This window comes from Puma concolor, chromosome C1 (genome assembly GCF_028749965.1).
Source record: "Puma concolor isolate L17-30 chromosome C1, mPumCon1.1.hap2, whole genome shotgun sequence".
Classification (NCBI taxonomy): Eukaryota; Metazoa; Chordata; class Mammalia; order Carnivora; family Felidae; genus Puma; species Puma concolor.
The window spans coordinates 17,309,970-17,382,058 of NC_141674.1; the positions used below are offsets into that span (position 1 = coordinate 17,309,970).

The 72,089-nt window shown below is 38.4% G+C and overlaps 1 protein-coding gene across 3 annotated transcripts; it reads right to left on the bottom strand.

The window, feature by feature from the left end:
- Positions 1-26,638: 26,638 nt before the first annotated feature.
- On the bottom strand, positions 26,639-59,786 carry HNRNPR (heterogeneous nuclear ribonucleoprotein R). Of its 3 annotated transcripts, none has more exons than XM_025931603.2 (11): positions 59,632-59,785; positions 56,234-56,399; positions 53,836-53,954; positions 53,108-53,215; positions 49,575-49,688; positions 39,660-39,836; positions 37,860-37,995; positions 35,230-35,435; positions 30,792-30,941; positions 28,063-28,184; positions 26,639-27,926 (listed from the first exon to the last, which is right to left on the bottom strand). In XM_025931603.2, exons 2-11 carry the CDS (start codon positions 56,388-56,390, stop codon positions 27,314-27,316), a joined length of 1,902 nt encoding a protein of 633 aa, XP_025787388.1. In that variant the 5' UTR covers positions 56,391-56,399; positions 59,632-59,785; the 3' UTR covers positions 26,639-27,313. The 3 variants fall into 3 exon arrangements, with proteins under 3 accessions (XP_025787388.1, XP_086572136.1, XP_086572137.1); XM_086716010.1 differs by having other exon boundaries at positions 56,234-56,402; XM_086716011.1 differs by lacking the exon at positions 56,234-56,399 and having other exon boundaries at positions 59,632-59,786.
- Between the last annotated feature and the right edge of the window lie 12,303 nt (positions 59,787-72,089).

Genomic DNA, 72,089 nt, shown 5'->3' on the forward strand with positions numbered 1-72,089 from the left:
ATCCCCACTAAAGCCATCAATTTACAATTACAGGCGTGAGCCACACAGGCACCAAAGAACCCCAAACCCAGACTCCTGCTGTCTCCCCTTACTCCTAGTCACATGCTCAGACTCTTAGACCACTTCTTCAAAGCAGAAGGCAATAAATGACATCCCAATTTATTTTTACACCCATATTTCCTACTCCTTTCACTTCAGGCACCATTGAGTCAGCTAAACAGAATGGCTAGTCCCCAGAATTATGCCTTTCTAAAACTACTTCTGCACATCTTAACACTATTTTTATACAGATCACATTGTATTACACTTGAAATCTACGTGATCACTTAGTATGAGCAGAGGTCTTGTTTTGTTCCTTTCTGGCATACCCAAGGCTTAGCACAGCACCTGGTTGGGCACACGGTAGCTGTTCAGTAAAGGGTAGCTGGTAAATATGCTACCGTTTAAGACCTCAATATTTTAGTTCCTTTTGCTGCATCATCTTAGAATACACCTTTCTCATACACCTCTATTTCTAAAATCCTGGCTTCGAGCGTCACCTCCAAGAAATCTAATTTCTACCACCTCCTATCCCCAGCGGCCCCCCACCTCACACAAAAGGGAGGTAATCTCTACCTCATCTGAATCCCCACAGATCTTTAAACTATACTTCACTCTCTTTCTGGCATTGTTACTTGCTTTACGCCCACCTAGCAAACTGTGAGCCACAGCCCAGAATCCAAATCTTTAACAAGTCAAATCTTAGTTGAGTGAATAAAGGAATCGAGGAGTCCCCAGTCTCCTAAGTCTTGAGTCTGCCCTCCTTTGATCTATCCTAATGTTCACTAGAATGTATAAAATTATTTATGTGTATTTTTCCATCACGATACCCTTCTTTCCCTAAAGGTATCTAGACAAGATCAAAACATCTCGTGGAACTCAATGGAATGTACACACCCTTCTTGCTCTTTTCATTCATCTATTTCCCCCAGATGTTGTCATCAACATATTGAAAAGCCACCCAGAAATTCTGTAGAACTCTATCAAAGATCTTAAAAATATTTTGCCAATTATATGGTCATTCTCAACTTAGAGCTGCCTTTACAAAGGAATATTCTCTTCCCTCTTAGAGATTATATATACCCATCCACATGAAGAGTTCAAAGGCTAGATGAGTAAGCCCAGGTGCAGTGAGACTGACGTGAGAAGCAATGAGGAGATGAGGCACAGAGCCCCGTGGAAGCCAACACACCATCTTTGCTGCTGGCCAGTCATTGCCAGTTGAACGAAGTTCATGTTCCTAATTGTTTACTTGATAGGTGCCCACATGTAATCTACAGCCTGTAATTCAGCACCACCAGGAAGCTTACCAGAAATGCACTCTCCAATGGTACAGAGAACAGTTCAGCAGCTCTTCGAGATTTTAAAGTGACTATATGGCTGAGATGCGCTGAAGTTTACAATACCGCAGCGTGCACTGAAAAATTTAAGAGGGTTGGAGCACCTGGTTGACTCGACTGGTAAAGCAGGGGACTTGATCTCGGGGTTGTGAGTTTGAGCCCCATGCTGGGTGCAGAGATTACTTAAAAAAAAAAAATCTTAAAAAAATTTAAGGGGTACATCTCATGTTGTGTCCTCACCATATATTTTTTTAAGTTACCACATGACCAACAATTCTACTCCTATAGGTCTAGTTCTTACAGAAACAAAAACACACGTCCACACAAAATCTTGTACACCTATGTTCACAGCAGCAGGATCCATGAGAGCCAGAAGGTAGGCACAACCCAAATGTCCATCAACTGATGAATAAGCAAAATGTGGTACGTCCGTGCACTGCAGTATTATTCAGCCATAAAAGGCATGACGTACTTGATACATCTTACCTGGACGAACCCTGAACACACACTATATGAAAGAAGCCAGTTACAGAAATCCACGTAACGTATGGTTCCATTTATACGAAATGTAAATAGAGACAGAAAGCATATCAGTGGTTGCCAGAGACTTGGCGGCAGATGTGGCGATGAAGAGGGGTGGCTGCTAATGGGTACGGGGTTTGTATTTTATGATGGAAATGTCCCAGCATTAAGACAGTGGTGACAGTTGCATAACTCTGCATGCTTTAAAAACAACCAAATTGTACATTTTTGAAGAGTGGATTTTATATGGATTTTATTTCAACAAAACTTTTTTGAGAGAAAAGAAATGCAGATTCTCAGACTGACCCCAGACCTACTGAATCAAAATCTGCATTTTAACAATATCCACAGGTGATTCACATACACGTTAGTGTGAGAAGCACTGATTTAGGAGAAATAGGATCAAACTTGTTTCTCCGGTTAATTTCATTAATCATGGAATAATTAATGTGATTTCACCAGGGTAGGTGTTTCTTGTCAACACTGCTTCATTTATTCAACCACTGTTCACATTCATTTTATAACATCTGGTTTCCCCTCCAAAAATCTGCCAAGTTTTAGTACTGGGTGGCATGTGCATTGAGCTAAGAGCAAAACCTTGGCACATAGGTTTTTAAACTCTCAGGAGGACTAGGTAAATAGTAGCTCTCACTTTATTAGCCACCGATTATGAAAAGGGGTGGCTCTAACATACAGTGGGTGACAAAAGGAGATACACAGCCAAATGGGAAATGAGACCAAAAAACCACTCACTTCAGAAAACAGTTTATTAATGGTCAAATGAGATTTACAGGAGTGTAAAACAGCAGGGGGCAGAGGCGCAGAAGCTCCAAATAAACCAGCACACAACAGGAAGTAAAGTACCTACCTGGGGTTCTCAGAGTGGTTTTTTACTTCTGTACTGGAGCCTAATCTATTTGCCTAAGAATCCCAGGCAAAGTCTCAGCAGTCATATTTTCTCATGATTTAGCAGCTAAAGAAAATGTCCACATTCCAGAAAGAAAGGGGTAAAACCTAGGGACAACAGGTACTGAGTATAACTGATAAGCTCCGCTTCTCTGGTCCAGTTCTTTCGATTTTGTCTGCACACACTCTTCTGGGGAAGAGGGAAATGCTATTAGAACTTTCCTTTTTAAAAATTTCATTAAGAGGGGTGCCTGGGTGGCGCAGTCGGTTAAGCGTCCGACTTCAGCCAGGTCACGATCTCGCGGTCCGTGAGTTCGAGCCCCGCGTCGGGCTCTGGGCTGATGGCTCAGAGCCTGGAGCCTGTTTCCGATTCTGTGTCTCCCTCTCTCTCTCTGCCCCTCCCCCGTTCATGCTCTGTCTCTCTCTGTCCCAAAAATAAATAAACGTTGAAAAAAAAATTAAAAAAAAAAAAATTTTTTTTTTCATTAAGAATTTGGGATACTTTGGGGCACCTGGCTGGCTCAGTTGGTAGAGCATGCGACTCTTGTTTGAGCCCCATGTTGGACACAGAAATTACTTAAAAAAAAAAAAAAAAAAGAATCTGGAATGTTCTATGGGTACTCACAGCCAGGTACTGCATACACTCCATTTAAGAGTGCAAGCTCTGTAATCTGCCTGTCTGGGTTCAAATACTGGTCCTAGATCGTAGCTGTGTAAACTCAGACAAGTTAATTCACTCCTCTGCCTTAATGACTTAGTAAATAGGCTTTAACAGTAGCACTCATCTCGTAGGATAGTTGTGAGGATTTAAAAAAAAAAAAATCTATGTAAAGAACTTAGAACAATACCTAACACATAGGAAGTGTTTTGCAAATGTCTCTCTCTCTCTCACACACACCCACACACGTGCACAGGATCTTTCAAGTACAATCTGTCATATTCAGATTCACAAGCTAGTTAGAATGGATTGTTGGTGGGGAAACGAAATTAACCTCATTTTCTTAGATTTTGATTTCCTAAACTAGAATTCCATCTGTATCACAGCAATAAAAACGAGCTTCTAAAGACATGAACTGTGTGGTAGTCCATCTTGTGTTCCAGGGTCTGGCACGGTGCCTAGTATACAGATGTGTAATGAATGTGGAACAATTTAATCCTAGTAATTTAAAAATTATCTGTAAGACCCATATAGGTGGATTAGCTAATAGAGACCTATAAAAACCCATAATTTTACTCTTAATTCTACTGCACACAATGCAAATGTAGTTCTGGTAGGAACTCTGAAGCACTTAAAAAGTTTTTCTATAGAGAGGGAGGACATTCCAAGTACAATAAAACAATTTGAGAAAGAATTTGAGCACAAAACAACAAAAGTCAGCACTCTGTACATTTCAATGCAAGTTCCAGCTTCACTGCTGAGAAGTAGAGGAAAAGCTCCATGTTGGCCAGAAAACCCGCCTTCCCCACAATATGGAGAACCAAACCAAATGGGAGCAAGACTTTTTGAAGCTCAGAATAAAGAAGTTGTCTATCTTTACTAACATGGAATGATTAGCTTAAAAATACCTAATAGAGTCTTTCTTCAAAAATGACATCTCACTTACCTTTTCAGAATATTTCCTAAAAACATTAAAGAAGATGTAAGGCTTAGCTGGTAATTTCCATGAACTCAGTTCTTTTCCTCTGACTGTAGTGGAGTTGACACGACAAAGCAGGTTTGGGAATGCTAGAAATGAATTCCTACTTCCCTTTGCATTCTTCAGGTTCATTTTCCCCCAAATTTCTGCATTGGCTGGCTTCCATTTCAGCATCAGTCACGAAATCTTGAAGGTCAGACACAGTAAACAGGGAAGGACATAAAATTAAGTGATTCGGGCGTAGTTTTGAGTCTCACAACTTCAAAAGGGATGAGTCATACCTTAAAGTATGTGGAAATGAATTACATGTTCTAGTCTTTAATGAAATTCAGCTTAGGCTAAAAGGGATTAGCTTGCTACAGCCTAAAATTATGTTTGCTCCTTTAATAAATGTTGAGTGAAAAAAGAATTATCCTATGAAGGGACGCCTGGCTGGCTCAGTTGGTGGAGCATGCGACTCTTGATCTTGGGGTTATGGGTGCAAGCCCCATGTTGGGGATAGAGCTTACTTAAAAAATAAATTTAAAAAAGACGTAATTCTCATTAAGACCAAATATAAGTTGATCAATTTAGTATGAGTCTGCATCCTTGATTTATTCTGCAGTGTAAATGCAAAGGAAAAACAATTCTAACAAAGGGAGTAAAAAATAATGCCAAATTGTTCTAAGTGATTTTCTAATTTGCCAATCAAATTTGAAATTGGTATTTACGTACCACTTAAGTCAGAAAAAAGGTGAACTTTCTCTGATTATCATTAGTACAAACTTTAAATGAAAGGCTTATTCCATTCAATTGCTTTGTTATAGGAAATTAGCATTAGAATTAACTAGGTAAGAGGAGAAAAGTATTGAATAATTCATGTGGCATTAACAAGCAGGAAAGCTCTTTATGCTATGCAAAACCATAAACTGAAAATCAAAACTTTCTACACTTCAAGTAGTTAGCAAACAAAAATTTTTTTATTTGCTTCCTATAAATCATTAAATACATTTGCTATACTCACACACTGAAACTTCAACCCCAAAATGACAGAACTAGGTCACTACTTTGGGAATGGAAATGAGAAGAGCTAGATTAGGGGAACTCAGGCCAACAAAACTTGCTTTTTAGGGGAATGGAAGAGAAAGCCATCGGTATGCCATAAGAGTTTGAACATTCTGACCATATATCAGGCAGTTATTCTTGCTGAATGGTCCTGGATTCCAAATGACACATTCTTCCTCAATGTACTCATTCCATCATTGGCTCAGTAGTCGGCACTGGAGACCATTTAAAAAGGTGCACTTTGCAATAATCATTATCTATCTTAGCAGCTAGAAAGGCAAAACAAAAGTTAGCGTATAAAACTACCTTTAGGGACTAGGGCAGAATACTTATTCACAAATGATAAGCATAATAAGCAATTAAAAAGAAAAGTTTACTGAACACATCTGGTCCTCTAGAATTACGTTTGTTTTTAAGGAAAACAAACCTCCAAATGTGTTTATCAAATAATGATCAAAGTACCCTCTTTCCTCTCCACTTCTATTTTTGCATTAGCATTCCAGAAGTGTATTATTCCAGAACTGTATATTCCTTAGAGTATCAAATGGTTTAGTGTTCACTAGACAGGAAGAGCCATTGGGCTTGCTTATGGTGCCTTGTTAGGTAATAAACACTGGACCTGATAAGCTTTCCATCCCAGAAAAATCAATGGATAAGAATCAAACATGGCAACAACTGCTCCTGATGTTGAATTCCAGTAGCAAAGCAGAAGAGGTACTCATGTTTTCACTTTATAAAGAAAAACAAAAGGCAAAATTCAGTTTAAGGAAAAAAAAAAAAAAGGGTATCACCATTTTGAATAACCAGAGAAATTAAGTAGAACAGTTTGAGAGCAAGCAGGGAATGCTGGTTTGCAGTTAATAAACATTCAAAGGGAAGACAAAATGTACATGTAAGTTTCTGAAGCAAGATACTGTTCAAAGCTACTCAACAGTGGCAAAGCACCAGTGTTGAATTCCTATCTGGAAATAAGGCAAAAATAAAATTGTTTGCTGTAGGGCTAAGATGCACCCTAGAACAGATCTGCTAAAAGAGGTGGGAGTTAGCAATAACAGACCTCTGCTCTTAGATATCCTGGTTTGTGCTATTTTGTTATTAATAGCCAACAATTCTTAAGTTTCAAGGTTTGTATTTTGAAACTGATCACTCTTCAGTCTTTTATTAATTTTTATGGTAAATCTTACCTTCAAGGTCAGTGATAACCCCAATCCTAAAAAACACATCCATATTTGAAATCCTCTAACCTAATCTACTTAATCACAGCCTGACTGACATCTCGACTGTCCCTATAGACTCAAAAGGTGGTTGGAGTCTGGGGAGAGAAGATATTGAGAAATAGAATTACTATACCTATTCCGTTAAACCTCCCAAACCTCTGCAGATTTTAGTTTTTGTGTCTCTTCGTGCCTGGTTTACAGGAAGTTGACCATTGGACAGGAGAAAAAGTCAAGGTCCTCGTGCCAAGTTTTCACAGGTATTTTCCTCATTTATTTGAAGTAAATTCCACCATCAGCTAACCCACACACAAAGGTGCACATAATCTCTCACTTCAAAGTCAGATTACCTTGTGCTATTCATATTTGTGTTGTCCTGTATGGTGTAAATAATTGAGACCACATGATAATGGCCTTATTTCTCTGGCCTACAACAAATCTAGCTACATTTTTAAGTGTTTGCATAGTTCTTTGAAATTAATTTCAACATGCAAAAATGAGTAACATTACTTATTTAAACCCAATATTCAGCATCCCTGAGGTGGGCTCAATAACCTTTCAAAAAATCACAACTTGCACAGATTTTGAGTACAGCTGCTGGCTTTGTCCTAAAACTTCCACCCAATTCTCTCGACTCGGTTCTCAATCAGGTGTAGGGCTACAGAGAAAAACCGAACATGTAGGCTAGGCTTTGTTAACAATGAAGGAAAACAGCCACCAAGACTCAGCCTCTCCCAATTTGGGGGATGCTCTGGACATAACATCTAAAAACCATCAGAATACCCTTCATGAGGTGTTACCCTATCTGTTAGGGGAAGGTGGTGAAGGTGATCAGTCTCCTGATTATCTAAGAGATTTTTCCTTTGGAGAGGATGATGCTTCTTGGACTGAGTGCCATTACAAGCATCTCTGCTACCTGGATACAGATTATCTGTGGCAAATGTGTGTCTCCAGGCTGCTCTCTATTCTCCCCTAACTGAATGCTTACAGAATGAAACACTCATTTTGTTGGTTGCAAGTACACTACAGAGAAAGCAAAATCAGACTACAAATTACTATTTGTATCGTCTCTTACCTCCCTAATGCTGACCTCACTCCATTCCCTGCAACCTCTTTATTATTTCATTTGAGAAAAGTTATTTTCCTTTCATAATTCTCTTCTTCTAACATTTGTGAGCTTTTCCTTGCCATTTTCCTTGAAAGACATTCAACTAAACTCCTGGAAATTTTAGGAAAAACTCAGTGTTGAAACTAGAGGCAAATCTGTAGTAAAAACAAACATTACTTTTCATGTACATCACCCAAAGGGTTAAATCAGAGGCTGCAAAGAATTTATGGAATTAGCAATTTCCCCTTTCTTCCTGCCTTTGGTTCCAAGAGCAAACCTTAGAAATCATGGTCACTGGCAGATTGTAAGGGAGAAGGTGAATTGCTTCTCAGTCTTTTTGGCTAAATCCAGGGAAAGGGACAAGGTGAATGGAGGCTACTCTCAAGAACGGTGACCCTCCCCCTTAGGCAGAGATGTGGAAGCAGGGACAGAAGCTGGTGCTGTTTCATGAGCTAAAGGCTACAAACATCTGACCTAAACTTCAAAGAAAAAGAAATCCTAAATGTCTTAATCACTGGCAAGTCCGTTATTGCACTCCCTTTTTCATGAAAACATTCACACACAGCTCCATTTTTCAAGCCCTCATTTTCCAATCTAAATCAAATCTTCAGGTAACTTTAAAAAACAATGCCAAAGCAAAGAAGTTAGAATATATGAATTTGTGGGGTGCCTGGGTGGCTCAGTGAGTTAAGCGTCCAACTTCAGCTCAGGTCATGATCTCGCAGTTGGGGAGTTCAAGGCCCGTATCAGGCTCTGTACTGACAGCTCAGAGCCTGGAGCCTGCTTCGGATTCTGTCTCCCTTGCTCTCTGCCCCTCCCCCCCACTCACACTCCAAAAAATATATGTATATGTATCTGGATTTGATTGTATTTTAGCAGCAACTGTTCTGTAACCTGGAATGTCACTTTTAGAAATAAATGGACACAGTATTTCCAAATCTCCCTGCTTTATGAAATAGGTAAATTCCTAAAAATCCACTGAATAAACATAAACTTTTTATATACCAGATGGATTTCTTACTGATGACCAACTAATTTCAAAGATGCCTTAGTATTTGATTGTTCTCCACTAGTTTTTGTTTTGTTTTTAAGTAAGTTCTTCAATGGACTACTGAAATGGTTCTATCAAATACTTCAGGTGAATTTCCCAATTTGATCTTGTTAAATTAGGTTACCATGAGACGTAGAATGTGGAGTATTTGTATACAATCCTATTCTAAATTTTTTCTAGATCACCATCAGCCTTGTTTCTAAAAGATTTGATTATCAAGACAAAATAGGAAACGGGAGAATATATATTATGCATGTGCAGACACTCATGTTCTGACTTTGCTGAAGACCCCAGTCCTTGTCAGTCATTCACTACAAAGTTCTACAGTAAATAAATGGAGTTTAAGCAAACTTCAGGTAACCAAGTAAAAAACACTACAGATGTGTAGTTTTCGAAGAACAAGTTTGACAGAAAAATAAATGTTAAAATTTTTGGTGTTACTAAATTAACTTAAAAAATTTTTAAATATTGACACAGATATCAATATATTGATATTAAAATAAAGGATGTTTTAAAACAACTTTATGAAGCAGATAAACGAATATGCCACTTTCAAGATTTTTTGGTCTTCTACATCTTCTAGTTCTAGAGGAGAATTTATAAGGCCATGCAGGAAGGATTACCTAGGTATAGCTGGCTCAGAAACGTGAGAGACACGATGTGGGGTTTAGAACCCAATGAGGGTTCTGGGTACATAAGAAAGCATTTGGGACAAAGCAGCAGTAACACCTGATTCTGTCTGATGAATCTAAAATGTGTTTTAGATTAATCTTTGCTTTTCACTTTACAACTAAATAATTTAAGTCCTGCATAAAACTTCACACAAAGGGAAAACACTTCAAAGTCGTAACTATTTCCTGATGTAATATAAGAATACCTTTTTTGACCTTAAGGATTAAGAGAACTGATGCTATGTTTATAAAATAAAAAAGTAATCAAAATATCCATAATCATTTTGACAAAATCTATACCACTTAAGTTGTTGTGTAATTTTTAGATTGATTACAGCAAGTATGCAACTAGAGGAAAGAGATTTCATAAGCCTGATTTTTAGAAAATGTCCCATGTTGTATTTTTTACCTATGTCCTTCTTCAAGTCTGAGTGCTCCAATACATGCTAGTGGGGAAAAAAAATCAAAATTAGCATTAGCACATGGATTTTCAGTTAATACTGCAAACAGAATCACCAGGAGAAAAAAGGCCAGAGTAAAGAAAACTCAAATGTGTGACTAAATGAGAAACCCTTGAAACATGAAATCAAACTATTACTTACCAAACCTCTATACCATCTCCTGACAAACATCCAGGAAAAAATGTGGGAGATCTAAAATGTATCACACATGAGTAGAGAGAACACTTTAATAGCCCTCCCCCTAAATAACAGAATTTAAAATGAAAAATTTTAAAACAAGATATAAGCCAATGAAGTAGAATTATTTAAGTCTTTTAGAAGGTTTCTCAATTATGAATGAATTTCCAGAGTTTTCTACTCCTAAGGATGCTAAAATCCTTTGAAAAAGCAAAACAAAACGGAACAAAAAAAATCATTTAAATCTGGGAGAAAAAAACCAACGCAGAACATGTGGTAGAGGGAAGTTGAAGGGAACAAAGAGAGAAACACTAAAATTAAAACCAAAACAAGAACTCTCTACAATACTCTGGCGCTTTTAGCTTTGAACAAATCAGTTATTTGGTATCTGAATCATGGCTCTACTACACTATAAAACGTTCCTGCATCTCAGTGTCTCCATCTGTGAAGATTAAAGGAGACTGCCCAAAAAGCACTTTGAATAAGTACTTGACATGCATGCAGGAAGCACTTAACAAATGCTACTAGCACTAAGCATAAATTCACTTAAATATTTTTTTATTGTCTATTATTTTTAATTTTGCAAGAGCAAAGCAGGGATCTCTCTGACTGGCTAGCATTTGAGTCCGGATTTTAAGAATGTATCTAATGATACTCTAACTTTCCCAACAGCTTCAGGTCAATTCTCTAAAATGCTGTCTTTACAATGTAAGTAGAGGACCTCAGCATAAGGTATCGCTCCACTTCTTACCTGGCATCAATTATTGTTACTGATATCAGAAGGAGATGGTAGGCAGTACGCCCTTACACATACAGTGTCTGCATGCTAAACGACAGGTGAACTGAATGCTCAAGATTGCTCTAGAGATCATCAAAGTGACCGGCTACATACTTCCAAGTATAAAATCAACTTTTTTCCTCTGAAGCTTTTATACATATAAAGAAGCAAAAAAGAAAATATTTTAGCATGCTAAGAGTAGGGCAAGAGAAGTACACAAAAGCAAATTAATTTCTACAAACTTAAACCTAACATCCTAGAATAAACTTTTGCTCTTAAAAAAGCTGGTCATTGAAAATGCCCCTTCAATAAATCTACTGTAAGAAAAAGATTTTGTCTCCCGATCTAAAAACCTAAATATATACTTGTAGAGAAAGATAAAAATCAAAGTATAATACTTGCTTTATCACAAACTAGCTGCACAACCCTGGCGAGGCCGGTTTCCCCACGTACTACTACCTAAGTCAGGAGTTACTGTATTAAAGAAATATAAAGCATGTAGGTTCGTGTACTGCCAGACACAGGAACTCAATGAACGGGAGCTATTCCTTGACTACGTGAGGGGTGTTGGATTAGGTAGCAATCAAAGGTCAAAATATCAAGGACCCTTTCTTTCTGCACTTTAATTTCCCCAGGAAGAGACAGCTGGAGCACAGATGTCATGAGTCAAGTCTCATGGACTTTAAGGAAACTTATCACGGTGACTAAAGTAAAAAACTCTTTGATTTCACCTATAGTACGGATGACTACTGCAGTAACATTACAGTCCCCATACTTTCAGAAAACACAAAAGCATGTGAAAATTTATGTACTCACCTGTGCAATTTTTAGGCCAGGACTGGCCAACTAGACTGTTTTTCTACTGTTTGGTCTATGTACTTTCAAGAGGTGAGATTTTGGTAACTGTGAAGAGATTATTCTGTAATAGTTAAGAGCAGAGAATCTCTGAGTCACTAGGTTCAGCCTCAAAACCGGACAGTAAACGTTCATCTCCAAATGATTAATTCGGACCCTGCTGCATTTTCTCCTTACGGATTGTTACCCACAGCATCTAGATAACAAGGTAAGATACCGTCTTGTCAAAATGCCATTTAAGTAATTCTAAATTTCTAAACGTTCCTTGGAGTACTGGTTGGAGTCTAGAAATCATTTTGTATGCGGCAATTTTGATAGCTCAACAATCTATTCCTGTTATTTCATGAATAACCCATTTCAAACCAAGTCTTTTAAGAAAATGGAACACTCTCCAAAGTAGTTGCTAGCAAGTAGTGAGACAGACAAAGCAGTGTAACTTTCCTAAAGCTAACAGAAGTTTAAGCAGAATCACAGTCAGATTAGGAAAAGAATAAAAGGTGTGAAAGGAAAGACAAGTAGTATATATATGAAAGGCCTCAAAGTTTAAGAATTTAGATTTGTTACCATGATGTAATGGGAATGTTGGCATTTGTGTGACAATTATGGCAATCGTATAGGACAAAGAGTAGCAAGAGAGTTTCAGTAGGACAATTAGGAAGAGGTGAAACAATCTAGGAATTGACTTGGAAATCACAGAGCAAGTCTTGGACTTGGGGGGTACATCCCGCAGATTAAATATGATTTTTTTTCTCCCTTAACAGAACACCAGCTCCAAAAGGGGAGAAGACTGACTTATAACCACTGCTGTATTTTCAGTACCTATTATATTATCTAACACAAAGGTAGTTCTCCAAAATTACCATCTAGATCTGAATGTAAATGCTGTTGTAATTAGTAAAACACAATTCATTTATCAGATATTGCTGAATTCCTAGCATCTTTTAATACAAATTTTCCAATTAACTGAAGTATTACAGGACAACTGTTAGTTGTTAATGACTGGTCTGGCATTTCTTCCTACATTAGTGCCAAGTCATTCTCTTGTAAGATTAAGAACTGCTACCCTAGGATAGATTAATTACTAGCGAAATTAAGTAAAAGACATAGAAGAATAAATATGACTCAATTAACAGAAAATCCAATAGGACGACCATTAAAAATTGCAACCTATAAGATTAAGACGTGCTTCCCAAACACATAATTCTTTTACAGTTGTGTCTATAAGCCTTTGTTCACTATGCCGGATGCTCCACCTTGTTTCCCCAATACCAGTACAGGGCCAGGAACGTATGTACTCACTACGCATCTGTTAAATGAACACATACTGGTAACTATTTTTCAACATTATCAAGTTTCATGTGATCTGAAGGTACGTATGAGAGAGTGAAAGACTGAGGTCAAGAGATATAAAATCCAATAGTCCTAACAGTGGTTGAAGTTCCTACAGAAGGACAAAGGACAGGAAGGGGACATTACAGGGGACAAGGAAATTCACAGAAGTGTGTATCAAACCAAGCCAGCAAAAGGCTACAGAAGTTTCAGGTCTGCATCAAAAATAACAAGCAAGGAATAGTAATAGGGAGAAAAAAGGCAACTGAAATGGCATGAAAGTCATTGCTGCCATTAGCACACTGGTTTTGACTGAAAAGCAACGAAAATGATTGATAATTATGAATCTTCTAGGCAGAAACTAGCTAGATGGAACCCCAAAGCAACTGAGGGGTCTTTAATTTATCAGATCTCATTTGTAACTGAAGCTGGTCTTGGTGCTAAGTTTAACTAGAGCCAGTCTGACTTTGATTAATAGCTTCCAGGTCATTAAGTAAACCCCAGTTCTGATATTACTAAGTTGTTTAATCACCAGCCAAGTGTCTGTATATATTATATACGCATACATATATAGGCTGTTATTATTAGAGAACTGACTTTCCCAAAGGATGCCAATAAGTTTTGCTTAAGCACATCCACAGGCTTCCTTCTGCAGGAATCAAAGTGAGAGGAAAGGAGTTCTGGTTCTGCTCTATCTTTATTGTATAACTCTAGCCTAGGCAAACCAGGTGAGTTATGAAGTGGAATGGAAACAATAATGCCCCACTTCTAAAACACACACATACACACACAGGCACGCACGCACACACACAAATGGAAAGAACAACTGTAATCAGAAAGGTGTTTAAAAAAAAAAAAAGGATAATCAACACTACACAAAGCCATGGTTATGTATGCACCCAGCATACTTCATGACCTTCGGGTAGCCACTTCAAAGACATAGAAGCCAGGGAAGGTACAAAACAGGGCAACTAAGAAGTATTTACAAAAATAAAGTGGCTTTTACCTTCAAAGAGTAAGAACTCCAATCTGGAAAGAAAGTTAAGACAGTAAAATTGAATTCCATGTAAAATCATGATGATTGCAGATAAAATACCAACAAGCCTGGCTCCATTTTATTAAAAGTAATTGAAAATGAATCCTGAAACTCTAACTGGAGATGTTTTAAAGCTAGAAAAGGAAACCTCAAAACACAAGATGTTTGTGACTTCTGTCAAAAGTACAAAAAAAGAGAGTAGTCTGAAAAACCACAAACAAGTTTAAGAGGCATTATTCAATGAATGGAGGCTACACAGTTAGCTTTTATTTCCAGGGGCAAGTTGTACAGTTATTCAGTGGCTGTCAGTAGTTTTACTATCACAACACAAAACAGCTCTTTTGCTCTTATTCCTAAAACTAGCTTTTGGCCCCATCTATAGTTCTGAGCTGGGGGAACCACCAGTCTAACTTTAACTAGATAGTAGTATCCCATTTATTCAATATTTCAAAGAAGCCGAATGACATTTACCCGGTAAAACTGCACGGAGCAAGTAAAATTCACAAGGTAGTACAGAGTGGTAGTTAAAATGTAAGCTCTGGTATTGGCTGGGTTCAAAACCAGATTGGCTACTACTAGTTAGGAGGCTAGACCAAAATATCTCTGTACTTCCATTTCCACACTTACACTTTACAGGGTTAAGTTTCAATAACTTCAGACAATGACAGCCCATTGGAGATATTCAGTACTAGCTCTTCTGTCATTTATTTTTGACTGAAATTATAACCAGTTCAACATGTTAACTTCAGTTCTCTCTTCCTGACTGAAGTTCCAGCTGGCAGTTATACACCTTAGAACTTTTTAAAAAAGAAAATGTTCATGAGCGAAAAATAAAGAGGCTGCAGCTAAAAAGACTGGTAAGCCAGTGGGTTAAACCATATAGTCTTAAGAGACGCGTAGTCCTGAGTGTCTTTTGAAAAGGAGCCATTATTTCCTTTCTTTCTCAACCACCTCAGCAGTCGCTCCTGTCAAATATATGAATACACTGTAATACTGCGACAAAAAAAGTGTTATCAGACACTAGATTAACCAGGTTCAAAAGACATAATGAAGTATGAAACAGCTTGACCTCGTAACAAACGTCAAGAGTTACAGGGAATGGAGAAAAAAGTTATTTTTAGTAAATCTATCCCATCTGCACGAAGCAGTATCTGTATGTCTGTTTATCTTCAGGGAGGGAAGAAATGTTTCAACGAACTGCTTAATTCAACCATGACCACAGATTTCTCATTTACAGGCTTAGTTTTCAGTAACAGAAAAATAAAAATGTAAGGAAACCTACCTTCACATTTGTTCTTTCCGATTCAGACACAAGTCACCTCACCTTTGTATTTTTATATTTTCTTTAATTAAAAATTGAACTATGTATAGGTTAAAATTCTTAAAATCAAGTTACTCTGACCATATCCAGTGGACAGTAAACTTATTTTTAGTTAACTAAACAAAAAAAATCATGGACACAATTTACAAACTTTTCTGCTCTCCAGGAGTAAATCTAAATCATACCCGTTATTCATGTGTTCCAATAAAGCGCTGCAACAGGAGCACAAAACACCTTTTAAACTTCCAGTGGCATTTCGGGAAGATTTGATGATTAGCACTACTATAAAATTCTATTATTGCCTCCCAGAATCTAATCTGAATTCTTTGAGGATAATGATCACGACTTACTAATATTGTTATTTCTAACTCCGAACACATTAAATACTCGGTAGTCGTGAAATAAATGGATGATGTATCAACTATCAATGTTAGGCAAAAACTAAACCTTTTCAGTAAAATAGCTAACTTTTAGCCAATTCTCTAGATTTGATTGATGACGTGTAACACCAATCCATTTAATATCCCTTCTTAAGATTACTGTACTTTCTGAAAAGAAAAACAAGTTACTAGCTTTCATAATACCTTTCCAGGACAAAATCCAGAAATGGAACTTTTGGTAGTTCCTATCATTGAGAGCTCACACTACGGAGAAATAAACAACTGTTGTACACATTTTTGCAATCTTCTAAGGTGGAAAACATCATGTTACATTAATAAAAAGAAGAGAAAGAATTTTTAACACCAGAAGACATGATGAAGGCTTACTTTGGGTTGGTCATCTTATTAGATTTAAACATTTTTTTCCAAATGTTTATTGATTCAACAAGCTCACATGATTTCTATACTGAGAATTTACACTCAGTGTTCAGCTCCTAGAGTAGTTACCAAACTTCTTTCTTCAAGGCTACTATATCCATCTACAGACACTTAAATATTCTGCCCTAGACAAAATCTTTGGGTAAATTCTAAGAAGCACTTATCGTTGCTTTGATCTCTTGTCCAGATTAAAACAAAAGCAACACTAAAATACTAAATATTTTTTAAAACCAGTGACTTTTCAGAAAATATTGGCCAGATCATTATTAATGTGGTATTTCACATTATTAATAACCTCCCTCTGGCAGACATTTAGTCTACCCCAAACAAAACCTTGCAAACATTTTGAGAACTAGTGTTCTTAGAGCCAGACCAACTTGGTCAGTTATAAACTCAAAGAAGTGACTTGTGAATTTGGACATGATAAATAAGCCTTGGGCTCCTCCCAAATATACATTCATATTACTATCATGGTGACCTTAAATTCAGGACTGATAAATACAGAGAATCCCTGATTCTATTCTGAAATACCCATTACTTTAAGCAGTGGATCAAATGACACAGAATTCTACAAGCAAGCATTAATAGGCTTTTAACAAAAATACTGGTATCTAGCGACCTATTTATTTCTATAGGGCTCAGATTTTCATGAAATAGAACAGCAGAAAATACCTGGAATAATCTAACGCCATATTATTTTATCTAGAAAAATGTTCTAAGACCACTTTCTTTCTGCATCAGGGGACAGAATATTTACTGTAAGAGTGCATTATGTAGGTTCTCCACACCACCAATTTTAGGGCTGAGCATACTGACTACATTTATGTGTGATTTTTTTTGTGCTCTTGCGTATGTACACGTACACACACACACGCACACACTCAGGTCAGATAAATGAAGCTGTTTAACAGACTCTTCCACCAAGTCCTTGAAAAATGCAGAAAGGGCTGAAAACAAATATTAGATGACGGCAATAAGCCATTCCAATATACCAATATTTTAAAAATGCCAAAATACTGGTATAGGCAGAACTCAAAAGGAAAATAAATTTGGATTCTGTGAATAAAATACGTTGAAGTGAAATTTAAAATTTTCAAATAATTTGGAAAGTGGCACCTCTTTCTAAATCAAGTATAATTTTGACTAGGTGAAAAAAATGGCTTTCTCAGAGAACAAAATGCAATGATACTTTGGCCTAAATTTTTATAGATGAATGACAGATGAAAAACAAAACAAATGACAACTATCAACATAACACAGACATAAAAACACATTTTAAGCATCCACGCTAAGCTAGGACAAAACGATTTTAAATTCAAATTAGGCTGGCTTTATTTGAGGCATAACTTTTTACAAGAGCCTTCAACTAAACATAAAATTGTTCATAAAAATATAAACTTTAAAGTAAACATAAAATTCAACATTTAATTCTGACCTCACATTATTTGGCCTATTTCCAACCTAGCAGTTAAGAACGTACACTTGGGAGTCTGGCAGAAAAGGGTTTTAATCCTGGTTTTGCCACTTCATAGACAGGTGAACCACTAGCTATATATAATAAATTCCTTAATCTCAATTGCTGAGTTGCTCATATGTAAAGTGGGGACAATACCACCTACCTTAAAGGGTTGTTGGTTACATAATATACAATGTCAAGCAATTCCTTAGTACAGTGCCTGGTATACAGTACTCACACCATAGTATGACTAACCCACCATAAGAAGAAAAAAGCTTGGCTAAGGAAAAGAAACAGCAGAGTATTTATTTTCTGTACTTCATCTGTATTTTTATTTTTCAAAATAAAGTTTGAGAGTCAAAAAGCCAATTATTTTGCCAAATTTATCAGGGACTACCTACCTTCTAGCCTCTCTTTATATAAAAACAGACATACCTGCCATTTCTATTCTTCACGAGCATTTCCCATCTGTTGATCTTAATCCATATAAATTGATTTTAAAGTCACCTTTAAGGATTTTCCTTAATCTGCTTTAGCTTTTCACTGCCCACTCTAGATTTACTTTGATCTAATTAGTGAATATTAACCATGTTTTTTCTTTCAAAGTTCTGAAATCTCAAGAAAAATAAAAACACACAGGTATTTTTTAGTAACCTATCAGCTTTCCCTTTCTGAGCTTTCAGAAGTTATTTTATCTTCCATGACTCTTGTAACACACTTCCTGATCTAATTCCTAAACAAACAGGCCATGACGTGTCCTTAGCGACCTGATCTTTTTTGCTCTTTCCTATTGTTATTTTCCATTAATTGTTTAAAACTTTATTAAAGCCTGTTTTTCTAAACTCCTTTCATTTTCTTGCAAACTATGCTCCTAAACTTTCCTCTGGATCTTGAACACTATTAATATATGTGGTGGCCTTTCCCAAAGTTTTAAATTTCCAACTGGACCAACCAGATCCTGCAAACCACTGCGAGTATCTATTGCTGGTATCTTTTCTACTAAGGTCTACTCTGAATCCCCAGAGGGGTGGGAGATAATCTATTACTCAAAGTGTAGTCAGGGACACTGGCATCACCTAGAAGCATGTTAGAAATGCAAATTCCTGGGGCGCCTGGGTGGCGCAGTCGGTTAAGCGTCCGACTTCAGCCAGGTCACGATCTCGCGGTCCGTGAGTTCGAGCCCCGCGTCAGGCTCTGGGCTGATGGCTCAGAGCCTGGAGCCTGTTTCCGATTCTGTGTCTCCCTCTCTCTCTGCCCCTCCCCCGTTCATGCTCTGTCTCTCTCTGTCCCAAAAATAAATAAACGTTGAAAAAAAAAAAATTAAAAAAAAAAAAAAAAAAAGAAATGCAAATTCCTACCCCATTGCAAATCCATTGAATTATAATATGTATTTAAAAAAAAAAAAAATCCCCAGGGATTTCCACCCACACTGAAGTTTGAGAAATACTGTTGAATGATGAATTGGGACCTAAACAGTTTTTAACTTGAAAATTAAAATAATCACAAGCTTTTTCAATATTATTTTGACAAATGCAACAAATGGTCTCATTTATCTTTTTTCCTATTTTGAAAAGTTAAATAGAAACGATGTTACAACTAACATGCTTACTCATTACTTTAAAAGAAGTTTTAATAAAAATAGTAATTGTTGGTTGTATTTAGACAGATGAGATTTTTCCACACCAACTCTATGGAGGTTATACTTAAATATGATTAACCTGGTAAGGTTCTGCTTAACAGGAAGCATGGAAAGTTTCAATATGACCAGCCAATGTTAAACATGTTTGGTTAAACATCTAACCAAAAATATTTAGTTATATCATAACTTGCCAGAAATATACCCAAGTTGCTCTGACCACACCAATTCAGCAAAACATATAAACCCCTTTATAATCAATAGGCTTAACAAAAACAATTTTTGACAATATTTTGATCAATATAAAACACAAATATTTCAAAATAACCATTTAGCTGACAAAAACAGTAATGGCTTTTTAAACAATATTCACTGCTGTTTGATCTACTTACATACAAACCCAGACAACTGATAATGTGCAGATTTAAAGGATTCCTGACTCAAGTATCGGAAGTATAGGCATGTTTTTGTCTCCAAATTCTATTCAACAGTGCTTGATTGATACAGTATATGAAATCTTTGATAATGCAGTATTTTCATATTTAAGGAAATATGTTCCCTTTTACTGAAAATTGAAGCTGAACTCCTTCCCGCCCCCCGCCCCAATGTCACTATCCTTGACAATACAGGTCCTCACCTTTATCCTTGTAGAAAATAATTTTAAAGTGAGAGAACCTGTTATTTTAAAGGCATGACTTGAGTTGTACGATTTTGTAACTAATTTTAAGCTCCTGCCCTCCTAATAAATGGCTAGGCGGACCTAAAAATCACCCTTTGGGAATTTTAGGTAAATAGTTGAATAAAACACTACTTTTCCTTCTTAGTTTTTGAGGAAATGCCTATACATGATTGAGTTCAGTCACAAATTTCAAGTGTAAGTCAATAGAAATGTGTTTTTCATAGCTATAGGCAGAAAATAGTCCCCTACGTGAATATAATACACTCCACTGAAAATATCTAATAAAATCTAATTATTTCTAAAACATAAACTAAATAAATTCAGGGCTTTAGGTAGAGCCAAAAGATACCAAGAGCCTAAGCCTAAATCCATTGTCAAAAGCAAGGTCTCTTATTTTTGGAAAAAAACACACCATAAATCAGTAAGCTGCCGATCCTAACCCCAACTCTGTCAACATTCAAAGCGGCCCAAGTTTAAATATTTTTTTCTGTTAGAACATTCCTTCCTGTCTCAGTGAATGATCTGTTGATTTTGGACAAAAGGAAAACAAAAACAATAAAATCTTTCTGGAAAATACTGACCTAGAGGAAGTATTTTGTCTACTCTTCTTATATTAAAACAATAGGGCAATCCCTTTTTTTCCCCTCTATTAGCTCACATTTATTTAACAGTCTTCATTTCAAAGAAACAAGGCAGAATACTCCCTGTGAAGGGTTTCTCACTCAATTTGTTTATAGATCATTAGGTCTCTATCACTTTCCTCCTAGATCTTTTTTTGCTGTTACTGGTACGTATCTGCAGAAAAATGAGCACATTATTTCAAGTAAATTTCCATCTGAGTTGCAAAATTTCTACCTCTTTTGGTAGAAAGAACTCATGAGAATAAGTACTGTATTAGGGCTCTCCTCAACAGAATGGGATCAGTATTAAAAGAGAAATCCTCGTAAAGTTTAAGAATTAGCTCTTGATATGGTACTTCTTGTATATTGGAGACATTTCCCAATGATGCATCTAAACCCTCCAACACAGCCTTCCTGAAATATTCCCTCACCACTTCTTCACCTGCTGACATGTTATGTCAAGGGGTCAAGAACACCAGGGGAATAAAATGCCTACTGAAAACACTGCGTTAAGTGTTTACTTTTGTCCACCTCTGTATGTTTTCTGGTATCATTTCCAAATGCCATAATTATATCAGAAAAAGTTAGTGGCAGCCTGTTATGCCAAAGCCAACATTCCCATCTTACACCTGTAGACCCAGATCTAACCCCCCAGTAAAGCTACTTCCTGACACTTTAACAACCCCCTCAATTTCGGCCCTTTTATTTTTACTTCTTCCCACTCCTTCACTACCTTCCTTCAAAAGGTGCCCAATATCTAGTACTGAATCTGAAGACAGGAACTCCATTTGACCACAAAAGTCTGAATTATAGAAATACTGAATCTGTTTTCCACAATTGAAATCAGCACGCCCCACCCAAAATCACCAACACAACATTTTGAACATGTTAGATTTTATTAAGAATATTTAACATTGTACAAATATTCCAATACAGTTATGGTACCTGAACACTGTACCAAAAGCACGATTTTTATTAAACTGATTAAGTGGTCTTGCAAATGGTCCTATTTTGATATTCTCATATTACTGTGTGCATATAGCAATGTAGTGTCTGCAGGAGCTTTCAGCTCAATTATATAAATAGCCTTATAACATAGTACTAAACATCTTAATTGGATTCATTAAAGTACAATTCTACCTATGTTACTGAACAAGCTAGAAAAGTCCCTTTTGTCCAACCATCACAGATGAGAAATCAAGAAAAGTAATGTTCACAGGATCCTAACAAAGTTACTACATAAAATGAAAGCCCTTGTTTATATTTGAGGAATTTAAGTCTTCCCCCGTAATATCTACTTTTCTGACCCCACGAAATGTTTTACTGTTAGTATATAAAAGCTAACTAGAGTTTGTACTGCGTTTTCCTTAACTTAGATGAACCCCTCAGAATCACTTGAGTGTTCCTACTACTTACTATAACAAGTTTCCAAAGAGCACCATTATTAGTGCAATCTCTATCTTTTCTATCACTGATACACACATATAATATGTCAAAAGAGAAACAAGTACCTCAACAAAATAATGCAATTACTGCAATTTTTAAAGTACAATTTCATTGTAGCGATTTACAGGTAATCTATAGCAAGCTTACAGACAAGATTTCAGGACACTAGAACGTTTAACATACATCTAAGAGATTCTTCCTAGACTGATACACTCAACTGAGAAAGAAGGCATAAGAATATTAGGGAGGTTCTTCAGGCATGAATAATTACTTTTAATCAGACATATTACAATTATTTATTTATGGGTTATGGTCAGAAATGCTTAGTTATTAAAGGTAATTTCCTTAATTTATACTTTACTATCATGGAATCCTCCATTATGAGAGATTTTAATCTTAAATAATCATCTAAAAACGGACTCCTAAATTCTACCAGTGTCTACTAATCCCAGCAGCTGTCCTGGGTTTCAGACAAAACACAGTTGTTGACAGATCTGTGGTTTCACTCTGTTCAAGGTCCTAGTATTTTAGCTATGTAATTTCCTCTTGACCCAAAGTCATTATATCAAATGTATCTTTAAAACAAGCTCTCTGCCGTTTATGAAACTGCTAGAACTTTTAAGTTTCATTTTACAATGTTAAAATTTTCTGGAAGATTTAAAAATAATTTCTCCTAATGCTTATTAAACCCTCCATTCTATCAACACCTTCCTACTTTTACTAAAATTAGCGTGCAATAAACATCTCTTAAGATGAACTATGTGTTAAGTTACCCAATAAAAATGCAAACATAATAAAGATATTAGAGGGATTGAAATCACAGTAAAATAAAAGCAAATTTATTGTCTAAGAGACTTTAGAGTCTATCTTGTAAGGTGTCTATTTCGATCACTTAAAATATACCCTGAGTATTTCATTACTTCATACTTGCAGGCCTTTCCTGCTAAACTATAATTTGACAATACAAAGTATGAAGTACTTATTATATGTTCCTATTAAGAACAAAATTATTTAATATTATGTCTTATTTGTCTACAAGGCCAACATAAATGCCCACTTATAAAATATGGGCATCCTCCCACACTTAATGCCCCACTACTGATAAAAAAAAAAATAGGAAAAAAAAATTTCTTACCAACAATTCCACTGGTTATCGTCCCCAGCGAACCCCACCTAGCAAGTCGACATCATGACATGTCAGGTCAGGGCAGCCTCAACCTCGCTTCCCTGATAGTCAGGTGATAAAAGGAAGGAGTTAAAACAGGAAAAGTACACTTGCAGATTTCTGGATAACATCTGAAAATGGTTAAAAAACAAAAACAAAACAAAAAACCCAGAGCTTCTGGTAACCTCTAAATAAAAAATACGTATGTATATATATTTAAGAAGAAAAAAAAACTATTCTAGAAAGATTAACAGTAACTACACTTCAAATTAAATACAAATATTAATTACTGACTAATACATTAAATATGCAGTACTTTTAAGGCTTGGTGTTTGCATTTCAAAAATCAAAACTAATCACAAACTTCTAGTGCAAAAGTAAACATGCTTGGTTAGTGGATTTGTCATTCTGAATTCTCTAGTCAGTCACCCAATCCCCAGGCTTACTCAGAACTAAGTTAACAGAAGCTCCCATTCTTAGAGAAACATAAACACACTTATAAATCCAGTGCACTCTTTCTATAAGGCTTTTTCTTAGCTGCTCACTTAAGAAATGCCACACGGTAAGGGACAAAACTAACATTAAAATTTCTTCCACATACTTCAGTTGGTTTTCTTTAAGAATACTGGATAGCTCAATGTAACAAAATCCTCTTTGGAAAATCAAAACTGCAAATTTTACCATATGTAAAAGTCTTTATAATTGACAAATAATAGCCTTATAGCAAGTATTTACTGGAAGGGTTTTGGTTTTTACAAATAATACACAATTAATAAAACATAGGTATGATTATCCAAATGGGCAGGAGGCAAATGATGTAATGAGTTTCAAGAATATTATGTGGCTTTATGCTAGGAATGGAATTTTAGGTCTCTTCTCTTTTGGAATTTACAACAAAATTTATTTTGATGCATGCTGTTCTTTTTAAAAAGAGGGTTCACCTCCTAAGTCAGATTTCAAAGTCCAATGAGAGAAAAATTGTCTACTAGCAGAAAGCATTGGGCTTTCTTATGCAGAATAACCCCAGTAACTAAGAAAACTGAAAAACAATTATGCTGAACTTTCGCTTAAAAAACTAACTACAGAACCATAGTAACTCAATTTCCGTATCAATTGATCAAATAAACTTGGATTTATTAGAAATCTGGCAACTTATTAGAACTTTTTTGCTTTTAAAAAATTAAAACACCATCATATAAATACATACATTTAAGCAACTGCTATAAATGAGTGATCAAATAAAAATTAGCATTCCATTATGGGGAAGGGGGATATTTATGTCAGTCTCAGGAGGGTACCTATGAAGAGGTTGGCCTCAATATGAAATAAATAGATTTCCCAACGCACATTACTGCAGCAGGCTCATAAGTAAAAGCAAATGAATTAGGTTGGGGAACAAAAAAGATGGCACAAGAGCAGGAAATGAAATTTCCCAGAACTCATTAAAAAAATTCATTAAAATAAAACACCTAATGAAAATCTAAAACAAAGACCTCCTCAATGGACATATTTGAGGTTTATAGATTAGATGGTTAGATTTATTTCTGTGAAAAGTTAAGCTCTTAATCTATTTTCTCTGCTGCTACCGCAATAGTTTACAAGACATCAACAAGGGAAAAAGCTCTAAAATGAGATTTAATGCTCAAAAAGTTGTGTTTTTCTATTGAATAAAATAGCTACAAAAACCCTATAAAGCAATATTAGAGGGACAACTCAGGCATATTTTAATAGAGGAGAGTAAAATATTATTTGCAATTAAAGGAAAGGATTTTGACATGGGACCCAAATTTTATTTAGTCTTACGTTTTTGCTAGGGTTTATATTTTAGGATGGGTAGGGGAAGCAAAATAAATTAATGTTTCAGAATCACTGTTTTTCCCATTCCTAATTTTCTTCATAGCGACTTTGTAGCTGGTAACATCAAATTTTTAAAAAATACAAACAATTCAAGTTTTACTTGTAAATGCTTTCTTCTTTCCAAGAAAATTCAGGATTATATTTAAGTCTAATTTAGGCTTATTGCTACAACTACAGATTGTATTTTCAAAGTTTAAAAGCAGCATTTAAAGAATGTTTGGTGTCTTTACTTGCATACATGGGCATAAGAAAAACAACTAGATCTAAGCTTTACCAAACAGATACCCATGTTAATTTGAAAATACAACAGACTATATAATTCCTTTATGAGTTTCCAAAAACAAAAGGAATATTAATAAGGCCTATTAACTTACTGAATTATATAATAAGCGTACTTTTAAAGAGAAATGAGATATAGACTTTCATCAGTAAGTATTCTCTTATTTGAAGTCAAAAGAGAAGCCATGAAACCCAAAATATGATCTAAGCACATTCATATTAAGTGGCTTATGATTTTGAAATTTACTACTGCTGTCATAAAAGACACCAAACAGGAACAAAACACATAATAAAGGTGTGTCCATTTTAATTAATTATTCTCTAATGGCTTATTTTTATAATTTAACGACATTTTAGACCCACCTAAGAATAAAACATAAGGGAAAATTTTATGGTAATTTGAAAGTGATCCAGACTTTTCTGCACTGTCAAGTTGGGATTCTTTTGTTCCTCTTATTCTCAAGTAAAACTGCCATTGCAATAATTCAGAATTTCTAAAGGAAACAGGGAAATAGGTGTTATAACTCGGCCAATAAAAACTTTAGCCAGGAGGATAGTAAAAAAAAATAAAATAAAAGTAAGAGGTATTAACAGAAAGTCAGAAGTGGGTATTTTTAAGCCTCTCTTAAAAGGCATGAGTGCTTCTCAAAGCAAATTTACAATTGGAAATTATATTCCTAAACCAGTAACTGAAGTGATAGTCACAATCATGTACGCTAAAATTGATGTTTAGTCCGCAGTGCAATTGACGCCACAGTACTAACATTTTTTCCTGTTATACATTCACTTATCCAGCAAGTAAGTTCTTCAGGCAACAAATTATCCTTTATAGAAAGAATGTGGGTCAAAATAAATTGCAGTCTGCTTCCCCAGCCCCATTTTTATTTAACGCAAATTATCCAATGCCTGCAAGAATGTTCAAAAGCCTTTGAACCTGTTTTTATAAAAATAAAGGATAAAATTTCAAAATTAGAAGAGACTATGAGAGAACACCAACCAATAAAGTGTTATTTGGAATAAATACTAGAATTTAGACTAATTCTCAGTCTGATAGCCACGGTACATATTGGAATAGACAAGAAATTTTGCATGAATTTGATCACTCACATAGGCAGTTATAATTTGAAAACAATATTCCTCGCAAGGATTACGAATAAAATAATGTTTTAGGACACAATTGAATTTGAAATAGGTAATGTTTTGAATAGATTTTTTAGTTTTATTGAAATCTTACATGAACAAGAAATTGGAAATACAATCACATCAAAGAACAAATTGTCACGGCTTTGACGTTTAAGCCAAACAAATTTTGTAGGGCAGATTTCAAAAAGGTGTGAAGTTATAACAATTTAAAAACACAGTTAACCTACTTCTAGGAATGCAAAACATACAATCATAGGTTATTTTCAATACAAGAAAACTTAAATTTGTTTGCTTTAATTTCTTAAAACTACTAAGACAAAGCACTAGCTTGTATTTTTATTTACAGCATACTCCATACTCCTATGTAATCTATCCCAAATCCAAAAAAAAATGAAACTGTTCAAAACCAAAGGTTCTGCAAAATCATGATTTAACAGTGTGCTCAGCTTGTTTTTGAAACTAAAATGAAGCCTGAAACGATAAAAGCATTGTAACCCCCAGAATAAGGGAACTCTGCAAGCCCAATAATGTCCAAGAGCATTTATGAAAAGAGGAAAAAAATAAAAAGACTTGAGTATATATACAATAGTGATTTCTTCAGCCCAATACAAATGGCAGCAAACTGCTACTTAAAGATGAAACAGTTAAGCCAATTTTTTTTTTTGAAGAATGTAGATCTAGAGCCAATCGGATCTTGCCAATATCATTTTCAAGCCCTCACTTGTCTATTTCCACTGTTGCCCATAAGTATCCTGATAAAATTCCTGGTTGTCATTATTGTAACCATAGTTACCAGAATAGTCACCACCTTGTTGAAGCGGCTGCTGAGCGATGGGTTGGGAACCCCAGTTCTGTTGGTTGTTGGTCTGACGGCGCTTGGAATCAGGTTGGTTGTACCCATCTGCCTTTCTCTTGCCTCCTACATTGCCCCCACGATTGCCCCGAGATCCACGGGAACCACGGCCTCTCTGCTGTTGTGCAGGACCCCCTCTGCCACCCCTAGAGCCTCTTGGTGGTCCCAAAGGTGCCCCCCTCTGTGAATAGCCAGCTCTACCTCTTGGAGGTGGTGCTCCCCGCCCCCTTGGTGGTGGTGGAGCACCTCGCCCTCCCCTTCCTCCTCCTCTTCCTCTTACTGCATAGCCATCATCATAGCCGTAGTAGGGATCTTCATAGCCTCCACGATAGTCGTGATAATCATAACCATAGTAATCATCATAGTAATCTTCATAGCCATAGTAATCTGGAGGGTAGCCATATCCACCTCTCCCCCCACCACGACCCCGACCTCTAATTGGAGGTGGCATACGAGGAGGAGGGTGATAGTAATAATCTTCATACCTAGCAACGGAAGGAAGGGAGAAAAGAAAAAAACAATTAGCTTACATCAAGACCAATCCTAAATTTTTTATTAACTTGATCTCTATTACCAAGTTATTCCTTGTTCAGAGATGTATTTATTAAAATGTAGACTCACGCAGTGCTTCTGGAAGCCTGTCTAGCAGCTTGGCGCTCTTTCCTTTTCTTGTCTGGTGGCTTGGCTAAGACTATTTCAATTTCTTCCCCTTCTATTTCTTTGCCATTCATTTCATCCATGGCCTATACAAAATTACAAAAATAAGTTTATGTTGCAAGTAAACTAGTACTTTAAAACATAATTACAAAAACATGTCTGTGCCACTTAATACAATTAATAAGCAATTTATTTCACAACTATCTTAACTGGCAAAAGAATGTGGGTGGCTCAGTCGGTTAAGTGTCCGACTTCAGCTCAGGTCATGATCTCATGGTTTGTGAGTTCAAGCCCTGCATCAGGCTCTACAATGACAGCCTTCTTAGGATTCTCTCTCTCCCTGTTCCTTTGCCCTCACTCCGCCCCCCTGCCAAATTATACTGAAAACAAACTTGATGTCCTACTATTATATTTAAAAAGGTAAAGGGGCTTCGAGGGCTGCCTATCACTGCTCCTTAATTCTAAATAACTAACCCCTCCAAGTTGAGCCATACAAAAGAAGCAAATCCACATCTGGGAAAAGCACCAGTATTAACACAAACTTTTCAGGATTCAAATTTTTAAATAAAAAACATGGCATTCAACATGTAAATCTGAAACTACTCTTCCATAAAAATCTTAAAGATATTAAAGACAAATGACGTTACTGAATGCGGTTGTCAATTAAACGGAACAAGATACTGACCAAAAATTGCCTAGGTTTCCCCCACAACACTTCACCTAAAACATACTTCCCCTGAACAGTTAAGAGCACAGAGGCCAGAACAGGCGTGGACTAATGAAGACTCAAGTACTCACCTGGGAAGTAGTAACCATAAGTATTCTATGCTCTGTCCTTTATCTACGCTGTTCCACCTAACAGCCCCTGCCATACATCAAAGTTCAAGTAACTCAGTAACAAGGTATCACCTCCTCACCACAGCTTTTCTGTTTTCTTACACAACCTTTTCTTCTCTGGATGAACAGAATAAAATGCTCTACCTATAAGGAGCATTCAGTGATAAAAAGTATCTGAACAAAGACTAAATCAGTCTTCCCCTACAAGCTAATTTCTCCCCTTTACCACATTAGCTTTTGGCTCCTTCACCTAAAGCAACTAAGTCAAGTCTACAAAAGCTTCCCAGATGCTGATAAATTTTGTAATGTGGCAAACCACCCAATTTTTATGATTATTTTTAATTAGAGGCAACTATTTATTTAATAAGGACTGAATGAAAATGAGTGTTTAGAAGGTATAAATTTATCAGTTATCCGTTTCATACCTTTGGCAGTTTCAGAAACCAAGCATTAGATTCTGTACTAAACTGTGAATTTGATAAGCAGTGCTATCTCATTAATTAGTTTCCATCAAAAAGCAAACCAACAGGGGCGCCTGGGTGGCTCAGTTGGTTGAGCATCCAACCTCGGGTCAGGTCACAACCTCACAATTTGTGAGTTCAAGCCCTGCACGGGTCTCTCTGCTGTCAGCACAGAACCAGCTTCAGATCCTCTGTCCCTCCTCTCTCTGCCCCTCCTCTGTTCACGTGATCTCTCTCAAAAATAAACAAACATAAAAAAAAAGCAGCAAACTAATAAATTCTAACAAGTCAAAGATTCTATAAGGCACACTTTAAAGCAGTACACCCTAGGCAGGAAACAAAAACTGCTCAAATTAGAGGTGGCACCACTCCACCAACAGAACATGTAGGAAAAGAACTAAGCCTGAATGAGTCACTGAGGATTTTGAACGTAATTCCCCAAATACATAAAAATCTTTTTTAGTGTTTTGTCTTCTTTCCCCCACTAGGAAAGGCAAGAGGAACAAGAAACTAGAAATGTTACACATTAAAAATGATACTGATCCATTATGAGAGAAAAACAGCAGAGTATTCAGCTTTGATGTCATAGCCACCACACGAAACTACTTTTTTCACCATTTTCATTACTATCATCAAATCAACTATTACATGCAAGAAATATCTCTAACAACTACTGAAACCAGCAAAAGCAGTTAATACTATTAGAATTCTAAAATGACTGAAGAAAGGCAAGACTAAAAGGGTGCCTGGGTGGTTCAGTCAGTTAAGCGTCTGACTTCAGCTCAGGTGATGATCTCACAGTTTGTGAATTCCAGCTCTGTGCTGGGCTCTGTGCTGACAGCTTAGAGCCTGGAGCCTGCTTTGGATTCTGGGTCTCTCTCTCTGTTCCTCCCCCACTTATAATCTGTCTCTTTCTCTCAAAATAAATAAACATTAAGGAAAAAAAAAAAAAGGAACTAACCATTCTCTCAGAACACATCTGCTGAATTAAATATGCTGTACTGTGTGTGAAGTCATGTACAAGGCTCAGGTTCCTTCATAAATCCACAGAGTAGTTATAGTACATTCATTACCTGTTTTACCATTTACAACAGCTAATTAATACACCTTGTAATATTTCCAAGGCATCACGCTATCAAACCCTAGGTTTACAAAAACAATACAGAGATTAAAAATACTTGCCTGAAATCACAAACCCAGTTAGTAATAATCAGGCTTTGAAATATGAAGTCTTACCTGTTAAACTATTACCACTTCAGATAATTAAAAGATAGTTCCAGAGCTCGGCAAAAGCTGAAAACCAATTTTATTTCAGTTTTTAAAGTCATTTTATGGGCTTAGCAAGTTTCAACAACAAAATTCGAATATCAAGATGCAAAATTTCAAAATCTCTACCTTAACAGCTGCTCCTCTGTCTTCAAAATGAACAAATGCATAATCTTTCAACTTCTTCACTCTTTCGAGTTTTCCAAATTCAGAAAATGACTTTTCCAATATTTCTTCTGTCACTGTAGTAGCCAAGTTTCTCACAAATAAAACTTTCACCTAATAAAACAAATACACAAAATTGGCACTGGCTACTTAATTTTAGCTGAAGTCTTACACTAAAAGTATTTCTTCCTATCCTCATGGCAACCTTGCCTTTTCAAAAACATTAAATATTAAAAGTACATCACAGAAAGTATGAAAACTACCAAGAAAATTATTGTCAGTTACCAATTTATATAGATTATTGGGTCCTTCTCTTGCCCTGCCATTAAAATCCCTAACACTGTGAACAGAACCCTCAAGGAACCAACACATAATTGCTAGGTTGATTCAAAAATTTAACATCGTCCCTCAACACCCTCTAAAACAGTATGTTTTGGGGCTTTCCCCCCTAGAACTGAGTGAGCAGATTCCTAAGTTCATATGAAAAAATAAACAAGAAATAGGGGGGAAAAAAAGAACAAAAGAACAAAATTTAGAGACTAGCCCTACCACATATAACAAATTATAACTCTTAAATCACTGGAACAGTGTAGTGTTCATCTGGGTAAAAATAAAAGTTGGGGGGCGCCTGACTGGCTCAGTGGAACATGCAATTGCTGATCTCAGGATTATAAGTTCACGCCACATGCTGGGTGTAAAGTTACTTAAAAATAAAAACTTAAGGGGCGCCTGGGTGGCGCAGTCGGTTAAGCGTCCGACTTCAGCCAGGTCACGATCTCACGGTCCGGGAGTTCGAGCCCCGCGTCAGGCTCTGGGCTGACGGCTCAGAGCCTGGAGCCTGTTTCCGATTCTGTGTCTCCCTGTCTCTCTGCCCCTCCCCCGTTCATGCTCTGTCTCTCTCTGTCCCCAAAATAAATAAACGTTGAAAAAAAAAAAATTAAAAAAAAAAATAAATAAAAACTTAAAAAAAAGTTGGATTTATACCTCACACTATATATACCAGGATAAACCCCAAATAGATCAAAAACTTCCAAAGGGGTGGACAGGGGTGGGGATGGGGAGAGACTGAAAAATATTAGAAGAAAATAAGGGTAATTCCTTTATGTAAACATTGCTCTAAGGAAGGCTCTGTGATTTAAAATCTATTACATAAAGGAGTGATAAAATTCAACTACTAGAAATAAGTGACTTTCATATGGCAAAAAATACCAGAAATGGAGCCAAAAGACAAATGACTTATTAGAGTTCATCTTTCTTTTTTAGTATCAGAGCTCCAGGAAAAGGAAAAAAAAAAGCTCAATGGAAACAAAAAGATACGCGTAATTCACAAATACATGGTTCATATAAAGAAACACAAATGGCCCTCAACATATTAAAAACTTAAGCCCATACATAGGAAGAGAAGCAATCACAATGGTTTTAAGATATATCATTTACCAGACTGGCAAAATCCAAAATAAGATCATACACTATTTTAACAACGATGAGGAAAATGGGCCTCTTGTATTTTGCTGGTGCGTGAGTAAAACAGTACCAGGGGAATATAGCAGTATCTTAATAATTACAGATGCATTTACTCTTTGGCCCACAATTTTATCTCTGAGAATCTATTCTACAGGCATATGTGAACTTGTATCAACTAACAAGATACAAGCTCACTCATCATAGCATTGTAATAATAAAACATTAGAAACAACCCAATGTCTAGTTGGCTGAACACAGCACAGTATAATCCACAGAATGGAACTATTATGTAACCATAAAAAATGAGGAAGAGTTCTAAGAGTGGATATGAAGAGACTAACAGGACACACTTTTGGCAAGACATTTTTTCCCTTTTTTCCAGCTCCAAAATAGGGATCCAACTTACAGTCGATGTGACATGCAGGCACTATGTCATAATTTAATTGGCAACATTTAATAATTTTTTAGTGGTATGCATAATAATGGTACACTTCCTTAGAGCTGATGAAATAGGATAGTGAATAAAGCAAATATAGATCAGTGAATATAGTAGGTTACCTGTAACCATCATGTAAAGTCAGGAAAGAACCTCTAAAAGAATAAACCAGAGACTACTAAAACTGGGTGTGTATCAGGGACAGGGAATATGATAGATGGGATTAAGTAGAAGTGGGACTTCTTTGACTATACCTTTCTTCATAATTTTGATTTTTGAACTAAGGAACTGTATTACCTATTCAAAGAAAAAAATTAACACACTCACTGAGTAAGTTGTTACCTTAGATAAAGGGCTACATGAATAAAAATTATCTGAGGAAAGGTATTAATTCAAGGTGAAAAAACCTAACATCGTCCACTTTCACCTCGACCCCCTTTATTTTTGCAGTGTTGTCAGAGAGGTCAAACTCTATGTTATGCAGGCCTCCATTGGTTTACTTTTCTAAAAAAAATTCAACATAGATCTTTTATTCTTTTTGGAGATGAAACCACAACATACTATATAAAAATTATTTGTTGAAACTTTGTTTAAAACGTTCCAAAGGAACATGGGGCGCCTGGGTGGCGCAGTCGGTTAAGCGTCCGACTTCGGCCAGGTCACGATCTCGCGGTCTGTGAGTTCGAGCCCCGCGTCAGGCTCTGGGCTGATGGCTCGGAGCCTGGAGCCTGTTTCCGATTCTGTGTCTCCCTCTCTCTCTGACCCTCCCCCGTTCACGCTCTGTCTCTCTCTGTCCCAAAAATAAATAAAGGTTGAAAAAAAAAAAAAATTTAAAACGTTCCAAAGGAACAAAGTCCCTTTAAGAAAAATACATTTAGGCTCTTAGGTTTTGATTTATTATAAAACTGACCCAAGCTGACAAAATATCTTCAATGAATTACAACACTGATAGAATGAAGTAATACCAGAAGCTTTTACTCTTTAGGGTAGGACCCCCCTGTTGGAATTTAGAAAACAATAAAGAAATCAATATTATTCGATCAAATTTATTCAATAAGTATTATTCAAGTTTATTGAGGCCTCCCTTTCTTTCTGAAACTTGTTTATGACCTCGGAAGAATATTTCCTCGCATAAAATGTTGACGTTTTCTAACCCTACAGAAAAAAGTTTAGGATGAATTTCAATCTGAAAGGTTACAAGAGGTATGTGAAAAGTGTTGATGAGCAAATTACCAGCTACACTTACATTCTCTGGGAATTTTATTCACCTCTTATAATGTGTAGATATATTACACATTACACATGCTACTTTAAACACGTTTTTATAGAAAATGTAATACAAACTATACTGTTTCTACAAGGCAGTCAAAGTTGTAAGGGTTCTTAAGAGACTTATCCAATTCCAGTAAAACAGAGAACATCCAAGTTCAGTAGCTTGCCCAAAGTCAAATTGCATTAGAATAAACAAATGGAATTAAAATGTTAGTAAAAAATAAAAATAAAAAATCAGAGCTATTTAAATTCCCCGTCCCTTCCTTAACACAAATCTATTCAAGAAATGGGAAAAAGATACTGAGCAGCACATGTGAAAGCCTCTGATTCATTTTCAATGGATCTTCTCTTAATCCAAAGAGGTCTGTGCCTACAAAAACTGGATCATACTAGTAAAAACTGGGGCTGGCTCTCCTTCAAACTAGTTAGAGTGAAGACTACTTGCTCAGAACCTGGAAAAAAAAAAAACCTTTGAAGAAAGACTTCTTAGTCTAAAAGAATTCAACCACTAATTTCTGGCCATCAAAGAGTTGCTGCCTTATTACCAAGAAGGGAAGAGACACACCAAAATACACAAAAACTCACTAGAACCAGCAGAGATGCCACTCTGATGTGTCCCTTCAATCCCTGGAGTCACCCAAAAGAAAGCCTAACCATCAGATCTCATGGCACCATTATTTACCAGGCAAAGATCGCAGCAATGCAAGTATAAGATTCAGGAGGAAAGCAAGGGCCTGCCACAGGACTTGCCATGCATATTTTGCCACTATCACGTAACAGCAAACATGATAACCCTTTGTCTTTCTTCTTGGAGACAATACTCTAAGGGAGCTTGACCATTAAATGAAAAAAGTCATAGTATGGTCAATGAAGATTACAATTCATAATCTCCAAAACATTACTTTATTCAACAAGTCCTGGTCTTTTATAAACCTCTGTATCCCTCCTAGTGCCTAGCACTAAACAAATTCTCAGCGTGTATGAAAATACTTAAAGGGATTTCATTTCAGTTCCTTTGCACATTTAATCTCTGGGAAAAGGGAGGATTAAAAGAAACTTCTGGATACCAAGACAGGATGTTAAGTTTGGTATTAAAGCAGGTCCTTGCCTAAATAATTAAGATCAAGCACTACAATCTATATTTATCATAAAACCTTTAAAAATTGAGCTTTATTCTAAGTACAAAATTTAAATGATAATCTCACCCCCATCCCAAGCAACTGCATTTACCTTAGCCATGACTTCTGGATCTGGTTCTTCCACAGGGTCAGCCCATTCAACTGTAACTACATTTCCCCATACTTTTACTTTTCCACTCATCAGCCGGCGTCTGGCTTGTGCTGCTGACTTGTGATCCTCATATTCAAGGAAGCAGAACCCCCGATTCTTCTTTTTGTCATCGGGTTGATGATAGAGAATAACGTCCACCAAACCCTCTGTTAAACCAACAGCCAGATATATAAGCCAAAAGCATCCACCACACATCTAGCGATTAGGCAGACCTAAATCCATTTGCCGAAGAGCAAAAAATATTGAAGAAGCCTCAAAAGGGTTCCCTAATTACCTAGTAGACAATTAAATCAGCATTATTAGATATGGGTTTTGACACAGTATTTTATGTTCCCTTTTAATTTTTCAGGGTTCTGAGGGTACAGCCATAAACAACAGGTCCAACCACTGTATGCTGACGTATAACATTCTATAGTGTTGGAGTGTTTGATATAACATGACCTTGTAATTTATGAAAACACTACCAAGGAACTTAAAACCCAAATTATTAACATAAACCCAAGAGAACTTACATTCAACAAATACTCATTACCAAAAATCATCCTTGGATCTAACTTAAAAATTAAGGTTTTTGCCAAGAATGAAAATGACTGCTAAATATTACTGTCTTGTGTTCTCATCTTTCCACATATGTTCTTTCTAGGTAGTATCGGCTACTTTGTACTTTTAAAAGCTATCTACATCCTTAAGAATGCTTAGGTTTTGGTTCTAGCCCAGACTTAAAGACATTTCGAATTTAACATGTCCAAAACCGCAGTCACCGCTCCCTAAATCTGTCTTCTCTACTTCTCTAACAAACAGTCCCATCTCCTGGTTCTCAAGACAGAAATTGAGGACTCATTCTTGATTTCTTCCTTTACCTCCTGTACTCCCCTACCCAATTCTGAGCCCATCTACCTCTTTCCACCTTCATGGCTATTATCCTAGTCCAATCTTCTATCTTAACTACCATGACAGTCTCAACTAATTAATTAGCTTCTCCTCTTAAGCCCCTCTAAACCATTATCCATATGGCAGCAGAGATAATATTCTATAAGCATGAAACAGACATTACTCCCTGCTTGAGACCTCCAAATACCTTCTCATTACACAAAGAATCTAAACTCCTTACATGGTCCACAAAAGCCCCCTGTGGCATCTCATACAATTCTACCCTTAATTCTACAGTAATTTGAAGAACACTGGCCTTCTCTCAGTTACTTTAATACACCAACTTCTCTCTTGCCTTGGAGCCGTGGTATGTGTTGCTCTCTTGGAACGCACATCCCTTTGCTCTTTGAATGCTACATCCTCCTCATTCGTTGGGTCTTGGTTGAAATGTCATCTTATCAGAAAAGCCTTCCATAACCATCAAAGCAAGGACAGTAGCTATTCTCTAGCTAGGTATCATCTCCCTCTTCTCAGTGCTTACTGCTTACCCCAATGTATAAATATTTCTTTAATTTTTTTGTCTTATCTCCTTTCCCAGAATATAAACTCTACAAGGGCAGATAATACATCTTATTCACCACTGTATCCCAGCAAATAGCACAATGCCACCACTTAACAGGCACTAGATATCAACACTTGCTGAAGGAATGACTAAATGGGTAAGAAGCCAGAAAACTAACAAAGTGATGAGGTCAAAGAACTGCACCATTAGGGGTACGTAACCAACACAACTGTGACAGGCGGTGGCAGTGGTTACAAAGCGGAATGCTAGAAATCAAGATTTTGGAGAGGGGAGAATTTCTGGCGGCAAGATCCAGAATGTGATCTGGATGTGGGGGAGCTGAGGTAAAGAACTGGGGATGAGGTGGTCATTAAACTAGGAGGCTAGGGGATTGGACAGTTCATCGATATACATGTTAAAGGTACTACAAATAAGTCAATTTAGGGCAGAAGAGAAACACTACGAGCCAGAGCAATCTCCAATTAATGAAAGACTAAAACCAGAAGAGTAATAGATGACAGCATCAAGGAAGGAGAAAGGATAATATATCTGGAAGACAAAAACATGGTTTTTATGAGGGGAAGTAATGGTCTAAATCAATGTTTTTTTAAACCATAGCCAGCAACAGTATATCCCTACCCACATTAAAAAAAAAAAAAAAAAAAAAAAAAAAAAAAAAGGAACAGGAAATACCATGCTAAATCATGCATAAAAAGTGAAATTAACAGTTTTGTTAAATTTTGTTTCAGCTATAAATGTATATAGACCTGTGATGTTCAACAAACTTCTCAATTCCATGGATTTAGAATCAGAAATTTTCCAAAATCTGATTTAGACAAGGCAACAGGAAGGATAAGAACTCTCACCCTCTTGGCCCTGAAGCACACTTAATGTTGGGAAGCCTTCAGGGCAAGACTATGGCAAAAGCTAAGGCACAGAAGTGAAGGGGTCATTCCAAGAAATTAAGGATGAGAGGGAACACACTTAGTCCAAACCACTGCAAAGTAGAAAGGAGGCAACTTAAACATTGAAGATTTGTTTGAATTTTTAGATTAATATACACCTTTTTTTTTTGTACTTATAAATAGTACCACAGACGTCCCAAAACTAACTTCTAATAAATACATTTTTGTTTTACCTGTGACTTTACTGAATTCTTCCAGAATGTTTTCCTTAGTCTTATTCTTCGGAATTGATCCAACAAAAAGCCTGTTGTTTGCCACAGAAATGCACACTCCAAGGTGTTTACCAGGGCGAATTTCATAGCTGTCACACTGCAAGGAAGAAGAGAACCAGATACCCCACAACCATCCCAAACTCAGGACGACTGATCTCAATCTAAAAAATTCAACAATTTAAGGTCAAACACTTCCTGCTTCATGAACTCACCGAGTTCCCTCATGCTTACCATTATATAAATGTGTATTTTAGAACTTGTTATGGTCTCTCATCTTAGTTTGGTTTTGTTAACTTTCACTGCTCCTCTGGATAAAAATGACTCAGTTATTTCACTTTATTTTTTAAAGTATCTTATTTAATATTTCAATGTGATCTATCTGAAAAATTGTCCAGAGAACTTCAGAAAAAATACCCAAGACTGATCATTCAGGGTCCTTGGAGATAAAATTAGATACAGATAAGCCAAAGGCAAAATAACAATACAAAAAGAGTAACAACTATGTATAATTAATACAAAAGAAATTTAGAAGAATTTCACATTCTACACAAAACACAGAATTCTAAATGTACACATGAAAAGTTTTAAACAGCATATCAAACACCTTCAAAATACCTTCAAAATTACATGAAATAATAGGAAATAAAAAGTTTTATTTGAATCACTATGGTGATAGTTTCCTTGGTAAACTTCAGCTTCTTAGGTTTTAACATTACTTACCCATTACCTTACTAAAAGATATGTGATTATTAAAAAATAAAATCATCCATACATTACCAAAAATGTGGAAATAAAGCGTTGAAAACTTTCAATAATAAGTCAGAAGGAAAAGTCCCTAATAAAAACTAAAATCTGGGTCAAGCTAGAAGTGGAAGTAATTTAGAAGTGATTAATGAAACCAAAAGCCCTGGTGGAAGAGGTACCCATTCTAGAAGGACTGGAACTAGACAAAGTGAGGCTTTTAGATGTCTGGAAAGAGTAGGCAAAAACAATGACACTGTTATTTTAAGTTACTGAGATGGTTGTACCAATACAGGAGTGAAGATACACCTCATTTGCAGAACTCTGTTACTCCCACTCCTCCTAGTAGTAGTCATACTATTGTACTACTAAGTACAAAGGGTTAAAGGCCCTGCAAAAAGGAAATTACTAGATTACAGAAGATTAGCTATAAAATAGTAAAAAAAAAAAAAAAAAAAAAAAAGGCGAGAAAGATTAAAGACAGAGAAGGCTGAAGGGCCTGAAAACAAAATATAGAAAAGAATAGGCACATACTTAGAAAATAAATTGTATGATTAGGTGGTGACAAAAATAAGAGTCTCAATAATTTCCTGAATTATGTCCTAAAAGTCGCTGTTACTCAGTTATGCTCTGCAGAATCCATCCTAGCCTTCATTACCCTTTTGAGAATCTTACCCTAAAGTTTAATAGTAATGACTGACATCCTTTCTGCCTAAAATCAAAAGGGAACTGCAGAAGCCAAATGCATATTCAAATGAAAGTTTAGTTACTAGCCAATCTAATAAATAACTTCTAGGAATTATGAGAGACTTTCTCTGACACATTATTTCTTGGGTATGTTCATTCTTTTTTACTTTTATAATCAGAAAAGACAGAGCAAAGATCACGTACCAATTTAATCAATATATAACTATTCAAAGCAAAAGCTGAAGAAAATAATGTTAACTGCAAACATTTTTAATTGAGGTAACTCTCTCAAATAATGACTTGCTACACGGTGTGTATTTCTTTATCACATACCAGTTTAACAGCTTCCTGTGCAGCTTCCTTTCCACAGAAGGTGATAAATGCATACCCTCTGTTCTGACCAGACAGTGGATCCATCATAAGACGTAGATCCCAAATGGGACCAGCCTTTTCGAAAAGGGGTACCAACTCATCCTCATATAAATCTCTTGGTATTTTACCTACAAAGACCTGAAAAAAAAAATCTCTGTTATTACAATCCCAATGTAAACATTTGATTTTAGAGTCATAAAGCCTAACTGCCCTTTTTCTAAGGGGCTAGGGGCACAAAGATGGTTAAGGAGGAGTAAGTACAATTTGAATCTTTGGGGGTTAACCTTAATGTTGATTTATTATGATTACCTTAGGGTCATTAACATAGAACAATATTCTATAGGGAAAAACGGAAGCTAATTAATAAAGAGTGTGCAAAATTCGTACAACTCTAAATTTTTAATTTTTATAGTTTTTCCTTTTCTCACAAAAATAACAAAGGGCATGTATCTATCTTTGGGAAATATTTCTGCATTTTTATAAAAACATTCATTGAATAAAGACTGAAGTGCTCTTCCTCAAGCTTTCTCAACTCTAGTATCTTTACCACTTAAAACTCCAGAGCTTCTGGATGGAACTGGAGGGTATCATGCTAAGCAAAATTAGTCAGAGAAAGACAAGTATCATATGACTTCACTCGTATGAGGAATTTAAGATACAAAACAGATGAACATAAGGGAAGGGAAGCAAAAATAATATACAAACAGGGAGGGGGACAAAACATAAGAGACTCTCAAATATAGAGAACAAACAGAGGGCTGCTGGAGGGGTTGTGGGAGGGGGGAGGGGCAAAACGGGTAAGGGGCTTAAGGAATCTACTCCTGAAATCATTGTTGAACTATATGCTAACTAACTTGGATGTTAAATTAAAACAAACAAAACCCTCCAGAGCTTCAGTCTATCCCTTTCTCTGTCAGAGTATTTCATTTTAAGGTGTGAAAAAAATTCATCATTTGAGGATTTGGTGCTCTACCTTAATTAAAATTATGTAATAAGGATTAAATTATAACATAAATTAGAATTAAACAATCAAAAACCTTCTCAGTATTTAATATCAGATCACAATTTTCAAGTTTCCACCATGTCGGCAACATCAAAGATAATCTTTCACATGAAAACATTTGCAATCCACACACAGTCTTAAAGAGTAAATGTTTGTGTTAGAGATGAATTTTCTAGTGAAACACATCTTCATCTTTTCATACTATGAAAAATGACCTGATTAGTTAAACAGCAATCCAAAAGATGGCCAAATTATTACTAGATATTAAGTTTCTGGTGTTAATGTAACAGTTGTTCTCAGACAACCCTTTTCAAAATAATCAAATTTACCTTCACTGCTGTCTGGCAAAACTTGAGGTCTTCTTTTGAATTCCTAGTATAATTCTCACATTACAGCTATTCAGTCCTTCTGTCTCAGTGAAGTCTCCAATCCTCGTTCACTAAGTCATTCCAAGGAGATTGTGTGGGAAAGTCACCGGTGTCCTTATATTCTCTCCTCTCAGCCTTAAAAACTTTCTCAGTAACTGTTTTTACTTCTTTATACCTCAGAGAAAGAGATTTACTTCCTTTCCAAGGTTAACTCCTTACCCCTAATAACTAAGCCCATTTCTTCTCCCCACCTTCTTCTGGAAATAACCGCAAACTTTATTTCTTCGACTCTCCTATTTTGCTCAGTACATCCTTTCCTACCCACTGGTTCTTGTCTTCAAACGTGCCAAATTTCCCATAACAAAACAATATACAAACAAGAAACCGTTACCCATTTACCTTTCACTTTCAAATGCTTTGAACACATCACATCTACTATATCCTTAATGCTGTGCAGCTACAGGAATAACTAGATACCTAAGGCATCATCTATGCGATATCCCTATAGAACCATGTTTCTAACGAAAACTCACTCTGAAAAGCCCTTGCCATCTATGCTCTCTCTCTAACTAGCACTGGCTTCTTCCTCTAATGCTAAGCTGTATGCCCAAATGTCACTAATGGATACTTTGCTTCCTCAGTCTCATCCTCCTTGCCTTTGCAATAAGCATTAACATTAGTGGTGCTGCCTCCTAAAAAGTCTCTTCCCTTAAATTTTCAGGATCCTCCACTAGCCTGGTCTTCTCACCTTTAATTATTCCTCTATCCTTTCCATGGTGATTCTTCTGGCCACCTAGTAGTAATCTGCATGTTTCCCAAAGTTATGGCTCTATCTCATCTTCCCTGTATTTTCTTCACTTTTAAAGATCATATCCATTCCCCAAGTCTACTATATAGTCATCTCCCAGATTTACATCCCAAGACCTAATTTTATACTTCCAACTGCCTAGGAAGCATTTCCTCTTGGTTGTCCTGATTTTACCTCAAATCACCAATAAGTCTAGCAATGCCAATTTTGTGTTTTTAGTTTTTTTTAAATGCTTATTTATTTTTGAGAGAGAGAGACAGACAGACAAAGCACGAGTGGGGGAGAGAATCCGAAGCAGGCTTCAGGCTCTGAGTTGTCAGCACAGAGCCCGACGCGGAGCTCGAACCCATGAACCACGAAATCATGACCTGAGCCGAAGTCAAACGCTTAACCGACTGAGCCACTCAAGTGCCCCAAATTTTTGTTTTCTGAATACAGATGCAGACATAAACATGAATGATTATGTATCAGAATAGTACTAATAGTGGTTTATCAGTGCATGAAAAAACTGTTCTAATTTTATTCTTTTTCTTTAATTATATTTCCTAAGTATTATATGGTACATATAATAGATTTGTAACAAGTGTTTCTTCCTTCCAAAAAACAAAATAAGTAAAACCCACACTTGCCAACTAGTTCCTTTAATTTTCCCCATTTCTCTTAGGAGAACGTAAGTTCTGCTGCTCCCTCCACCCATGAGATGACTAAAGAAATAATACCTATGTAAAAAAAAATCTCAGATATTTTGAATCCCTCCCATCCCCATCCATATCCAATTAATCTTTTAAGTATCAGCTTCAAGTTGTTCCAATAAATAATACCTAGCCTATATAGATAACTGGATTCCTCCCAACTCATAGAACTTGTCCAAACTTTTCATGAGACATGGAATTGCATATACCTTCAATTCATGTGCCATGTTTGTTTTTCTAAGTTCTACAGATACAGTGAATACCACAAACAAGGTCTAAACATGAGACTTAAATACTACTGGTAGAGAAAAAAGTTAAATACACAATATGATTTCAAGAGGTGTTAAAGGCTAAGAAAAAAGCAAGGAAAGGGAATAAATGATGAGGAAGAGGCTATATTTTAATTAGGAAGGCTTCCTTGAAGAAGTAAATTTGAACTGAGACTTAAGGTAGAAAATTAAGGAAAAATCTGAGGAAAGAGCATTCCAAGGTAAAGGAACTGCAAAAAGATGGGAATACACTAGACGTAGCTGAAAAAACAGATACAGGACAGTGATGGAATAGAAACCTGTTGGGAAAGAGAGAACAGGGGCCAGATTAAGTTAAACCATGTTAGGAGTTTGCATTTTATTCCAAATGGGTTGGGAAGATATCAGGGGGTTCTGGGCAGTGAGTAGGTATGACATGTTCTAAAGGGCTGTCAGCTAGGTAGAAAATGGATTATATGGAGAAACAGGCTGACCAGTCAGGTTCACAAGGCAATCCAGACAAGGGATGATGGTGGTACGAACTAATACGTTGACAGCTGTGAAGGTAGGGAGAATGTGAGAAATAGCTGACTTTTAAGTTATGTTGGATTCAAATCTACATTTTAGTTACTTTTGAGTAAGTTTCTTAATCAGTGAGTTGCAATACCCTATCTGGGAATAACACCATCAAGAGGGTTCAATTTCCATGTGAGCAGAGAGCCCACATCTTGTTCTCATTTTATTCCCAGTACGGATCACAGTGCCTGAAACATTAACAGCTGCTCACCTTTGACGAACGTACAAATGAAAATCTACCTCATGCTGTTAGCTTATGCACTAGATCCCGTTCCTTCTCTTCTACTCAAGGACGCTTGGTCCAGCAACAATCTGATCATCAATTTTCTCCTTTACATATAGACCATTCTCATCAGCACACAAGTGATCATAATTTCTCACTTAAAGTTTAAATGAAAACAAAAATATATCTTGACTATGACACACCTTCCAGTTATTGTCCCATTCCTCTGCTACCCTTTATAGCAAAAGTGCTCAAAAGATCTATACATTCTTGCTATTTTCAAATCCCTCACCTCCCACTCTCTTGAATCTTCTCCAAACCCAGATTTTACCACCACTGCCAAAGTCACTAATGACATCCACGTTGCCACAATCAAATGGCAATTCACAGTCCTTGTCTTACTTGGAAAGTCTGTTATCATTGACCAAGCTTCCTTTTGTGAAAACTCTCTTCACTTGACTTCTAGGATACCACACCCCAGGTTTTTCTCTTTCTGCTCAGTTCCCTTGCTAGTTAGTTCCTTCTCATCTCCCGAACCTCTAAACGTAGAGGGCTGTGGGGATCAGATCTCAGACCTTTATTTTAGCTGCACACACTTCCTTGGTGACCACATCCAAACTCTGGTTTTTAAATACCATCTGGATGCCTATGCCTCCCACCATTTATAATCTCCAGCCAAGACTCTCCCCTCAACTCCAGGATTATATAAGCAACTGCTCACTCAACAGCTCCATTTGGAGGTCTAAGAGACATCTAACTCTTAACATGTCTAGAACTGAATTGCAATCTTTCAATCTTGCCAAAATGTCCTTCGGTACAGCATTCTTCAATAAATGGCAACTCCATCCTTCTAGCTGCTCAGGTCATAAGCTTTGAAGTCTTCCTTGGCTCCCTTCTCCCATATCCCCATATCCAACTCATCAATAAATCCTGATAGAATCTAACCACTTCTCACTAGCCTCAGCTATACCACCCTATATTATCAATCCTATAAATGAGCATTCATTAAGACAAAAAATAAACAAGGATAACTGGTATTCATTTTGAAGTGTATTTTTTGGTGTGGCTAAGCTCTCTGGCCCAACCCGGACAAAGTGTTTTTATATTTGAGGTTACTTGTATTTGAATATTTAAAAACTGTTCTTGAAAGCAAATTCTGTTTCATATTGCTTCTATTAACATAATGCAGTGGTGCTTCACAATTGCATTTTTCACCACCCCTATTTCTTCCATACCCATTACAAATATATAATAAAGCAAAGAAAGAGCAGAGAAAGTGGCAATATGAAAAAACCTTTGACACACAGCTAAGTGAGGAAGCTGGGTGTCAGATTATTATACTACTTCTATCACATTTGTGCTTATATTTTTAGAACCAGAAAGTTTACCTTATCAAGCAAACCTAAAGTGAAAAACCTGTATTTTCAGAAAAAGTAACTTAATGATTGACTAATCACTTTACAGAAAGGATTCACAAGTTCCTTGTACTTTAAAATATCATTTGAATGTTAGAAGTCTAACTTACAGATTTTTTTAAGAATACTGTTTTACTTTAAAAGAAACATCAGCATTAGTCAGAGAAAGACAAAAATCATATGACTTCACTCATATGAGGACTTTAAGAGACAAAACAGATGAACACAAGGGAAGGGAAACAAAAATAATATAAAAACAGGGAGGGGAACAAAACAAGAGAGACTCATAAATATGGAGGACAAACTGAGGGTTGCTGGAGGGGTTGTGGGGGGGATGGGCTAAATGGGTACATGGCTAAATGGGGTATTAAGGAATCTACTGAAATCATTGCTTCACTATATACTAACTAATTTGGATGTAAATTTTTAAAAATAAAAAATAAAGCTAAATAAAAAAAATAAGAGGGGCGCCTGGGTGGCGCAGTCGGTTAAGCGTCCGACTTCAGCCAGGTCACGATCTCGCGGTCCGTGAGTTTTGAGCCCCGCGTCGGGCTTTGGGCTGATGGCTCAGAGCCTGGAGCCTGTTTCCGATTCTGTGTCTCCCTCTCTCTCTGCCCCTCCCCCGTTCATGCTCTGTCTCTCTCTGTCCCAAAAATAAATAAACGTTGAAAAAAAAAAATTAAAAAAATAAGATTAGAAAAAAAATGTTCTGGAAAAACAAAACAAAACATCAGCAAATCCATGGTCAACAAAGTCCCCAGTATTATAATCACTGGGGTCCGTGAAGAAACAGGCTAACAATACTGGTTTACTGGGGGACCTGGGCGACTCTGTCGGTTAAGCGTTGGACTTTGGTTCAGGTCACGATCTCACGGTTCGTGGGTTCTAGCCCAGTGTTGAGCTCTGTGCTGACAGCTCAGAGCCTGGGGCCTGCTCTGGATTCTGTGTCTCGCTCTCTCTCTGCCTCTCCCTGGCTCACACTCTGTGCCTCTCTCTCTCTCTCTCTCTCAAAATTAAACACTAAAAAAATAATAGTAAAACAGGGGCGCCTGGGTGGCTCAGAGTCAGTTGAGCGTCCGACTTAGGCTCAGGTCATGATCTCACTGCTTGTGAGTTCAAGCCCTGCGTCGGGCTCTGTGCTGACAGCTCAGACCCTGGAGCCTGCTTTGGATTCTGTGTCTCCCTCTCTCTCTGCCCCTCCCTCTTGTGCTGTCTCTCTCTCTCTCAAAAATAAGTAAAACGTTAAAAAAAAATAATAACAATACTGGTTTACTAAGAAAAAGGAGATGGCTTCACTTCAAGATCAGTTTAACTTAGGACATTAACTTAAAAAGGCGAAAAATAAATAGTATTCAAGAACTAATCAAGCATAATTCCTTTAAAAGTTTCTAAGCTCAATTTTTAATTAACTAAAATGAAATAGAAATGCTTTCCTTATATTAACTTGTTGGTCCCTGTGCCACTCTGGCTCCACATGAACCCTTTGGAGTCAGCACTCAGACATGTGCAGGTAATCCTCCCCACCCCCCACCCCCATCAGAACCAACAGCATCTAATGAACACTGTAACAACAGTCCTTTCTTTCCTCACTAAGCATCAAGGCTTGAAAAAAGTTTTAGCTGTCTACTATCTATCCATCAAATATTTCAACAGTAACAGAGAAAGCCCTCTGAGGCTCTGGAAGCAATAGAGGTAACAGGCAGCACAACATCGTCTTTTGAGTGCCTACGGAGTTCGTCCATCATCCAGCTCTTATTTGCTATTTTGCAAACACAGCAGCTCTTCCTTATACACAATTCAATTTAGGTACTACTAAATCATATACTTTTACATCTCTGTTAAATATACTGGTTTTCTCACACTTCCATTAATCAACCAAAGAATTAAATCTCAATCTACCATTTCCCTTAAATTCCTCTACAAAACATCAGTGCTCTGCTCTTTAAACACGTAAGTGCTTATTATAACGTAAACAAATAAAAACAGAAGTTCCTTCCCAAAATAATTGTACAATGCCAGCTGAAGAGGCACAGGTACTAGAACCAGACCTGATCTGAGGGCCAAGACACACTAAAAAATACACTTCAAAATTAATACCTATCTCTCCTGTACATTTCGCATCTCAGGGCAATGTTTAAGAACAACGTCTGCAAATGGGTGCTCACTTATAGGATTAACTTATAGTACGTTTTACCCAAAGATGAACCCTTCCTCTTCTCACAACTAAATTTTACTACTGTCAGTCTCAGGCACTGACCCTAATTTCAACTTTCTCAATCAAGAGCTAAAAATTTTTAATGACTGTAGTGAAATATAAAAAGAAACAAAAACTTAAACTTCACAGCATCAAAATGACACCAACTAAAACCAATTTAGTAAATTAGCAACCCAATATATTAAAAAACCTCTTATTTTTCTGATTTTTAAAAAACTTTAATTTTCAACAAGTATAGACCAAATCTCATTTAACTTTATAGGAAGAATCCAAACCTTTACACTAAGATTCTGTGGTAACAAACTGCTTGACAGGAGTGGCTTACGCTCATACAGGGATTTCACTGTAGCAATATTTGCTGTATGCAAGGATACCCAATATATAGGAAAATGCATCTTTTTCAGAGACAATGCAATATAAGAGAACATACATATTTTACAATTAAGATACCAACTTTGTTTCTAACTGGATACTCAAAATAGCTTATCCTATTAAATGGTTCAAATGCTTTCAGCAAAATCTTAAGAGTACTAACAAACTCCTTTCTTATCTATATAAAACAAAGATACAACAAGTCTCCATTAATGAGCTCGTTAATAAAACCAATCCAATGGGCTAAAAAAGTTCATTTTTATAATTATAAAATAGACCAACTATAAAAACATAGTTTTAAAATTATATTTTATAACATACGATAATATATAATACACAATAACGTAATATACAATAACAATATTATGCAGTCTTAATTTTTATTCCTAAGGATTTTATAACTAAAGAAATAAGACTAAAATAAATGTAGTAATTGGTAAATATCAACAAGGACATCACTTGCTGGATGATACACTATAGATAACTTTTTTAGACTGTATTCCCCTCTTGGAGGTGTTTTAGGCTGCCTCAAAATAAGGAAGAGGCAAATGAGCAATTCCATTTTTTACTTTTTTCCCCCCATTTTTTATTTATTTTATGACGGTCTAAGGTAAGAAAACAAAACTTAATGGTAAAACCATCAGAAAAAAGTACATTATGAAGTCGTTCAAGTAAGAAGGCCAAACTACCTACTGTTTAAAAGTAAACAAAATATAAACGTAGATTTGAAAGGGTTCAAAATCTAAGTAGAATGTTAAAAATGAAGAATGGGTTGGGGCAACTGCCTGGGTGTACAACTGATCTTGGGTTGTGAGTTTGAGCTCCACGTAAGAATGGAGATCACTTAAAAATAAAAAAATCTTAAAAGAAAATGTTTAGGGGCGCCTGGGTGGCGCAGTCGGTTAAGCGTCCGGCTTCAGCCAGGTCACGATCTCGCGGTCTGTGAGTTCGAGCCCCGCGTCAGGCTCTGGGCTGATGGCTCAGAGCCTGGAGCCTGTTTCCGATTCTATGTCTCCCTCTCTCTCTACCCCTCCCCCATTCATGCTCTGTCTCTCTCTGTCCCAAAAATAAATAAACGTTGAAAAAAAAAAAATTTAAAAAAAAAAAGAAAATGTTTAAATGCTTGGAGTCCCTTTTAATATTGCTAAATATTAAGAAATAGAATACTGGTTGTAATTATGTTTGAAAGATGTTCAGGGAACAAAGACCAGTGAATGTAAACTCTATTCTCTACACAGAGAATATACTGGAATTACTTCTGATATAAATCTAAAAGGTTATGTTAATTGGTGATATCTTTATTCACAAACTAGAAATAATTATCTTTGCTTGTGGTTACCTGAAAGACACCAATCAGAAAAGGTCCTGCTGTATACTTACATTTTGGCATACAGTTTTTACCATTTAAAGGATTAGAACTGGCTAACTAACATAAAGGTGTATGAAGAAACCTTTACAAAGGCTCATAGGGGAGGAAGGATTGCTTCTTTGCTCAAGGACAAACCAATGTGCTCTACCTTTATCTGATTCTACATCCTTCCCTTGTGTAACCCACTCCCATCAATAAATCTCTCAGGAAATATTGAGTACCCTTTATGTGAGGAGGGTGGGTCAAGAAGGGAGGACAAGCACTGTTCAAAATTACTGACATGAAACAAAAACAGAACAAAGCAATTCTTTGTCCTTAATAACCTCAACCCAAGCAACTAAAACAGTGTGTTGTTGGCTGCACGGTTTTAGAAACTAGTTCTAAGAACTCTACATTCCTTTACGAAGTGTTTGGGCATCTACTAGTCACGTGATTCTCCTTGCTTAGGAGGACAGTAAAATACAGATGGATATCCAAAACGAATAATTATAACTACACTTTGAAAAGAATCCAGTATTTTTCCCTATTATAGAATAGAATAATTTACAAACTGGAAAGATTTCGGCAAACAGCTGAAGAATACTCACTTCTGTTCCAATTCCCGGTTGCACACCCGAGTACACACTGTCTGGCGGAGGACCGCCATACTTCCTCTGTCCTGTGGTTACATCCAGAGTATAGCCAGTCCTCTCAAGCAACGCCTAAAGACAATTATACATCTGTTTATACTTGAATTGTAGGCAAATTAAATCTCTAAGCACAGAACACATTTTTGTTACGAATGAGAACAGAAAGACGGGGTAAGGATTATTAAAAATGTGACAGAAGCTAACCCCCGGCTATCTACATACACATACTGCAGCATTCCTCATTTGCATTCTCCTCTACTCCAATGAGAGCTTTCCTTAACTTGTTCCCTTTATATACCATATATCCACCTGTGATTCAATTCAAATAAAATGTTCTCTACTCTTAAAAAATCAGAAGTCCCAGGGTGTCTGGGTGGCTCAGTCGGTTAAGCATCCAACTCTTGATTTCAGTTCAGGTCATGGTCTTGTGGTTCATGGTTCGTGGGTTTGAGCCCCTCAGACTCTGTGCTGACAGTTAGGAGCCTGCTTGGAATTCTCTCTCTCTCTCCTTCTGTCCCTCCCCCAATCACGCTCTCTTTCAAGAACAAATGAATTACAAAAAAATAAAAAATAAATCAGAAGTCCTACCTCCTTCATGCAGCTTTCTTCATTTGCTATGTCTCACATCTTCCTACTCTGACTTTCTATTATAGTCAGGTAATTTAACCTTTGTTTTGTTTAATCCTTTTGTCTTTACTTCCTGCTATATCATAAGCTCTATAAAAACCAGACCATTTCTCATATAGCACGGATTCGAAATATGTGGCAATTACCAAATGAGTATACTCAGGTTCAAAAACAAAAAACAAACAAACAAAAAACAAGCAACTTTATGCTTCCTGATTACCAACTTTTTCCACAACATTATATTAGGTATTGAAGGAATACAGAAAAGAAAGTAAGGGTTTATATTTATAGGAGAGGCCTAAAAAAACAGAAAAAATGGAAAAAAAGGAAATGCAATTACCTAAAAAGGGGAGAATTTTACACTTCATGTCTTAAAAATGAGATGGTCCCTGATTTGCGGTGATTTGACTTACAAGTTTTGGCTTCAGGATGGTGTGAAAGTAATATGCATTCAGTAGAAACCACACTTCATATTTTGTTTTTTATCTTTTCAATATCCAGTAGGATATTCTCGTGATGCTGGGCTGTGGCAGCCCAGGGAGGCTCAGCTCCCTGTCAGCCATGCGATCACAAGGGTAAGTAACCAATACACTCACAACCATTCTGTACCCATACCGACCAGTTTTTCACTGTCAGTACAGAACTCTATATAAATTACGTGAGATATCTAACATTTCATTATTAAGACATGCTTTGTGCCAGATGATTTTACCCAACTAGGCTAATGTTAAGTGTTCTAAACACATTTAAGGTAGGCTAGGCTAGGGGTGCCTCAGTGGCTCAGTCAGTTAAGTGTCTAACTCTTGATTCTGGCTCAGGTCATGATCTCACAGTAGTAAGGTCCTAATATCAGTTGTGAGGTCCTGAGAACAGGCTCCCACTGGGTGTAGAGTCTGCTTGAGATTCTCTCTCCTCTCCCTCTGCCCCTCCCCAGTTTGCACACATATACATAGGTGCTTGCTCTCTCTTAAAAAAAAAAAAGGCAGGCTAAGCTACAATGTTTGCCAGGTTAAGTGTTATCAGGTGAATTTTCAACTTAGGATATTTTCATCAACTTAAGATGGGTTTACCTAAGTGTAACTCCATCCTAAGTTGAGGAAGATCTATACACAATGTCAAAGCAACAAGAGATTTTAGACATCATCAGGTTTAGTGGTTTTCAAAAATATCTTTGGAGGAACTCTGGGATTCCAGAGTTATCTCAGGCTCTCTATTCTTCTACCTTTGACTCAAAAAGAGCTGCTCTACCTTGAAGCACAGAAATAAATGTTGATACACAATAAAAACACACTACATATATTACATACTTACACATTACTTGTCTAATATGTCATATACACATATCACATGTATAATACATACCTTACCAAGAGCAAATACCCAGCCTGAGGGAAATAACATAGGCCTATTCAATACACGCTAATAAGTTTTCCTTAAAAATAACTATTATGTCAGATGGGCTTTTCATGTATTTATTTTTTTAAGTGTACTTATTTATTTTGAGGGAGAGAGCAGGGGAGGGGCAGAGAGAGAGGGAGAGGGAGAGAGAGAATCCCAAGAAGGCTCCATGCTGTCAGCACAGAGCCCGATGCAGGGCTTGATCTCAGGAGCCACCCAGATGCCCCTCACATATTCATTTTAAAAATACAGGGGTGGGGCGCCTGGGTGGCGCAGTCGGTTAAGCGTCCGACTTCAGCCAGGTCACGATCTCGCGGTCCGTGAGTTCGAGCCCCGCGTCGGGCTCTGGGCTGATGGCTCAGAGCCTGGAGCCTGTTTCCGATTCTGTGTCTCCCTCTCTCTCTGCCCCTCCCCCGTTCATGCTCTGTCTCTCTCTGTCCCAAAAATAAATAAACGTTGAAAAAAAAATTAAAAAAAAAAAAAAATACAGGGGTGCTTGGGTGGCTCAGTGGGTTGAACATCCAACTCTTGATTTTGGCTCAGGTCAGGGCCTCACTGTTCAAGAGTCTGAGCCCTGCACTGGGCTCTGCGCTAAGAGCGTGGAACCTGTTTGGGATTCTCTCTCTCCCTGTCTCTCTCTGCCCCACCCCTGCTCCCACTCTCTCTCTCAAAATAAATAAGTAAATACTTAAAAAAAAAAAAATGGGTTATGCCATTTTATAGATGAGGGGGGAAAAGGTACAAAAGGAGGTTTATGTAAACCAGTTCCATGATAGAAGCCACAAGTTCTATTTCCTGTCTAAAACATAAGACTGCACAAACAGCTTCACTAAGTAAAGTAACTATTTCAACTTGAAAAGTCTATCGCTGTGGCAATAAAACATCAACATCCATTTAACAAAGGAATTAGGTTCACTGGTCTTTCACCAAAAGCCCTATATTCACCTTTCAGGGAAGTTTATCTCAAGGACAGTAACAGTAATGGGTGCTAGTTACACAGTTCTTGCCACATTCCAGGCATTATTCCAAGCACATGACATATCTTAATTCCTTTAATCCTCACAACTCTATGAGATGGGTACTATCACTCTTCCCAGTGTACAAACAAGGACACTGAAGTAGATAAAGAGAAACAAAGTGCTTAGAAAGACACCAAACCAAGAGACATGACTGAATCAATCTAAAAAGCTATTATCAGAAGCATCAATAAACATGTACCATGCACAGTCAGAAGAACAAGTAATGAGGCAAGAGTCTGAATTAGGGCTTTTCACCAAACATACAATTGAATGTTTGCCCCTGAAATGCTTCTTAATTTTCCTTAAATTATCTCATTTCTAAAACGCTAGTTTAAAAAAAAAAAAAAAAAAAGTGGAACTGTAAAAACTTCCTAGAAAACATGAAAAAAAACCTTCAATCTCATCATTAAACTTAGTATCACCACGACTACCCAAGTCAAGTTTTACCTTGATCTTTGCTTCATCAGGTCCCTTTGTGGACTCTTGCACCTTGCTCCCCTGCTTCTCCCTTTGCCTGTAGGTCTTCATAACTCCACATAAAAATGCACTTTTGTTCTAGAACAGGCAAGTAATTCAATGAAAAAGAACCACCAGGAATTGTCGAAAGGTCAAATACATAATTAAATTACAATTTCAAAAGACAAGAATTTTAACAAAATATTTACTCATTAATTCACCCACCAAATATTTGCTGAGAGGCTACTATGTACTGGAGACTGGAGCAGAGGGTAAGAGCCAAGACCTCAGGGAGCTTACCTTCCACACTGGCAAAACAGTCTTCTATTTTGTTCATATTCAAGTGCGTCTGGATTATCTTTGCCAGACATTCCAAAACTATTCTTATCTACATTATTTCCCTCCAAGATAATAAAACAGAATCAAAGAACCCAAAAATGTTTAAGATCGCAGGAATCTAAACATGTAAAAACCTACTAATAACAATGAGCAAACCCTGTTTTTAAAGTAACTTACTGCAAAGCGGGGCGAGACTTTTACTTTACACTTTTGTTTCTGAAAACTCTTTGCCATAAGCAGGTTTTTCTTTTCTTTGGACTAATTTTTTTAAAAGAAGTGGAGGTAGTCACAAAAAAATACCAACTCCCTCAAGAAAAAAGTAATGGTAAAGTAATTTCAGATCATGAGTTGTTCAAAGGTATTTCTAGCAATGGCCTTACCTGAACATGTGATAAGTCACTTTCCTTGAACTGTTGTAGTACAGACAGAGCTCCTTCTTCATTAAATTCCCTGAGAGCATCAATTGCTCTTTCATCAAGATCGACATAAGCTACCAATCCTAAAAATTAAATTGAAAAGGAGTAATGTTACTGCAACAAAAGGGATAATCTAAACTGTGGTACCAATGTTTAATCAAGAATTGTTATATTCGACACTATTACTAACAAACTGCATTTTCACTGAATATGCATACAGGCAGCTATACAAATACTATATACACAGAAAGGTCAAGAGTACAAATATGAAAATAAGAGATAAAATGTCAACAACTTATAAACATAAATTTCAATCCCCACATCCCACAAAAACCCCACAAAAATCCTAACCCCGTTTCCCACTCCCCAAAAGGTTTAAGGTTTGGAAGTTAAATCTGATGCACACACTGTACTACAGATTAAGCATTAATATAACAAACTCTGATTTATGTTAGAGTAGTAAGCATACACTGTATTCCCCAAGGATCAACCTTCAAATTATATGGACTGCTGTAGTCGTTGCTAACCACACAAGAGGTGGGAGGAAAAAAAAAAAGAAACCATTTTTATTAAATAATTCTTTCCACTCTCCAAAAGGTATCAAAGGCTTTTCCTCCTTAGCACCAAAGAGAAAATGAAATTGATTTGTTTATCTGAGCATCCACTTTGCTGCAATCAGAATGTGGAAAGGCATAATTTTAAACTCTTCTACAAATGCAAGTGCAGCTTGATTAATCAATTCTGAAAGTCATTTAAGGCAATCTTTTGTTCTCTTGATGTGTGTCAAGCTGAGGTTTAAAAGATGCTGTGGCATTCACAACACTGTCAATAATGACTATTTTTTTTCAAATGGCATTAAGGACTTTACTGTGGACTTACAAGTAAACTATACAGAAAATATATTGGCACTGCAATCTATACATATATTAACTGCACACAGAACAACTACTCAATTTATAATATAGTTTCTTAAGTCTGTTAAGTTTGTGTTGTGTTTCTCTCTATGTAAGAATATATTTCAGAATTGATCCAATGTAAAATGGAAATATTTGGCAGATTAAAACCCGAGTCCATATGAACTAACATCAAAAGTGACTCCATTTTGATAAAGCCAAAAAGAACGTTATTCCATACAATAAATATATTTTAAATAAATGTAATGCCATTTGTAAAGTTACTTTAAGAAAATGTTGCCAAGATTTGTTTTAAAAGCTCAAAATGAGCATGCCTAAATAATTGGAGTTTCCTTACTTCCATATTCCATACCACCACCCAAAGCCACAACTCAGGACACCCATCAATCCATTCTGTCAATCCAACCCTACACCCAAACCATCAGCCTCTTATCAATAACAAACACTCTACAAGAGAGCATCTCTGAGCAAATCACTGCCAATTCTCTATGGCAGAATGTCACAGCAAGTTCCTGAGGACTGATTTTCAAATGGAACCATCACCCAGGAGTCATTTTTAGAAAGTCATTTTAATGTCTAAAATTATCCTAAGCTTCTCAGATTTGAAGAAAAAAAAAAAAAATTTTAAGGACAAAAAAACAGATATTTGTTACTAGAGTACTTAAGACACATTTGTCAGACAATTCAATTCTCTCTCCCAAATCTGGATAGGCACACAAAACACAGAGGAAGAAAGTTTCCATCTATGGCCCCAAAGGGGGAGGACACATTTATTTATGAACAACACTCCCTAAGGGTAAATATTTCTCTCCCTCTTTAAAACTTCAAACCACTTACAACCAACCATATTAAGATATTCATATTTGCTTAAGCACTTATCCATGGGACTTCTAGATTTTTTTTAAAAGCAGCTGTTACAAACCAAACACTTCCAAATTACTGAGAGATGTGGATTTCTGTCTATTAGAAACTTAGACAGGCCACAAACTCTCAAGAAGTCTGATATTTATTATCGTTTCAGACAATACAGTCTCACCAGTCCTCTTATTATGCCACCTAATCAGACCTAAGCTGATTTAACAATCACTTTAAGAAGCTAAAAGTAGAAAAGTAAAAGCAAAATGATGACTGATTTAGATTAAGAAAATGTAAAATTTGGTATGCTGAAACATACATTTTAATTGGTGGTAAATCTAAGACAAATTGATGTACCGTTCTGAAACAACTAAGACTGCATATTCAACACTAAGAAGGCTTCAAAATAATGAAATAAGAATATCAAAGTCAAACCCAATATGCCCTCAATGAAGGGAAAGTAACAAACATTCAGCTCTACATAGATCAGAAACAATAAGTATTATTTAACCTTAAAAAAAAAAATCTATAAAATTCAAAGTGGTTTGCCCTCACTTTCATAACCAGTCAGAAACAAGAAATGCATATTATACCTGTCTGAAATATTTCATCAAGTCTTTCTGCCACCTTCTGTGGGAGGCCTGCCTCTATCAGTGTCTTGTAGTGTTCTGTGTGAGTTACACTGGAAGTATCCATTGGTTCTTCCTCTTCTTTTAACTGTACCGCATTACCATTCACCTGATTAGCCATTTTATTATGCTGCTGGAAAAAATTCAGGAGCTATATTACATTAAGCCAGAAATAACTAGTTTGTAGGACAATGCATGATTTATCTAAACTAATTTGTATACATGCTGCTAATAAACTCTATCAAAATAATATTATATGCCTTTTGTGATGTATCTGACCTAAATTTGCAATAATAATCCTGTAAAACCATAAAAAATGTACATGGAAGCATCAGATCTTTAAGGAACTTCATGTACACCAGGTTAAAAAAAGGCTTGAATTTACTAAAGGTAGAATTGCTGATTAACAAAAGCAGCTGTTGTGTCCTCACAAGCATATCAACAAATCACAAAATCTTAAAAAGCCCATCAGCTCTCAATTCTTATACAGTTTTAAAAGTTTGATTTAGAAACAATGAACACCCACAGACCACTTCATCAAAGTTTAGGGACTTTCAAATTATCCTAGTTCTGCTTCAAATCTAGGATAGGTGTGAAATAAATGCTCTGCTGTCTCTAGTTCAACATGCTGGTGGTTTGGGTTTTCTCCGCCTCACTTAAAAAAGAAAAAACACAACTTGACATTAATTTTCTTCTAAAATTAATTTGCTATTTTCCCATTCACAGATTTAAAAGAAAAAATGACCAAGTTTAAAAGCTAAACGATTGTGTTAAGTCCACATAAAATAAAACATGAGCTATAATTGAGGTTGCTTCTTTAAAAAAAAAAATCATGAGTACGTATTGAATTTTTCATATCAGTAAAATAAATCTCCAAAAACATATTGAAGAATGGACAGCTAACTTCTTCCAAATAGTTTCAACAAACATTACCTAAATTAGGGTAAACTTAGGTCAGATGTCCCAGATTAACCTACCCAAATTATTTTTTTGTATGTTCAACCTGTATGTAATGCTGAAATGGACCAACTCCCTGAAGAGAGAGATTAGATAATAAAACCATATAAGGCCAGTCTCTATACTGCCTCTAAAAGACAGGGAATTAAAGTGCACTGGTCTGTAGTGAATGTGATGAAGATAATAAGCAGCAGAATAAAGACATTGCAACAAATACTGAAATAAAGGACATGAAGGTGGATCTCAAGAAGAAGCCTACTTTTCTTGATGAACCTCAAGGTACCCCAGTTAGCTAGAAAGAAAATACAAGCTTCCTAAAAAGCACTAAAACCCGCGATAATCACACTTCCAAATTGCTTATCAACCACTGTGCAAATGCAGCAGGTGCAGTTTTCTGACCTATAACAACTTCTTTTCATCTCCAAGTCCACAGATACTTAGTTGACATTAATGAAAAAGGGAGGAAGACCAAGGGGAAGGAGGTAATAGAGAACAGGAAGAGAGGAAAATGCAGAAAGGGTTATTCGGAAAATAAGATAAATATGACTTCTTATGATTACAAACGTTAAGACTTGATAGCCCACTAATGTCTATACAGACGCAGACTCTGGTTAAACTCTGGGTGGAGAAATGTTTCTCAAGGCAAGCCTCAAATTCTGATGAATTGGCAAAAACGAAAACATTCAAAACTGGCACGCTTTTGATCAAGAAACTACTTACAGTGTAAGATGAATACGTTTACTGATTAATACAACCTATTTCTATAAAGATGCACTCTAAAGTCCAAAATCTGCGAACATATAGTTCTGTTTGCCCACGTTCCCCCACCCCCAAATACAACCATTAAGATCAGAACTCAAAAGTTCTCAGTATCACAAGACCCTTACAGTATTGCACCTGGGAATTCTATTAGCCACAGAAAAGAAGCAAATTTTTAACAGGAAAGTTCAACGAACATCTGGTAAGGTGGTATTTTTTTTAAGTATGTGTAAAGCAAAAAGACAAGTTGTGTCATTAAGCACAAGATAGAAACATTTATGACCATCATTTCATTGCAAAGGCTCTCCTACAAGTTGATTCTGAAATCGGTTGGAATTTTCAAAAAGTTTGTAAACTTTAACAACAAAAAAAGTAAAATAATCAGATTCCAGAAAATAAAACCTTTCGGACCAAGGAAAAAACCTCTCTCAAGCCAAATACAATGTGCTCATTTAAAAAAAAAAAAAAAAGTCTTTTATGTCATAGGAGATCGTTTAAAACTCTTGTGTCAATTCAACACAATGCCACACAGCCAAACCATATTTCTGGATGCAGCAAATGTACTGTGACTAGAGTCATTTGATAAGCATTTTTGCAAAAAGGAAACATTTAAATAAGATTGTAAAGGGCTGCTGGGAGATTTGGGAAGTCAGCACTTTTTCTGAACATCTCCCTGACTTTTTCTGAACATCTCTGCGCAAATTCTTCATATTAAGAGACGGGCTTTAAAAGGACCAAAGAAATGAAAACTAACGGTTATCTCACGGGCTAGGAGTGTCAAGCCCTTATCCTGCGACTGACTCACGAGACATAAATTCAGCCTCTTGAGGGACAGCAAAAATCTCAAACAGGTCAGCGTGAAAAGGACCGAACCTTTCAAGAACCCCTTGGCTTTAAGTTTCATCTTGTGGCAACACGGTTACTGCCGCCTAAGAGAAAGAATCGCCCTTCCAATTTGGTGCGCCTGTGACAGTCTCAGAATCGTGCCTCTCAGACGCCGCTCGAAGCCTAAGTTTCGTGGCCTCTAGTAGTCATTTTTTCCTTCAAATCTCGGCTCGCAGCATGCAGCGTGGGGGAGGGGAGGAAGGCTTCCTACACACATCGGCCCCTGGGCTCCAGCTCGCACAAAAGTTTTCTCCCGGCTCAGGTAACCCCGGGTTTGCATCCCGCCCCCTGCCCACCCCACCCCCTCAGGCCCGTCCCGATCGGTAACACATCCCACTCGTGGCTAGGCCGGCCGAGACGAGAGCGAAGCGGCTCCGGAGGGGGGGGGGGGGGAGACGAAGGGGCCGCGGGAGCCTTAGGCCGCCCGGCCGGCCGCGTGGAGCGGCCGGCGGAGGCGGGAAAAACACGGCCGTCCCCAGCAGGCCGCGCGGAGAGCACCCGGCGAAGCGGACCGCGGGCCGAGGGTTGGAGGGGCGGGGGGAGGATGCGCAAGGGCGAGGAGGCGCCTCGGCGGGGCTAGGCCCTCCGCGGCGCGGCCGGACGAGGCCGAAGCCGCAGCCGCCCCCAGCCCATCCCCACCCCCACCCCGGGGCCTCGGTGCGAAAACGAAACTGGGGCCGAGGCGCCGAGCCCGGGATGGGCCCCGTCGGGTCGGATCGGGGCTCCCGGCCCCTCCCCCCACGGGCCGGCGCGAGACTCACCAGGGCAGAGCTGGGGCCGCCGGCCGGGCCCGTGAGAATCAGCGCGAGGCGCTTTGAAAACGACTAGAAATGGCGCGCGCGCCACCCCCTCCCCCCCTCATGGACAGAGACGCGATCCCGGCAGCACGCGGGGTTTCCCGGAACTGCTTCCAGGGACTCCGAGTGGCCGGGCAATCATTTCGCGCGGCGGCCTGAAAGGCAGCCCAGGCGCCCAATAGTAGCGAGAAGCAGCGGCTCACGCAGGGGGACAAGGGAGCCAATCGATGAAGCCATCGGCTGAGCCAATGAGCGAAGTCAGCGCCGCCGGCTGGGGCGCCTCCGGGGCGGGGGCAGGAACACAAAGGGGTCTGTGGTGAAGCCCCGGGTAGAGGCGAGGCTGCGGGGCACCAGGCCCTGAGAAGCCGGGGTTCTTCCTTCCTCGTCCGCCGCCGGGGCGAGACCGAAAAGCTAGGCCGCGTGGCCGCCTGCGGAACCCCGCCCCCTGCTGTCCCCGCGGGCCTCGCTCCGCCGCGACCCTCCCGTCCCTTCGCCCGCGCCGAGGCGTCCCTAATCCCTCTCGCGCCGCCGGCGTTCGCCCCAGACACGCCCACCGCCACGCGGTCGGGCCTCCCTCTGGGTCCTCTTTTGGGCGATGGTTGGAACGCGGTTTAAGAATGATTTGGCCGGCCGTCTGGCTGTAGAGTTTCACGTAGAAAATCATCCCTCGGATCGGAAAACTGCCCCCTGGCTCCCTTCCACACGTCACTGGGTCAGCTCAGAATGTGAGGGAAATCGCCAAAGTTGGCATGACCCAAGAGCAGTGTCAACTCACACGTGCTGGAACAGGGACCTTTTTTCCCACAGGGTTTGAAGCTCATTTTTTATGAAGTAGTAAGGCAGACATACGCATGCGTGAAGCCAAAAGAGCTGTGCGGGGGGGGGGAAAGAGCTAAGTCCCAAAGGAAGCAAATTCCTGTTATTCCTAAGCCTATTTCTTACCCTCCGCCCTTACCGGTTTGTTCCCTATCCTCGCCTTAGTCCAAAGCCTGTCTCCTCCCACAACCTGCCCAGCTCTTCCCTATCCCAACATCCAATACCCTACTCCTCTTAGGGACTGGAGAAGGTCAAGCAGTGGTCTGCAGGATTTCCAGATACACCAGAGGATCAATTAAGTTTCTCAGAACCGACCAGCCCCAAATTAATTATTAAAAACCTATTATGTGGGGGCGCCTGGGTGATCTAAGCGTCTCTTTAAAGGTTTATTTATTTATTTACCGGGGAGCGGGGAGGGGAAGAGAGATCTGGAGACAACAGAATCAGAAGCAGGTTGCAGGCTCTGTTCTGTCAGCAAAGAGCCCCGTGTGGGGCTCTAACTCACCAAATGTGAGATCATGACCTGAGCGGAAGTCAGACCCTTAAGGACTGAGCTACCCAGGCGCCCCTAAGTGTCTGACTCTTGATTGCGCCTCAGGTCGTGATCTCGCCCTTCGTTAGTTCCAGTCGGGCCTCCATCTCTGGAGCAGACAGTTGGAGCCTGCTTGGGAGTCTCTCTCTGCCCCTCCTGTGCTCACCTTCTCTCTCTCTCTCTTTCTCTCTAAATAAATAAACTTTAAAATTAAAAAATAAAAACCTATGCCCAGTACCAAGCTAAATGTCTCAGTGGATCCAAGTTTTGGATTAGTGAAACTTACACAAATGCTGGGATCTTTGTGAGAAGTAACATAAAATGATTTAAAAAAAAATTGAAAAACACAATCTTGGAAGGGCATGGTGAAAGTGAGGGACCTCAAAGTTTAAACTTTATTAACCTCTTTCTAGCTCAAGGGTTCTTAACCTTTTTAGTGTCCTTTGACAGTCCAATAAGAACTATGGATCTCTTCTAGATTTAAAAATAAAATACATAGCATTACAAAAGAAACTTTATATTGAAACACAATACATTAATATATTTTAAGAACAAACTTGTGATACAGTAGTCTTTACTAACATGAAATATCAAGATCTTGCAGATCAAATAACTACTGAATTTTTTTTAACTTTTTATGTATTTTTTAATGTTTATTTATTTTTGAGAAAGCGAGAGAGAGCACGAGCAGGGGAGGGGCAGAGAGAAGGAGACACAGAATCCGTGGCACGCTCCAGGCTCTGAACTGTCAGCACAGAGCCCGACGCAGGGCTCAAACCTCACACATGATCTCACACAGTTTGTGAGATCATGACCTGAGCCGAAGTTGGATGTCCAACCACTGAGCCACCCACACACCCCTTATTTTTTAACTTTTTTAAAGTATTTCTTTTTTTTCTTCTTTTTTTAATGTTTATTTATTTTTGAGACAGAGACAGAGTGTGAGCGGGGGAAGGACAGAGAGAGTAGGAGACACAGAATCTGAAGCTCATTCCAGGCTCTGAGCTGTCAGTACAGAGCCCGACACAGGACTCGAACTCACAAACCATGAGATCATGACGTGAGCTGAAGTCGGACACTTAACCGACTGAGTCACCCAGGCACCCCTCTTTTTCCCTTCTCTTTAAGTTTTTTATTTTGAGAGAGAGAGGGAGAGAGGGAGAGAGGGAGAGAGAATCTCAAGCAGGCTCTGTGCTGAGAGCCACAGAGTGGGACTAAGACCCGATCTCACTGATCACCACAAGATCACATAACCTGAGCCCAAACCAAGAGTCAGACGCTTAACCACCTGAGCCACCCAGGCGCTCTAACTACTGAAATTTTAAAGTAGTCATGAGAAGGTATTCAAGAAGTCCATGATAACTATAATGTGATATGAAAATGTCTGTGATTTCTACTGGTGACAGAGTGAAAGATGCTAATTCTACTGTGGTTTGTTGCCCGTATTCACGATGGTGGAAAATGCGAAGTTTTAGTTGGACGTTGCTGAAAAGAAAGATAAGATTTCTTTCTGTCCAAGATGAAGGACCATCTGCTTCCATCCAGAGACTCCTTTAGCTCCACTGACCACAGGATAAGAACCCCTGGGCTGAATACTGCAATTAAAGTGATTCCATCACCTGATATTTTCTGGAATAACATTTCAAGTATTTTGGCCATATGTCCTCATAACTATACTCCACCTGTTCAGACCATGTATCTTGATTTTTTAGTTTGGAAAATATGGTCATTGGAGTTTTGAATTTCAAAAAAAAATGTGTGTGTGTGTGTGTATATGTGTCTGTGAATTTGATATTCCACAAATACGTATTGTATGCCCTCTGCAGACAAATCACTGTGTTAAAAGTGGGGAACGTGAGGGTGCCTGGGTGACTCAAATGGTTAAGTGTCCGACTTGGGCTGTGTGCTGACATCTCAGAGTCTGGAGCCTGCTTCAGATTCTGTGTCTCCCTCTCTCTGTCCCTCCCTCCCCTGCTTGCACTCTCTCCCTCTCAGAAATAAATAAACATTAAAAAAAAAAAAGTAGGGAATATAAAATGAATGAAACACAATCTCTATCCCCTGAGAGCTTACAAAGCAGGCAAAGCTGACAAAGCAGGCCAGATATATAAATAAACATAATAAAAGTGAGCTGTTAAGGAGCACACCAGCTATATCCCTAATCTTTTGAGATTAGGTAACAGTGCATCCAGGCTGTTTTACAACCCTTACCTGTCACAGACCAGATGTGTGGTCTGAGCTGATATGTTAACGAACGTGCTTTTGCTTCTCAAAACAATTAGAGGGCACCAGAATATTCAAATTGAAGCTTTGACTTTTACTACTTACAAACTAAAGTTAACAGAGAATGTTTAAAATGAACAACCCTCCTTGGGGTGCCTGGGTGCCTCAGTCAGTTAAGTGTCCGACTTCGGCTTGGGTCATGACCTCGTGGTTTGTGGGTTTGAGCCCCACGTGGGGCTGTGTTGTGACAGCTCAGTGCCTGGAACCTGCTTCGGATTCTGGGTCTCCCTCTCTCTCTGCCCCTCCCCTGCTCGCTCTCTCGCTCTCTCTCTCTCTCTCTCTCTCTCAAAAATAAATAAACATTAAAAAAATGGTTTTTTTTAAATTTTTTTTTTCAACGTTTATTTATTTTTGGGACAGAGAGAGACAGAGCATGAACGGGGGAGGGGCAGAGAGAGAGGGAGACACAGAATCGGAAACAGGCTCCAGGCTCTGAGCCATCAGCCCAGAGCCCGACGCGGGGCTCGAACTCACGGACCGCGAGATCGTGACCTGGCTGAAGTCGGACGCTTAACCGACTGCGCCACCCAGGCGCCCCAAAAAAATGGTTTTTTTAATGTATCAACCCTTCTTACTGGAACCTTAGATCGATCGTCATGCTTCTCCCTTTTATCCTTCAGACTCCAAACACGATTACATCAATCTAGCTTCTTCGAAGTGCCTTCACTTGCCACTAACAAGGACGAGCTATCCCAGGCATAGTTCAAAGGCACAGGCAGGGGAAAGGGAAAAGAAACAATATAGAAAGTAAGAAAGAGGAGAGGAAAAATAGGAAACCAACACCACGTGTAGCCTGTTGTGGAAAGGATATCAGCAAACAATCCCTGCTGACATTAGGTGCCAGGAGTCCTCTACCCAGCATTACCTGAAAACCTCAAACTTCATTTTCTTCATCAAACTTTCTCTCTCTTTTTTCTTTTAAATTATTTTAAGGAGCTTTCCAAAACTGTTACAACCAAGCTGACCAGAACTGAAGGCTGTTTTTCATTTATAGTTCCTAGGATTGTGCTTCTTTTAAGAAATAATATGCAGTGTGGCTGACCTGAAAACAGCTTGTAGTCAATTCACCCCAAGGCCTTCTTGTATGCCGCCTTTATCATTTCTGTCGCATATTTTTTCTTTTGAAGATTATCCTTGCCCTGGCCTGTTGAATTCTCTCCTAATTCTCAAATTCGTCAAAGCCACTTTATTCATGTTTTTATTTATTTTTTTTTTAATTTTTTTTCAACGTTTTTTATTTATTTTTGGGACAGAGAGAGACAGAGCATGAACGGGGGAGGGGCAGAGCGAGAGGGAGACACAGAATTGGAAACAGGCTCCAGGCTCCGAGCCATCAGCCCAGAGCCCGACGGGGGGCTCGAACCCACGGACTGCGAGATCGTGACCTGGCTGAAGTCGGACGCTTAACCGACTGCGCCACCCAGGCGCCCCTGTTTTTATTTATTTTTGAAGGAGAGAGAGAGAGAGAGAGACAGAGCATGAGTGGGGGAGGAACAGAGAGAGAGGGAGACACGGAATCCGAAGCAGGCTCAGGCTCTAAGCTGTCAGCACAGAGCCTGACGCGGGGCTCGAACCCACAAACTGAGATCATGACCTGAGCTGAAGTCAGGCGCTTAACCAACTGAGCCACCCCCGTCAAAGCCACTTTAAAATGGAAAGCGTATCTCCACCTTAGCTGCAAGACATTTTAAACAACAATCACTCCTACTATAAGTTAAGCTTCTGCTATGTATTGGGTGTTCACACATGCTACTGATGTTCCTTATATGAAAGCTTTAAGAGTAGTATTTTCCTATTTATTGGAGAAAACAAGTCTCAGAAAGGTTAAAACATTTGTGCAAAGCCACACCACTGAAACTCAGTGAGGCCCAGCTCTGTGTGAGTCTAAAGCTACTTCACCAAGCTACTTTTCAGTTAAAGTCTCAGCACTGACAGAGTCTTCGCTTGTAGAGGGTACCTATTTTTACCAGCCAAAACATCATCACTGTCAATCTGATAAGCTAGAGGATACTATTCAGAGTCCAAAGCAAACTGTGATATGGGATAATGGCAACATTTTCCTTACATGGTTTGCAAATTGGCTTCCCAAAGCAATTGGAGCTTGTTCTGAGAAATGACGGCATCTAAGAACAAACGTGTGTCCTCAAAAGGTCTCGACATTGGGAAGCAACAGTTCTCTGGGTAGGTTTGTTAGAAAAGAAAATGACTCATGAAGGGGCGCCTGGGTGGCTCAGTCGGTTAAGCGGCCGACTTCGGCTCAGGTCATGATCTCGCGATCCGTGAGTTCGAGCCCCGCGTTGGGCTCTGTGCTGACAGCTCAGAGCCTGGAGCCTGTTTCAGATTCTGTGTCTCCCTCTCTCTGACCCTCCCCCGTTCATGCTCTGTCTCTCTCTGTCTCAAAAATAAATAAACGTTAAAAAAAATTAAAAAAAAAAAGAAAATGACTCATGACGACTAAACCTATATGGATTTCATAATACTTATTAACATGTGTTAAGCACGTAACCACGTTGTCTCATTTAATGCTCATTTAATGCTCGAAGTATGTGAGGCAAGTACAAAAATGTATCAACTCCCTTTTGCCGATGAAAAAACTAAGGCCCACAGGGCGCCTGCATGTCTCAGTTAAGCCTCTGACTCTTGATATTGGCTCAGGTTGTGGTGGTTTCAAGCTCCATGTCAGACTCCGCTCTGCCAGTATGGAGCCTGATTGGGATTCTCTCTCTCCGTCTCTCTCTGCCCCTTGCTTTCTCTCTCAAAATAAATAAACTTAAAAAAAAAAAAAGGGGGTGCCTGGGTGGCTCAATCGGTTAAGTATCCAACTTCAGCTCAGGTCATGATCTCTCTGTTCATGAGTTCAAGTCCTGTGTCAGGCTCTGTACTGACAGCTCAGAACCTGGAGCTTGCTTCAGATTCTGTCTCCCTCTCTCTCCCCCTCTCCTAATTATCCTCTGTCTCTCAAAAATAGATAAAAACAAACAAAACAATTAAAAAAAAACAAATTAAAAGAAAAAAAGAAAAGAAAGGAAACTAAGGCCCGAGCTATAGCTGAGACTCAAACTCTGGTGTAACTCCAGATTCTAGTCTCTCAATCATTATGCTACACAGCCAGAAGAGATGAATCAAAACCAATAAAGTTAAACCTCCCTCTTTTTAAGACTTCATATTACCCGGGCACCTGGGTGGCTCAGTTGGTTAAGCAACTGACTTCAGCTCGGGTCAGGATCTCGTGGTTTGTGAGTTGGAGCCCCGCGTTGGGCTCTGTGCTTAAAGCTCAAAGCCTGGGGCCTGCTTTGGATTCTGTGTCTCCCTCTCTCTCTGTCCCTCCCCTGCTGCCCCTCCCCTGCTGCTCCCCCTCTCAAAAATAAATAAACATTAAAAAAAAAAAAAGCCTTCATATTCCCAAAGCTTATGTTGGAAGTCTCTGATTTTGAAGTTCTTTTTGTCCTTATTACTTTTTCTCACGAGTTCTCTGTTCTCCTTGAGTTCTGTTGAGGGAATATGGAAAAAGCGAGAAAAGTGAGTGCTCCTTTCTAACCTTCCATTCCTCCACACTCAAGAAAGGCAAGAATCAACTTTCAAGTCTAATTAGGATTGTTACACCCAGTTTAAGAGCGACGAACACGTGGTCTCATGGAAGAATTTGACATACTTGGCAACAAGATTCCCTGGCAACCCACCACGAGAACCTTGATCCATCTATCCATTGACACTGAACTCTACAGCCATTTAAAGAGAGAGGCACAGGCGGTGGCGACACCTGCTATCTAAATTCCAGAAATCAAATTCCAGGAGACTATTGAACATAACATTTGGTCCATTGAATTCTAGTTATTTTAAGGCTTCCCTTAAAGGGAAGAAGAGCTATAGTCTGCAAATCGTTCACGGAAGTGTTACTGTAAGCTCTTAACCCAAATCCAGGAGAATTTTAAGATATTCTTACCCATATTCAAGTATACAAGTTAAATACATGGTTACCCAAATCAGATCCAACAGGGACTGTGAATCCTGCTCCTTCAGTTAAACTTACCTATGATTTGATTTTAAAATTCAATAAGACAGTAAGAATTGATTATAAATAGACTATGTGTATGTAACTAAATTCTCATTACCCTTAAATTGAAATATCCTTTAGAAGGAGGAAGTGTTCTCTTGGGGCGCCTGCGTGGCGCAGTCGGTTAAGCGTCCGACTTCAGCCAGGTCACGATCTCGCGGTCTGTGAGTTCGAGCCCCGCGTCAGGCTCTGGGCTGATGGCTCAGAGTCTGGAGCCTGTTTCCGATTCTGTGTCTCCCTCTCGCTCTGCCCCTCCCCCGTTCATGCTCTGTCTCTCTCTGTCCCAAAAATAAATAAACGTTGAAAAAAAAAAATTAAAAAAAAAAAGAAAAAAAAGAAAAAAAAGAAGGAGGAAGTGTTCTCTAATTATCATTAATAATAACAAGACTGTCATACCTTGTACTCACATAGAGTTTTCCCACTTACAAAGGGTTTCAAATACAGTATCTCACTAGACATCTTTGCTATGTTTGGACAGCTTGAAATATGCCCCATCCCTTGGCCCTGTGACTCTCATCTCCTGATTTTCTGGGCTCTGTAATACTTCTAGGTATTACCTCTAGGTCCTCTCCTCTGCCCATTGTTATCTACTGGTGTTCCCAGGATTCCACCCTTCACACTGTTCTTCCGCTCTACCAGGGTCGCCCATTCATATGCGTCCTTTACACTATCATCTCCATACCAGCTATTCCCATTTCTTTATGTACAGCCCCATTTTTGACCCTGAGTTCTGGACTCACATTTGCAACTGCCTGATGGGCATATGACTATATGTTTGGATGCAGTAGGTTCTTCAGACTCAACAGCCAGTCTCTAAAGATGGTTTTCATCTCCCACCTTTTGACCCCTTGCTCAATGAACTCCACCCCCACCAACCTGGTGGTTGTTCCTCTAGTATGCCAACCACTGCCTCACCACTTAACGTTTGCTCTTCAGTAAATTAAGTATTCAGAACACTTCCCCCAGATATTCTGGTGGCTCATTTAGGGCTGTGCTCTAATGTCACCTCTTTAGAGGGGCTTTCCTTGAGCACTCTCCAAAATAGCGGTCCCCTTCACTCTCCTTCCCTTATGTCTGTTTTTCTTGTTATCACCTGATGGTATATATGTCTTTGTTTATTGTCCATCTCCCCCACCAGCATATAAGTTCTACAAGGGCAGAGTCTTCATCTCATTCAGTCTTATGCCAGGTACCTAAACTGGTACTCAACAAATTAAATGACTTAACTTGTAATCTTCATACCCGTCCCAGACTCCTCCTCTTTCGGTGTTCTGGTTCCATTCATAGTATATTCATCCATCCAACAAATAACTTACCTCGGAAATCTGGATTTCATAGGTTCTGACTCCCCCACGATAAGCCACTTGTGGAAAATTAAAAAAAAAAATGTTTATTTATTTATTTTGAGAGAGAAATTGGGAGAGAGAATCCCAAGTAGGCTCTGCGCTGTCAGCTGGGTGCTTAACTGACAGAGCCACCCAGGCCCATACATTTTTTTAAAGTAAGCTCAATCAAAACCACAATGAGATACCACCTTACACCTATCAGAATGGCTAACATTAACAACTCAGGCAACAACAGATGTTGGTGAGGATGCGGAGAAAGAGGGTCTCTTTTGCGTTGTTTGTGGGAATACAAGCTGGTGTAGCCACTCTGGAAAACAGTACAGAGTTTCCTCAAAAAACTAAAAATAGAACTACCCTATGACCCAGGAATTGCACTACTAGGCATTTATCCAAGGGATACAGGTGTGCTGTTTCGAAGGGACACACGCACCCCCATGTTTATAGCAGCACTATTAACAATAGCCAAAGTATGGAAAGAGCCCAAATGTCCATCGAAGGATGAATGGATAAAGAGGATGTGGTATGTATATACAATGGAGTATTACTCGGCAATCAGAATGAAATCTTGCCATTTGCAGCTACATGGATGGAACTGGAGGGTATTATGCTAAGTGAAATTAGAGAAAGACAAAAATCATATGACTTCACTCATATGAGGAGTTTAAGAGACAAAACAGATGAACATAAGGGAAGGGAAGCAAAAATAATATAAAAACAGGGAGGGGGACAGAACAGAAGAGACTCATAAATATGGAGACAAACTGAGGGTTACTGGAGGGGTTGTGGGAGGGGGGATGGGCTAAATGGCTAAGGGGCGCTAAGGAATCTACTCCCGAAATCATTGTTGCACTATATGCTAACTCATTTGGATGTAAATTTTTAAAAATAAAACATGAAATCAAAAAAAATATAAAGTATGCTCGACACCCAATGCGGGGCTTAAACTCAACAACCCCAAGATCAAGAGTTGCATGCTGTACTGACTGAGGCAGCCAGGCACTCAAGTTTTTTAAGTTTATTTATTTTTTTAAGTAATCTCTATACCCGATGTGGGGCTCGAACTCATGACCCCGAGATCAAGAGTCCAATGCTCTTCCTACTCAGTCAGCCAGGTGCCCCGGAATTTTTTTTTTTTTTTTTTTTTTGGAAATTTTTGATAGGACAGCTGGAACCAGGACTGAAGAAGAGTACAAATAGAGGCCTGTCCCCTTCTTTCCCTACTCTGTATCTGTCCCGTTCTAGGTGGGCCCTAACATCCACATGCGTGAGGCTACTCAACGTGCAGGTGTAATTTCAGTCTATCCTCCCAAACCTAAGGCCTGGGGGTACACACGTGCAGATTGGTTTACCTTCAAGAACACAAACCTGGGGAAGACACTTGAAAGGGAGCTATTTGGGCAAAGAATTCCAAGATCCTGGATACCTAGAGTTTGTGATCTAGAAAGGGAAGGAGGAGGTATGAGCTCTAGATGGGCACATCCTTAGCCCCATGAGCGAAGGTGCAACTAGAGCAAAGCCAGATCAGGGAACTTTAAAGAGCAGGGCTCAGGGTGGTGGCCCTGCTGCCCTGATCTAATGGCAGTACTACCTAGGCTAAAACTCAAACTCCAGTAGAGTGGATGTAACTAAACAAGAATGAAGTCCAGAAAGCGTGCTTTCTCCCTTCCTTTGCTAAAAAAACAAAGATTTAAGTGCTATGATTCAAGATACCAATGTGAAGATCTAGAAAAGGAAACCTGGGGTAAAAATCCTATCAGAAAACTGCAGGTGATCAAAATTTAAAACTTTGGTTCTTTGAAAGACACTATTTTTTTTTAATTTTTTTCAACGTTTATTTATTTTGGGGACAGAGAGAGACAGAGCATGAACGGGCGAGGGGCAGAGAGAGAGGGAGACACAGAATCGGAAACAGGCTCCAGGCTCTGAGCCATCAGCCCAGAGCCCGACGCGGGGCTTGAACTCACGGACCGCGAGATCGTGACCTGGCTGAAGTCGGACGCTTAACCGACTGCGCCACCCAGGCGCCCCTGAAAGACACTATTAAGAGCATGAAAGGCAAGGCCAAAGACTGGGAGAAATACTTGTAAGTCATATGTATGATAAAGGACTTGTGTCCAAAACATATAAAGAATTCTGAAAACTCAATAAAAGCAAATGATCTGAAACTTTTCATTAGATTCTCATAAGAATCTGGATTCTTCCTGCAAAAGATTACCCACCATTTATTTGTTTATGTGCTCTGTTTGAAGAATTCAGAGGCTGATCAAATACCAAACTTAGAACAGGGAGCTTAAAATCCTGCCCAAGTTTCCTGTGTTGACAGCCTACCTTGCAACACAGCTCCAAAGTTGCCATAAAGAATCTATTCCTAGAGAGAAGATGACAATGACCCATCAAATACAGGAACCACCAGGGGTGGGTACCTTTATTATCCCAGCTTTATCTGGGGGACAGGCTGGGAGGTGTCTTTGATAGGTCATATTGGCTCTGGGAGCCTTCTTCATCTTGCATAAGGCCCCACTAGATATCCAATGACAGAACTTCTAACGTTCTTTGGTGAGTAGCTTGTGTGGTGACAAATTGGAACTGAAGTCACCAGCTCTGCTGAGGGGAATGAAGTTTACACATAATGTCCTCTCTCTTATCCAACAAATATCTGTTGCCTGCCTACTCTATATCTTAAGTCAAACATTTGCTAATAGCTGAAGATACAATAGTGAGCAAGACACAATGACTTCTTCAAGGGTACCAAAGTCTAATGGAGGAGATGAAAAAGTAAGCAGACAATTATGAAGCAGGGATAAAGTGCTTTGATTGGCACAAACTCATGGAACACAGAAACGGGACACCTGTTCATCTTGTGGGATCAGGAAAGGGTTCTTAGAACAAGTTAGGAATGAGACTTGAAGGACAAGGAGTTGGCCAGGAGTGGAGAGAAAGAGATTCAGCTTGTAGCGTTGATAGCACAGAGAACTGAAGCTGAGGGCAGTGGAGGGTGGCAGAGGCCAGAGCACGGATGACCTCCTCAAAAATTACACCAAAAGAGTTTCACCATATGCAACGGGCGATGGGAAGCATGAGAAGATTTTACACAGAACAGTGGCAAAGAAAGGATTTGCCCTTTAGAAAGGTCTAGCTCCAGCTAGGCAGAATAGACCAGAGGGGATTGCAAATGGAAAAGAGATGCATGGGATGCCTGGGTGGCTCAGTCGGTTGAGCGGCTGGCTCTCGATTTCAGCTCAGGTCATGATCTCATGGTTCATGGGCTTGAGCCCTGCATCAGGCTCCATACTGACAGTGCAGAGCCTACTTGGGATTCTCTTTCTCTCCGTCTCCACCCCTCCCTTACTCACGCATGCTCTCTCTCTCAAAAACAAATGGATGAACTGTA

What these genes read in the sequence shown, in the direction of transcription:
- HNRNPR (XM_025931603.2), bottom strand. Translation starts at nt 56,390, where the DNA reads ATGGCTAATCAGGTGAATGGTAATGCGGTACAGTTAAAAGAAGAGGAA. An exon ending in GTGACTTATCACATGTTCAG is followed by an intron (nt 53,216 to 53,835) that starts GTAAGGCCATTG and finishes TGCCTGTTCTAG; the next exon opens with AACAAAAGTGCATTTTTATG. An exon ending in CAGGCTTCCAGAAGCACTGC is followed by an intron (nt 27,927 to 28,062) that starts GTGAGTCTACAT and finishes TTCCGTTGCTAG; the next exon opens with GTATGAAGATTATTACTATC.